General features: G+C 46.2%; 2 protein-coding genes and 2 pseudogenes across 3 annotated transcripts; 3 read left to right on the top strand and 1 right to left on the bottom strand.

Moving 5' to 3' along the window:
- The first annotated feature begins 10,012 nt into the window (after positions 1 to 10,012).
- LOC138093546 (U2 small nuclear ribonucleoprotein B'' pseudogene) lies at positions 10,013 to 10,709 on the top strand (annotated as a pseudogene).
- A 7,302-nt stretch (positions 10,710 to 18,011) lies between these two features.
- ANHX (anomalous homeobox) lies at positions 18,012 to 32,698 on the top strand. 2 transcript variants are annotated; one of them, XM_068990314.1, is made up of 9 exons: positions 18,012 to 18,260; positions 20,676 to 20,803; positions 23,564 to 23,687; positions 24,447 to 24,660; positions 25,051 to 25,171; positions 26,277 to 26,569; positions 30,015 to 30,162; positions 32,257 to 32,341; positions 32,612 to 32,698. In XM_068990314.1, exons 1-9 carry the CDS (start codon positions 18,012 to 18,014, stop codon positions 32,696 to 32,698), a joined length of 1,449 nt encoding a protein of 482 aa, XP_068846415.1. The 2 variants fall into 2 exon arrangements, with proteins under 2 accessions (XP_068846415.1, XP_068846416.1); XM_068990315.1 differs by lacking the exon at positions 26,277 to 26,569 and having other exon boundaries at positions 30,034 to 30,162.
- A 4,141-nt stretch (positions 32,699 to 36,839) lies between these two features.
- LOC138093545 (zinc finger protein 384-like) lies at positions 36,840 to 42,807 on the top strand (annotated as a pseudogene).
- A 13,175-nt stretch (positions 42,808 to 55,982) lies between these two features.
- MBD3L1 (methyl-CpG binding domain protein 3 like 1) lies at positions 55,983 to 56,534 on the bottom strand. Its single transcript, XM_068989448.1, has one exon. It carries the CDS (start codon positions 56,532 to 56,534, stop codon positions 55,983 to 55,985), a length of 552 nt encoding a protein of 183 aa, XP_068845549.1.
- Positions 56,535 to 65,903: the final 9,369 nt, after the last annotated feature.

Below are 65,903 nucleotides of genomic sequence, written 5' to 3'. Positions count from 1 at the left end.
GTTCGCGGATCTCGGAAGTAGCTGAAGTCAGCCCCATGTTAAGTCCGCGGAGAGGGGACAGAGTAACGAGCATTGGGCACCGAAGCAAATTCCCAAAGCTGCGTTGGAAGTGCAGATGGCGTTGAGAAGTGCGAAGCGACGGTCTGCCTTACATCTGACGAGGTAAATGCAAGTTGAAAATTTCCAAAGCCAGTTTTCTGGTGATCGGAATGTTGATAGTACCCTGGGAGAGCTCTGGAAAGCGCGAGCATCTCCGCACTGGTCGGCACCTCTTGGAGGCGGTGATACAATCTCCGTTTTAAACACACGTTTTCTGGACTCAAGCGATGCTGCCTTTTGGGATCTGGCGGCGCTCCGGTGAGTGTTCCAAAGGAGATGGATCTGGGATCGTCCGTGCTGAGCGCGTGAGAGTTAAAGTGCCGAGTTCCAGAGCCGGCCTTGCAGTTCAGAGCAGCGAGGCCACGTCTGACCGACCAGGACGTCGACAAGGAAGTAGCCACCCGTTTGTGTAAGAATAATTGGGTCCATCAGTTCAGTTCAGTCGCTCAATCTTGTCCGACTCTTTGCGACCCCATGAATCGCAGCACGCCAGGCCTCCCTGTCCATCACCAACTCCCGGAGTTCACTCAGACTCAAGTCCATCGAGTCAGTGATGCCATCCAGCCATCTCATCCTCTGTCGTCCCCTTCTCCTCCTGCCCCCAGTCCCTCCCAGCATCAGAGTCCTTTCCAATGAGTCAACTCTTCGCATGAGGTGGCCAAAGTACTGGAGATTCAGCTTCAGTATCATTCCTTCCAAAGAAATCCCAGGGTTGATCTCCTTCAGAATGGACTGGTTGGATCTCCTTGCAGTCCAGGGGACTCTCAAGAGTCTTCTTCAGCACCACAGTTCAAAAGCATCAATTCTTCGGTGCTCAGCCTTCTTCACAGTCCAACTCTCACATCCATACATGACTACTGGAAAAACCATAGCCTTGACTAGACCAAACTTAGTCAGCAAAGTAATGTCTCTGCTTTTGAATATGCTATCTAGGTTGGTCATAACTTTTCTTCCAAGGAGTAAGCGTCTTTTAATTTCATGGCTGCAGTCACCATCTGCAGTGATTTTGGAGCCCCCACAAATAAAGTCTGACACTGTTTCCACTGTCTCCCCATCTATTTCCCATGAAGTGATGGGATAGGATGCCATGATGTTTGTTTTCTGAATGTTGAGCTTTAAGCCAACTTTTTCACTCGCCTCTTTCACTTTGATCAAGAGGCTTTTGAGTTCCTCTTCACTTTCTGTCATAAGGGTGGTGTCATCTCTATATCTGAGGTTATTGATATTTCTCCCAGCAATCTTGATTCCAGCTTGTGTTTCTTCCAGTCCAGTGTTTCTCATGAGGTACTCTGCATAGAAGTTAAATAAGCAGGGTAACAATATACAGCCTTGACGTACTCCTTTTCGTATTTGGAACCAGTCTGTTGTTCCATGTCCAGTTCTAACTGTTGCTTCCTGACCTGCATACAGATTTCTCAAGAGGCAGGTCAGGTGGTCTGGTATTCCCATCTCTTTCAGAATTTTCCACAGTTTATTGTGATCCACACAGTCAAAGGCTTTGGCATAGTCAATAAAGCAGAAATAGATATTTTTCTGGAACTCTCTTGCTTTTTACATGATCCAGCGGATGTTGGCAATTTGATCACTGGCTCCTCTGCCTTTTCTAAAATCAGCTTGAACATCAGGAAGCTCATGGTTCACGTATTGCTGAAGCCTGGCTTGGAGAATTTTGAGCATTACTTTACTAGCATGTGAGATGAGTGCAACTGTGTGATTGTTTGAGCATTCTTTGGCATTGCCTTTCTTTGGGATTGGAATGAAAACTGACCTTTTCCAGTCCTGTGGCCATTGCTGAGTTTTCCAAATTTGCTGGCATATTGAGTGCAGCACTTTCACAGCATCATCTTTCAGGATTTGAAATAACTTAACTGGGAAATTCCATCACCTCCACTAGCTTTGTTCTTAGTGCTGCTTTCTAAGGCCCACTTGACTTCACATTCCAGGATGTCTGGCTCTAGATGAGTGATCACACCATCGTGATTATCCTGGTCGTGAAGATGTTTTTTGTACAGTTCTTCTGTGTATTCTTGCCACTTCTTCTTAATATCTTCTGCTTCTGTTAGGTCCATACCATTTCTGTTCTTTATCGAGCCCATCTTTGCATGAAATGTTCCCTTGGTATCTCTAATTTTCTTGAAGAGATCTGTAGTCTTTCCCATTCTGTTCTTTCCCTCTATTTCTTTGCATTGATCGCTGAAGAAGGCTTTCTTATCTCTTCTTGCTATATGCAGAAGACCTGGGTTCAATTCCTGGACCAGGAAGATCCCCTGGAGAAGGAAATGGCAACCCAATCCAGTATTCTTGCCTGGAAAATCCCATGGACAGAGTGCCTGGCAGGCTATATAGTCCATGGGGTCACAAGAGTCAGATACGACTTAGCAGCTAAGCCACCACCAATGTACAGAAGTTGATGGAGTGGGAGGACATAGAATCTGCACCTCCTCACCACAAAGGTACCTAACCAGACACTGTTCGGGGACCTTGATACCCACGTGGATGGGAGCATCCCCCAAGTGATGGGGGTCAGACATGGGTGGGTGGGAAAGGGCAGGAGCAGTGGAAATATGACAGGTGCCATGTGGATCCTGGGGGTATGAGAGGGAGTTGGGAAGGAAGAGTGGAGCTAGACAGGGAGGGATCCTCAGGGACTGGAGGATCAAGGGGAATGCATCTACCATTTCCCCCCACTCTCTCTGCCCCTGGGAGCCTGCTGAGGTCCCTGGCCTGATCCTCCATACTTTGAAGCAGCAGGCACTCTGGGGTCCACTCTGGGCTGTGCTGGGCATAGGCCCTGCCCGCAGGCCCTGCCCCCACCATTCCGAGGGCTTTTTCTGGCTGTACAGATCATGAGCCTATACCCTGCCCCTAAGCCCTGATCCCCACAGCCAAGGTTTTTTTCCAGTAATTTTTTTTCTTTTGTGGTTCTGTTATAATTTCTGCTGGTTGTTTCATTTATATTTTTATTTTTCTAATATATCAGTTAATTTCGTAAATTTATTTTATTTTTTATGCTTTGTTGTTGTCCCCCCCTTTTTTGTTTTGTTTGTTTTTATTTCTGTTTCATTTTGCCATGCTTAGTTCATGGGCCAGAGGTCAGGCCTGAACTCCTATGACTGGAGCACTGAGTCTGAACTGCTGAACTAACAGAACCTTAGACCACAGGGACTGTTAATTGAAGTGAGGTCTTCCAGAAGTATGCATTTCAACCCCTAGACCTGGTTCTGCCCAACTGCCTACAAACTCTAGTTCTGGAAACCTCAGGCCAAACAACAGTAAGACAGGATCACAGACCCACTCAAAAAAAAGAGAGAGAGAGAGAGAGAACAGAAAAGTATGTTACAGATGAAGGAACAAGGTAAAATCCTAAAAGACCAAATAAATAAAGAGGAAATAGGCAACGTACCTAAAAAAGAATTTATAATAATAATGATCCAAAATCTTGGAAATAAAATAGAGGCACAGATAGAGAAAATACAAGAAATGTTTAACAAAGACCTAGAGGAACTATAGGACAAACAGAGATGAACAACACAATAACTGAAAGAAAAATACACTAGAATGAATCAATAGCAGGATAACTGAGGCAGAAGAACAAATAAGTGAACTGGAAGATAGAATGGTGGGAATAATTGCTGAGGAGCAGAATAAGGAAAAAAGAATAAAAAGAATTGAAGACAGTCTCAGAGACCTCACTAAGCTCACTAACATTCAAATTATAGAGGTCCCAGAAGAAGAAGAGAAAAAGAAGGAGTCTGAGAAAATATTTGAAGAGATTATAGTTGAAAACTTCCTAATCATGGGAAAGGAAATAGCCTTCCAAGTTCAGGAAGTGCAAAGAGTCCCACAAATGATTAACCCTAAGACAAACACACCAACACACATATTAATCAAACTAACAAATGTTAAGCACAAAAAAGTATTGAAAGCAGCAAGGATAAAACAAAAAATAACATACAAGGGAATTCCCATAAGGCTACAAGCTGACTTTTCAGCAGAAACTCTGTAGGCCATAAGGGGGTGGCAGGATATGTTTAAAGTGATGAAAGGGAAAAACCTACAACAGATACTACTCTATTCAGCAAGGATCTCATTCAGACTTGATCAAAAAGCCAAAAGTTTTACAGACAAGCAAAAAAGAGAATTCAGCACTACCAAGCCAGCTTTACAACAAAGCTAAGGAAATTCTCTAGGCAGGAAACAAGAAAGAGATACACAAAAACCCAAAACAATTAAGAAAATGGTGATAGGAACATTCATATCAATAACTACCTTAAATGTAAATAGATTAAATGCCCCAACAGACACAGACTGGTTGAATGGATACAAAAACAAGATCTGTATGTATGTTGTCTACAAGAGACTTCAGACCTAGGGTTACTGAAAATGAGGGGATGTACAGATATTCCATGTAAATGGAAATTTTAAAAAAAGTTGCAGTAGCAATACTTGTATCAGATAAAATAGATTTGAAAAGAAATACTGTTGCAAGAGATAAGTAAGGACTAATAATGATCAAGGGATTAATCCAGAAAGAAGATATAACAATTATTGATATAAACATTTATGCACCCAAGGTGGCACTAGTGGTAAAGAATCCACCTGCCAGTGCAGAAGATGCAAGAGATGCAGGTTAATCCCTGGGTCTGGAAGATCCCCTGGAGAAGGAAACAGCAACCCACTCCAGTATTCTTGCCTGGAAAATTCCAAAGACAGAGGAGCCTGGCAGCCTACAGTCCACTGGGTTGCTAAGAGTCAGATGCAACTGAGCACAGCCAATAGTAGCACATCAATACATAAGGCAAATGCTAATAACCATAAAAGGGGAAATGGACAGTAATACAATAATAGTGGGGGACCTTAACATCCCTCTCATCAGTGGACAGATTATCAAACAGAAAATAAGTTAAAAAACACCAGCTTTAAATAACAAAATAGATCAGATACACTTAACTGATATTTATAGTATGTTCTACCCCAAAATGGCAGAATACACTTTTTTCTCAATTGTACATGGAATATCCTCTAAGATAGACCACATTTTGAGTCACAAAACATGCCTTTTAGGAAAACTGAATTTACGTCAAGCATCTTTCCTGACCACAATACAACACTATGAAATTAGAAATCAATTACAGAGGGAGAAAAAAACCTGTAAAAATGCAAACACATGGAGACTAAACAGTGTGCTGCTAAATAATCATTGAAGAAATTAAACAGGAAATAAAAAATACATAGAAACAGATGACAACAAAAACATAACAACCCAAAACCAATGGACCACAGCAAAAGCAGTTCTAAGAAGTTTATAGTAATTAAATCTAATCTCAAGAAACAAAAAATACCTCAAACAATGTAATCTTACACTTAAATCAACTAAAGAAAGAAGCATGAAGAAAATCCAAAGTTAGTAGAATGAAATAAATCATAAAGATCAGAGCAGAAATAAATGAAACAAATGAAGAAAACAATAACAAACATTAACAAAAGTAAAAGTTGGTTCTTTGAGAAGATAAACAAAATTGATGAATATTTAGCCAGACTATCAAGAAAGAAAAGGGAGAGGACTCAAATTGATAAAATTAGGAATGGACAATTTCTAATAAAGGGAAAATTCCTAAAATTTCTAAAAGGAGAAATTACAACTGATACCACGGAAATATGAAGGATCTTAAGAGACTACTATAAGCAACTATAGCCAATAAAATGGACCACCTGGAAGAAATCTACAAATTCTTGGAAAGGTACAAATTTCCAAGACTGAACCAGGAAGAAGTAGGAAATATAAACAGACCAATCCTAAGTAATGAAATTGAAACTGTAATTGAAAGTCCTCCAACAACAGTCCAGGACCAGATGACTTCACATGTGAATTCTATTAAACATTTAGAGGAGAGCTAACACTGATCCTCCACAAACTTTTCCAAAAAATTGTGGAGGGAGGAACACTTGCAAATTTGTTCTATGAGGCCACCATCATCCTGATACCAACACCACACAAAGATAAAACAAAAAAAGAAAATTATAGATCAATATCACTGATGAACACAACCAAAAATTCTCGACAAAGTATTAGCAAAGAGAATCCATTAAATTGGCAAAGAGAACACATTAAAAATATCCTACACTATGATCAAGTGGGGTTTATACCAGGAATGCAAAGGTTCTTCAATATATGCAAATCAATCAATGTGATACACCATAGTAACAAAAAAGAAAACCAATGTGTTCATCTCAATAGATGCAGAAAAATCTTTTGACAAAATTCAACATCCATTTATGATAAAGTGGGCACAGAGGGAACCTTCCTTAACATAATAAAGGCCATATATGACAGACCCACAGCAAACATCATTCTCTAGCAAAACATCATTCTCAAAGCTGAAAGCATTTCCTCTATGATCAGAGCAGAGACAAGGATGTCCATTCTTGCCACTCTTATTTGATAGAGTTTTGGAAGTCCTAGCCACAGCAATCAGAGAGAAAAAAGGAATACAAATTGCAAAATGAGAAGTAAAACTGTCACTGTTTGCAGATGATATGATACTATACATAGAAATCCTAAAGATGCCACCAGAATACTACTGGAGCTAATCAATGAATTTGGTAAAGTTGCAGGATACAAAATCAGTGCACAGAAATCTCTTGCATACCTATATACTAACAACAAAAGAACAGGAATTGAAATTAATGAAACAATCCCATTTACTATTGCAACAAAAAGAAGAAAATTCCGGGGAATAAACCTACATAAGGAGGCAAAAGACATGCACTCAGAAAACTATAAAACACTGATGAAAAAAATCAAAAATGACAAAACAGATGGAGAAATATACCATGTTCTTAGATTGGAAGAATCAATATTGTGAAAATGAATATACTATCCAAAGCAAACTACATATTCAATGCAATTCCTATCAAGTTACCAGTGGTATTCTTCACAGAATTAGAACAAAAAAATCTTACAATTTGTATGGAAACACAAAAGACTCCAAATAGCCAGAGTAATTTTGAGAAAGAAAAACCAAAGTTGGAGGAATCAGGCTCCCTGACTTTATACTACAAAGCTATAGTAATCAAGACAGTATGTTACTGGTACAAAAACAGAAATATACACCAATGGTATGGGACAGAAAGCCCAAAGATAAGCCTATACACCTATGGTCACCTAATATATGACAAAGGAGGCAAGAATATACAATGGAAAAAAGACAGCCTCTTCAATAAATGGTTCTGGGAAAGCTGGACAGCTACATCTAAAAGAATGAGTTTAGAACACTAAATCATACACAAAAGTAAACTCAAAATGGATTAAAGACCTAAATGTAATAAGACTGGTCACTATAAAAACTCTTAGAGGAAAACATAGGAAAAGCACTCTTCAACATAAACCACAGTAAGATCTTTTTTGACTCACTTCCCAGAGTAATGAAAATAAAATCTAAACAAATGGGACCTAATTAAGCTTAGAAGCTTTTGCACAGCAAAGGAAACCATAAATAAGACTAAAAGACAATCCTCAGACTGGGAGAAAATATTTGCAAATGAAGCAATGGAGAAAGGATTAATCTCTAAAATATACAAAGAGCTCATTATCAAAAAAGCAAACAATCCAATCAAAAAATAGATGGAAGACCTAAATAGGCATCTCCCCCCAAAAGACATACAAATAGCCAAAAGGCACATGATAAAATACTGAACATTGCTAATTATGATCATTATATTTCTATCTTATATTATGTTACTATAAGTAGTAGTATAATATACTAATTATAATTATTAGAGAAATGGAAATCAAAACTAATAAGGTATCACCTCAGGTCAGAACGGCTGTCATAAAAAAAATCTATAAATAATAAATGCTGGAGAGGGTGTGGAGAAAAGGGAAACTTTTTGCATTGTTGGTGAGATTATAAATTGATACAGCTACTGTGGAGAACAGTATGGAGGTTCCTTAGGAAGCTAAAAATAGAATTACCATATAATCCAGTAATCTCACTACTGGGCATATACCTTGTGAAAACCATAATTCAAAAGGACACATGTATCCCAACGTTCACTGCAGCACTATTTACAGTAGCCAGCACACAGAAACAATCTAAATGTCCCATGGTAGATGAATGGATAAAGAAGATGTGGTACATATATACAATGGAATGTTACTCAGCTGCTAAATGGAATGAAGCAGGGTCATTTTTAGAGATGTGGGTGGACCTAGAGTCTGTTATACAGAGTGAAGTAAGCCAGAAAGAGAAAAATAGATATCATATAACAATGCATATACGTGAAATCTAGAAAAATGGTACAGAGGAACCTATTTCCAAGTCAGGAGGAGAGACAGATGTAGAGAATGGACTTGTGGACCCAGGGGAGGAAGGGGAGTGTGGGAATAATTGAGAGATTAGGACTGATATATACATTGTGCTATGCAGTGCTTAGTTGCTCGTCAGTCATGTCTGACTCTTTGCAACCCTATGGACTATAGCCCTCCAGGCTCCTCTGTCCACGGGGATTCTCCAGGCAAGAATACTGGAGTGGTTGCCATGCCCTTCTCCAGGGGATCTTCCCAACCCAAGGATCGAACCTGGGTCTCCCACATTGCAGGCGATTTCTTTACTATCTAAACCACCAGGGAAGCGCAAGAACACTGAATTGGGTAACCTATCCCTTCTCCAGGGGAACTTCCTGACCCAGGAATCAAATCAGCATCTCGTCTCCTGCATTGAAGGCAGGTTCTTTACCAGCTGAGCTACCTGGGAAGCATGATATATACACTACCATGTATAAAGTAGATAGCTAGTGGGAACCTGCTACAAAGCACAGAGAGCTCAGCTCAGTGCTCTGTGATGATCTAGATAGTTGGGGTGTGGGAAAGAGGTCCAAAGAGGGAGGAGATATATGTATGCATGTGGCTGACCACTTCATTGTACAGCAGACACTAACACAACATTGTAAAGCAATTTTATTCCAATAAAAAACCAATGTAGAAGAGAATAAATACTACTGAAAATTGATTCTGGTCAAGAAGAAGCAAGAAAGAGGGAAAAAGAGCCTTCTTGGTGGCTCAGTGGTAAACCAACTGTCTGCAAATGCAGGAGACATGGGAAGATCTCACATGTCAAGGAACAGCTAAGCCCACGCATGACAACTACTGAGCCTGTGCTCTAGAGGCTGGGAGCTGCAACTGCTGAAGCCCACGTGCAGTACAGCCTATACTCTACAACAAGAGAAGCCACCACAATGAGAAGCCTGGGCATCACAACTAGAGTGTAGCCCCGGCTCACTGCAACTAGAGAAAATCTTGCAGAGTAAAGACCCAGCATAGCCAGAAATAAACAAATAAAATTTTTTAAAAAAGAAAGAGGAAAAAATATATTTCTAATATCCAGAATGAAAATGGGGATATCACAATAGAATTTACATCAAAGTAAATGAATAAATAATTAATATAACATATAAATGAAAGTAAAAGAAGGTTTTGTAATAGGCAAACACAATTGACAGTTTAGATATTATGGACAAATTCCTTAAAAATCACAAGTCAAAATGGACACAATAAGAAAAAAACTAATTCAGTCCTAAATCTATGGAAGAAATTGGTTCTAAAAATAAAAACCTTTCCACAAAAAAAGCTTGATGCCTAGATGACTTCATCAGTGAATTCTTCTGACATTTAAAGAAGAAATAATTCCAATTCTATAAACATTGGAGCTATTATTCCAGAAAATAGAAAAAGTTAGAGAATACTTTCCCCAAATATTTGAGACCTGTATAACTTTGGTGCCAAATCCAAACAAGCACATTAGAAAAAATGAAAACGTAGACGTTTCTTTTTTATGAAGAGAGACTCAAAAGTCATAAACAGGTGTAATCTAGTGATATTTAAAAATTATATCATGAGAGATTCTTACAGGACATGGTAGGACCCTCTGGCTATTTGAACACTATAACCCCAAACACAGATATCACACCAAATCATCCAATTTACATTAACAATATGAATGACAAAAAAGAAGAAGAGACGTCTGTATGCTCTGTTTTCTCAGTTTGGCCACGTGGTAGATACTGTGTCTTTAAAGACCATGAAGATGAGGGGGCAAGCCTTTGTTACATTTAAGGAACTGAGCTCATCTGCAAATGCCTTGAGACAGTTACAAGGATTTCCATGTTATGGCAAACCGATGCGAATCCAGTATGCAAAAACAGATTCGGATATAATATATAACATGTGTGGCACTCTTGCTGAAAAAAGAATAAAGCCAAAACTGTGGAACTGACTGCAAAAACCAACCATGGACAAAAAGCCTGGTCAGGGAACACCAAATTCAGCTAATACCCAAGGAAATGCAGCACCAATCCTCAGGTCCCTGTTTACCCTCCAAACAGTACTTTATTCCTTAAAAATTTACCAGAAGAGACTAGTGAGATGATATTATCCATGTTGTTTAATCACTTCTCTGGTTTTAAGGAAGTACGTTTGGTACCTGAGAGGAACTGACATTGCTTTTGTTGAATCTGAAAATGATGAACAGGCTGGAGCTGCCAGAGATGCTCTACAGGGATTTGAGATCACATTGTCCCATGCCATGATGATAACCTATGCCAAGAAATAACATTTGGGATAACTGTCTTTAAAGGACTGGTATTATTTATAGTTTTTGTTTTGATAACATTTGGCCAGGCCATTTTAATAGTTGGGGGGAGAGGGGCAGTGTATGTGAAATTGTTGAAAGGATTTTAAAAAATTACGTGGTCTTTGTTTAGCCTTAGTGAACTATGGACTGCGAAGGCCTTAATTTTGTACAATAAAACTTTTATTTGTATTCTGTAAAAAAACTATATCATGATCAAGTATGGTTTATACTATCCATTCGAGGATGGTTTAATGTTAAAAAAAAAAAAAACCACACAATCACACTGTGATTCACCACATTTACAGAAGAAAGGAGAAGAAGCAATTCAAAATATGCAAAAAAAAAGTTGATGAAATTAAATAGGTATTTAAAGCAAAAGTTCTTAAAACTATTAATAGGAACTTCTTTAATCTGATAAACTATATCTATAAAAAAATCAGAGACACTTCATGATGCAAACACATAATTTAATTTTAGATGAAAATATGTACTATTCTCTCCTTACATATAAGAACAGAGAAAATTACAACTATTATCTCTTTAATTCAACAAGGAATATTGGTGTTCTTAACCAGTGCAATAAGTTTTTTTAAAAGTGTGAGGATTAGAAAGAATGAAAGAAAACTAGTCATTCTTATACACTATGTACTTAGAAAACCCAAAAGAATCTACAAATAAACTCTTGGAATTAAGTGAATTTAGCAGAGCTGTTAGGTACTGACATAATGTCAATATACAAAAGTCAACTGTATTTCCATATCTTACAAAACAATTAGATAATGGAACTAACAGTACCATTGACAATAGCATCAAAAATATTAGAAAAAAGTCTAAAGAAAGGTGAAAAGCCTCTATATAGAAAACTACAAAATATTACTTGAAATTAAATAAATGAGATCTATTTTGTATTTGTGGATTGGAAGACTCAGTATTTTCTTAAACATTTCCCTGATTGATACATTCAATGCCATCTCAGAATCATAGTAGATGCATTTTTGTCCATAAGCTTATTCTGAAAATCATGTGAAAATGCAAAGGTTGAAGCATAGCAAAGATAAACAGGAGGAAAATTGAAGGATACACACTGAATATCAACTTATCCCATGATTAAAACTGTATCATTTTGTATAAAGCTAGACAAACAGAGCAATGAATGATATATCCTTTGAGAACCCAGGAAACCCACACATGTACCATCATCTGATTTCAGGCAAAAAGTGCCACTTCAATGCAGTGGTGAAGACACCCTTTTTAATAAATGAGCTAGACCAACTGGGTATTCTGTGGAGGGGAGTTCACACCTCTGTATATCATATCATAAACTAAAATTATTTCCAAGTGAATTGCACACCTAAATATAAAGGGGAAAAAGAGACCTTCTAGAAGGTTAAAGAGGGGAAACTTGTAGCTTTTGAGAAGGCAGGTCAAGTGCAAAAACAGGAAAAGCTAATGTTTGGTGACTTGTCAACAGTGGTTACTGTGGAGGGATAGTGACTGGACATGGGCATGAAAGAGCCTTCAAGCGTGCTGGAAGTGGTGAGGACAGTGTCTGCACATGAAAAACTCAGAGGTAAACCCTATAGATCCATGCACTTCATGTAAGTTGTAAAGACAGAGAATCAAAACATCAAGAACATTCACAATACGCTTTCATTTTCTTGGACTTGTATGTCTGTTCAACTTTTCACATGTAATATTATGTAAATCTAAAACGTTTTTGGTTAAATAGGCTGTTTCTAAACAACAGAAATAAACAGATTGATTTCTTCATGCTCTACACAGAGTAGGGAATCAGCAACTCCTGAGATGGGTTCCTCAAACTCATTCGTCTGTGACGTCAGAGTCCACTGTGGACCTGGAGTGTGACCAGCATCAGGAAGGTGGACTGAGTGGGAAGGATGCAGGTTACACCGGGACTCCCCTCTTCCTCTCCCACCCTCCAGTTCAGGGTGCTGCCAGGTGACAGGACAGCCACACACCTCAAACCCACCCTCTGCCAGTTCTGTGACTGTAGACCAGTGACTTAACCTTCTGATGGGTACCTTGTCATTTGGAAATAAGGACACCTCACAGAGTCACATATGTTCAGTAAACAGTCCCTGGGCTCCAAGTCCCTGTCCCCAACCAGCCCCTGACTAATTACCAGCAGGAGAGAAGGGTTGCAGCATGTGAAGTGGGTCTTGTTTGGGCACAGCACCACTGCCCAGCCACCTCTGCGCCTGAAGCAAAAGAAAATCAGTTCTATTCATCTTTAGAATTGTTTAAAAAATATCTTGCTCATCATGGATTCTCTAGCGAAAGTTGTGGTTTTTAAAAATACTATTTATCTTGATGACTGAGTTGTTTGTTTCCTCACTCGCCTCCCCCTGGTGCAGGCCTTATTTGGACAGTAAAGTTCTCCAGCCTGGGCCTTACAGATCCAGACTCCAGGGAGTGTCGGGCACCCACATGCTGGTCATGGCCCTGAGTGGTGATGCTGGCACCCAGGGTGATGAAGGAGGTGCACTGTGGGGCCCCTGCCCAGGACCCAGAGGAGGAGGATGTATAGCTTTGACCCCCTGAAAGACCTGTGACAGGAGTGCAACTCATATGAGCTTGAAGGAGAACAGGGTCTAATCCTCTAGCAGAGTTGGCAGCCTCAACTGTGTTTGGGTCAGTGTGTGGGGAGGGTCTTCCTGTTCCCTGCCCCCATCTGCACCAGCCTTCTTCCAAGAAAGGAAGAGCAGCTGAGTCACTCTTGGAAGCTCCTGTTTACACTCTCTGTCCTTCACAGAATTTTACCCAGGATGTCAAGTAACCTCTGTCCAGCATTGCTTTCCCAGGTTGTTCCCCAGATGGCCTGCTCCCTGGACTTCTGTGAACCAAAGAACTGGTCTCCAACAGCTGCAAGCACTCAATATGCAGACAGACATTTAACAAATCTGATATCTCCAGCCTACCCACTGGAGGTAGTTACTCTGGGGCCTTCTAGAAGGCATCCCAGGGCAGTGAGGGTGGGACAAGAACTCCATCAGGGGGACCCTGGGGATGAAGGTAATTCCCTGGATGGAAGAGAGGGGTTCAGGGTGAAAAAGAGGTTGTTAGGAGGTTGTATCTAGGTGGGCTTCCAGCCTTCTGTGAATCAGGGATTTTATTTGTTGCTTTTTTGTGTGTGTGTGCTGCACTGGGTCTTTGCTGGTACATGCAGACTTTCTCTAGTTGTGGTGAGTCAGGGCTACTCTCTAGATATGTGCAAGGTCTTCTCATTGCAGTGGCTTCTCTTATTGCAGAGCATAGGCTCGAGGCGTATGGGTTCAGGAGCTGTGGCTTGCAGGCTTAGTTACTCCATGGCCTGTGAGATCTTCCCAGACTAGGGACTGAACCCATGTCCCCTGTATTGGCAGGTGGATTCTTTACCCGTGGACCACCAAGGGAGTCCCTGGATCAGGAATTTAAAAAAATTACTCAGGTAATCATTACGGGGAAAGTACATAGATGACCACAAAATTTCTGAACAGAAGTCATAAGAGGGAGGTTACCTAACCAGATTTTGAACGTGTTAAAAATCAACAGTGTAGGTAAGAAACAAAATGATGAAGAAAATAGCACATGAGATTATTGGCTCATTTAAGTTTTTCAATCCAATGAGCAAAGAAGGCCTGTTATTATTTCAAATAATAAACTTCACCAAAGAGAAGAGAAGAGAAAGTATAGATAGGGTTAAAGTCACACAACTTTAAGCTACTGAACTGGCAGTCCAACCCAGGTAGCCTGGGTCCAGAAGAGAACAGAAAATCAGGAAACAGCTGGTCATTATGCTTTAGAATGCATTATGTGGTGATGATTGCATTTCATACTAGGGAGCATGGAAGAAGGGAGGCAGCATCTATTTACAGTGGATGTTGGATACTTCACACATTTTGGCCTACCTTTTGTTGGAAGGTCAGACCTCTATTAAAAATGAAACTTATGAAGAGTTTGCCCTGATTTAGAATACTTAAAATTATGTGCTTAAGTTAAGAATGTAAGCTTTTGAGTCTTACATTTAAAGGAAGTCACTTATAGGTGGAAACTATTTTAAAATTCACTGGACCCATACTAAGAGAACATAAGAAGAGAACATAACTCTCACTCAGAGCTGGGTTGGGAGGCTCAAATAAGACAATGTTTATAAATAGTAACTTCTTATCTGGCAGCCAACAACAAAAACAACTGACTTTATAGAAAGGAATCAGGATCATAACATTTGTTGAATTACATTTAAGTTTAATTTTATAATGTAGTTGGGTGGACATTTTGGGTTCCGCTGACATTTTAACTCCCTGGTGCTTAATGGGTGGACGACAACCAGGAATGTTGTCATTGAGCTCTCAGCTGGCCCTGGAGAAAGGACCTGGGAACGCATTCCCACAGCGGCAGGGTTTCCTGCAGCAAGCCTCTCATTGCCTCTGTTCACCCGTGTCTGCTCTAGTATACTGCATGGGTGGAGGTTGCTTCCTCCAACCCTATGTGTTTTTTCTTACCTTAAAAGGAGAAAAACCCATTATCTTTTTATAAAAAGTAGAAAACATAAATAAGCAAAAAGAAGAAAATTAAAAGCCAAATAGAAATGATAAATAATTTGTCACCAGGTGGCAACCACTGTTTAACAGTGTGGCATGCATCATTTCATGTCTGTACTTTTCAGATGGGCTCATAGCACTCACCTTGTTTTGTAACAGGCAGTTTTTGAGAAACAATGTATCACTAATAGGGGTCAGGAGGCACTCTTTCTCTGCACAACTACTAATTAACCTTCCTGAGCCCACCTTCTTTCTGAAGTTTGATGTATTTACCAAAAACTTCCACCAGATCTTGGATTGTTTCCAGATTGTGAACAAACACTGAAATGTTTCTCTTTCTGCCAAAGTCTTGCCCATAAGCTCTGGCCTCAGAGAATTTTTGCCTCCACCACCATTTAAAAACCAACTTACAGGACTTCTCTGTTGGTCCACTGGTTAAGGATCCGGTTTGCAATGCAGGGGACACAGGTTCTATTCCTGGTTGGAGAACTTATATCCCACATGACGCAAAGCAACTAAGCCTGCCTTCAGCAACTATTCAGCCCACCTGCTCTGGAGTCTGCAGCACACTCTGAAGCCCTGGCGTCACAATGAGAGAATTGTTGTGCCAATAAATAAAAATTAATATTAAAAAAAAAAAAACTCGCGGGACTTCCCTGTCAGTCAGTCCAGTGGCTAAGACCTTGCCTTCTAATGCAGGGGGTGCAGTCCAACCCCTGGTAGGGGAGATAAGATCTCACCTGCCTTGGGAGGCCAAAAAACCAAAACCTAAAACAGAAGCACTATTATAACAAATACACTAAAGACTTTAAAACTGGAAAAAGAAAAATCAACTTGAAGTCTTCCTGGTCTCATCTCTAGGGCGCCTTCCAGCTTGCTGGGCAAAATTCACAAGACTGTAACCTGTACCGGGCAGACGCCAGGGCAGGGATGGCGGCAGTTCAGTGATTTCCCCTGCGTGTGGACCAAGGGCATGGAGAACTCGGGTCCTGGGGCTCCCAGGATCACAGGAAGTGGGCTCTACAGGGGCCTCCCCTATGATCCCGGCTCCTTGATCCCCCTTCCCGAGCGACCCAGGCTGGGGTGCGAATCCCTCCTGGCACTTGAGGGAGGCGGGGGAGTGTCTGTCCCATGGGCTTTGGCTCCGCAGAGCTTCAGGGGTTGCTTGGGGTCAGCCCGGGGTCACAGCTTCCTCCTGCTGCAGGGGTTGTGGGTCGTGACATCCTCTCCTCCAACTCCGCCCTGCTGCTCTGGGGCCTCCGATGCCAGCTCCCCCCAAGATCTTGGCTTCCGTGCAGCGCCCCCCCCCCCCCCAATCCCATGGACCCTCGAGAACTTCTAGGCTAAGAACTGCCAGAACCACTAGAACCCCCCGGCACCCAAGGCTGATCCCCAGGCCCCCTGGATTTAGGAGGAGAGGGCGAGGCCAGGGTCGCCGGGCCAGGTACTCAGGGATTGGCCAAGTCCTTGATACTTTGTAGCAACCGCACCTCGGAACCGCCTCCGGGTATCTGCGTGCTGAGCCTGGAAGCTGGGAACCCGGGCCTGGCTAGGGGGTGAGTTGGGGACGTCTGGATGAAGGTGGGTGAAGGGGGCGTTCAGGAGGGAGTTTATGGGGTACGGTGACTGAATTCGCGGTCCTGGGTGGGGGCCCGGGGAGGCCTCTTGGCCCCCACGGGGAGCAGGGCACCTGGAGAGGTGGGGCGGCGCAAGGCCACAGCCAGGCAGAGGGTGTCCAGGCAGAATGGCGCGATAGAGCCGTCTATCCCCGCGGAGCCGGGTCCCCTCAGTGCTCCGGGTCCCCCTCCTCAACCCCAGGATCCTCTTCGTGTGAGTTTGGCCCTTAGCCTCCTCCCTGCCCTTCCTGGAGCCCGGTGTGGGGTGGGATGGGGCAGTCGGCCCCAGAGGAAACCTGGGTCCCTGGAAGGATGCCAGGGCTCGGACCTCCTGCCCGTCGTGCCGGCAAGAAAGGTGGGGCCCTGGGACAGGAGCCGGTGACAAGGCGCTGAGGGCCGGGAGCGGCGACGAGGGTGCGTCTTGCGTCCCTTTCGCGCGCGTGTTCCTGTAGGTGGTACAGGGCGGCAAGAGTTGGAAACAGGCCAGACCTTTTGCCAGGAAGTGTGGCAAGTCTGTTCAGATTCTCACAGCATGTGTGGAAAGTGGTTTGGTAGCATCTGCTAAGTACACACCCTTTAATTTGGCTGCCATAGCCCTCAGGTAGTTGGAACACAGGTCTGGACTTTAGGTTTGAGAAAGTGCTCACTAGTGTGGGGCTGGGGAGGTGGTTACAGTTCCTCCTTCCACCTGGTCCTTTTCAGAACCCAGTGGAGACTAGGGGTCCTTCCTGCAGTGCTGCCAGACTAAGTATTGCCATAAGGAAGCTCTCTCGGTTTGGTGTATATGCACACAGTCAGACTGTAGTTTTAAAATGAGAGAAACAGAGAGCTGGTGATGTGGGCAAGGAGCACGAAGGGAACAGAGGTTCTGGGAGTGAGGAGTGAGGAGGACTCTTGCAGCCACAACACACAGCCAGGATCTGGACTGTTGTGGGAACTCACGGGAAACTCTGCGGGTCCCTGATGCCCCTGCCTTCGCTCGCTGTTGCCACATTACAAGTACCTGTGGCAGGAGAGGCCTGGCAGACTTGGCTGAATATAGATGTGCAGTCAGCTGATCAGCATGGGCAGACCGTGGTCCTGACTTGTCGTCTTGTTTGCAGAGGGGCCCAACCCGCCTGGCGATGCAGAGCTTCCTGCAACTGCTGAGGGGAAACGGGGGCCCCAGCCTGCCCTTGCCGGAGCTGGTGACCCTCGCAGGCAGGCTGTGCCGGGACCTCCAGGATGACCCCACCCAGGTGCAGCCCTTGGTCACAGCCGTGCTGGACAGCCAGTTCCGCCTGTACCTCTTGGACAATGCGGATGTGGCCCTGGTGTGTGCCAGCGTGCTGGCCCAGCAAGAGCAGCACCAGGCCGCTTGCCGGCTGCTGGAGGTAGAGCTGGTCTGTGAGATGGGGTTGGGGGATGGGGGTGTGAAGAGAGGGGAAGCGGCCACCACTGTCCTAAACATGACACAAATGCCCAGAGTCAGCAGGAGCTTGTGAAGAGGTGCCATAAACCAAGCTGGGATTATGAGAGTGGACCCACTCTCTCTCTAAGTAAAGTAAAGTCGCTCAATTGTGTCCGACTCTTTGCGACCCCATGGACTGTAGCCTACCAGGCTCCTCCCTCCATGGGATTCTCCAGGCCAGAGTACTGGAGTGGGTCGCCATTTCCTCCTCCAGGGGATCTTCCCAACCCAGGGATCAAACCCGGGTCTCCCGCATTCCAGGCAGACGCTTTAACCTCTGAGCCACTCTCTCTCTACTAAGTTTTAACTTGCCTGGTAACTGAAGATGAGACTGTCCAGTTTTGGAATCTTCGTGGTCCTGGCTTGGAAAGTTGGCATCCCAGTTAGTGAGACAAGCAAACAGACCCAGTCTCTCAGTCCCCTGGCTGTGGGTCTGCATTCGGGAGCTCTCAAATCACAAGTATGTTTGTCAGTCCTCTGGTGGCACTTTGAACCTCAAGTCATTTGGCATGAAAACCTGAGCTATGTCCACATGAAGCCAGTGATGTCTTTATCCACTTTTATGTTACTGTGGTACATTTTACTACCCAAATATTGGTATGTTTGGTTGCACGATGCTGCCTGCCCAGATCATACTGGAGTGGGGCAAATTCTGTAGTGTATACCTGTGTTACTTCTTAAAATGTGTGACGTTCTGAATTCCAAACTATGTGTGGCTTGAAAGGTTTTAATAAGAGATCTGGGGGCCAGTGTTTCCCTTTTTCACTCCATATGCCTGTATGCATGTACATCTATGCATAAGTTACGCTGAGTTTACTTTCAAGATACTCAGTTCTTTCAGTTCTTTCTATTTCTGCTCCCTCTCCCCCAAGCCCTGTGGCATCCACCTTTCTCCCTTCCCTCCCAGCACCCTGCCATGTTCTCTCTTGCTCCCTCCATCTGTTCCTCACCTAGCAGCCAGAGGGAGTTTTAAAACTGCAGATGGGACCATGGTGTGTGCTGAGGCGGTGGCCCCAGAGCCTGCCATCAGTGCTGGCTTGCTCTCCAGCCTTTGGACCCCTCCTCCCCCCCTTTGTCATGCTGGCTTTCTTGCTGTTTCTGGAACTCCTGAGATCCTCTTCTTTTGAATTTTGCAGGTGTCATTTCCTCTGCCAGAGGCTGGAGCCCCATTCTGTGTGGCTGGAGCTTTCCTCCGTGTCTGGTTTCTGCTTTAAATGTCACCCTGTACAGCTAGGGCCTCCTTTATTGTCAAGGATATAAAGGAGCCCTCATCCCCTTCTGTGGCTCCTTCCTTAGCTCATAAGTAGAAATCTGTTTATTTTTCAACTTGTGCTTTGTCTGCCTCCCCTCCTGCACTGCAGGCCCCAGGAGCAGGGGCGCATCAGTTCTGCTCATTAAAGGATCCCCAACACCTGCAACATAAGAGAACTCAGATTTCCAGCGATGTCAGACCAAATGGATGAACACACAGAGTTGTCATAGCTGCTGTGTAGGCAGTCAAGGATGAAATGTGATGCAAAACTCCCAGGAGAGGGACTATAACTCACTCGGGATTGTCTAGAAATGCCTTTGAGAAAGTGATGTGTTCTGAGACCTGAGAGAAGCCATGGGGCCACCACCTCAGAAAAGGGCGTTTCCTGCCCAGGGCCACTCATGCAGGTGGGAAGGTCCCAGGTGGTTTCCCTGCCCATAGGTTGTGCCCTGGGTCTGCTGCTTTATCCTGGGAGGAGACTGCAGGCTTCGACCCAGCAAAATGGGCTTTTTCTTGCTGTGGAGAGAAAGCTAAACGATTCTCAGCACCTCCCTCACCAAAATGGTCCTGAGAACACTGGGGTTAAAGCTCAGGGGCTGTGTCTAGGCGAGGCCTGTCCTCCGCATCCTTGGCCATCTCAAAAGTCAGGTCACGTGACCACGTCCCACTGGGTCTGGGAGCCATCAGTGGTGTGACCAGGACCCCTTCATCCCCTTCAGCTCAGAATGTGCTCTCTGAGACCCAGGGACCCACCCAGCTGGTGGGAAAGGCCTCTCATACAAGGCAGGGGTCACGCCTCAGGCCCCTCAAATCTGATCTTTCATATGGTCCTTAGCGCAGCTCTGCCTCCTGTGTGATGTCATAGCCCAGAGGTGGCTTTCCCCTTGCCTGCCCCTCACCTGTAGGGGGTAAAGGAGAACTGTGCCCCCCCCCCGGGGGCTCCCTGGTGGGGACTGGAGCCCAGCCATGGAGCTCATGCCCTCACCATTGGGCGCCAGTCAGTGGCTGGTCTTAGGGCTCAGGCAAGTGGACGATGGGGCTCCAGGGCAGGGGAGGGTGCGGATCTCAGAAGGCTCTTGTCCACAGGGGTGCCAGGTGCCGGGCGGCAGCCCCAAGCTGGTGCAGCTCTGGAATGACATCCACTACCGTCTGGCCATGAAGAGGCTCGGTGTGTCCACGCTGACACCAGTGCAGAAGTTCCGGTGCAGGAAGAGGTATGCGCTGGTCTTGGCTCTTATTCCCAGGGGCTCATGAGGGATTTGCCTTCCAGAACCATAGAAGGGCTGAGGTGAAGTAGAGGGAGGGAGGTGAGATGAAACAGTGATGTCAGTGCCCAACACTGAGCCACCTCTCCGCCTGCTCGGCTGTGGGAACACTGTCCCACCTCTGCCCATAGGGCAGGACAGAGAGCCGTTCCCAAGACCCAGACCAGGAGCCGCTGCCGGTCAGTGAGGACCTTGCAGGGAGGGAGACAGCAGGTGGGCACCCCCGACCTCACTTTCCTCCTGTGGGAGGAGGGATGCCCCTCATGTCAGCTAGTCCCCATGGTTAGGCTTTGCCAGTGGCCTGGCTGAGATTTCAGCACAGCTCCTCAGGGCTGCTGCTGCTACTGCTGCTGCTAAGTTGCTTCAGTCGTGCCTGACTCTGTGTGACCCCATAGACGGCAGCCCACCAGGCTCCCCCGTCCTTGGGATTCTCCAGGCAAGAACACTGGAGTGGGCTGCCATTTCCTTCTCCAATGCATGAAAGTGAAAAGTGAAAGGGAAGTCGGTCAGTCGTGTCTGACTCTTCGCGACCCCACAGACTGCAGCCTACCAGGCTCCTCCGTCCATGGGATTTTCCAGGCAAGAGTACTGGAGTGGGGTGCCATCGCCTTCTCCGCCTCAGGGCTGCAGGACCTTTTGAAGACAGATAGGTTGAAGTCTGGCACATGATAGCTGCTGAACAGATGTTAATTAACAATCACCACCATGACCATAATCAGCACTAAGTAAACATTACGACTACCAGTTATAACCATCACCATTCATGAATGAGGACACCGAGACACAGACAAATTAGTGACTCACCTGGTTACACACTAGAGAGACGCAAAGGCAGGATTCCAGCTTAGACATTGAGGCTGCAGAGCCTTTGTTCTTTATTTGGGTGTTCTCCACCGGCCAGAAGGGGCTGCAGGTCTCGCTCTGAGCTCCTGAAAGCCCAAGTGACAGGAGTTGCTGAGCCAAGGCCTGGTTGATGGAGGAAGAGATGGATGGATTCCTTTTGGATCAGACAGAATTTTTCTCACAGTGCCCACCAAATACGTCCTCAAAGCCCAGAAGTTAATCGGCCTTGAGGCTGTCAAGGATTGCAGTCAGTTCCCTCCTTATAGGTTTTTAGGGCCTGCCTGAGGGTGGTTCAGCAAAGTGACTTGGGGAGCAGTGTGCCGTGTTTGTGAAGAGGCCCCTGGGGCTCTCCTGGAGCTGCACTTGGGTGTAGATGACGGACTGGAGACTGGGGAACAAAGCAGATCCCCTAATTCAGAGCAAGGAATGCCAGACAGGACAAGCCCAGTAGAGGGCTGTGGCTCGGTGGTCCTTTGTTGTGGTGGGGGCTGCAGCACAGGGCCACAGAACCTGAGCGAGGCCTGGGCACAAGGACGGCACTCTCTGGGCACAAGGAGGGGTGATACACATTACAGCTGGTGGTCAGTGCAGGAGCAGAGACAGGAGGTGCTTGGAGGTTCTGGCAGAGGCCGTGGCTGGGGAACGGGTTGTGTCAGTATGGATTCAGGAAGATTTTCTGATAGGTTGAATGTATTGGAGAAGGTAAGATAATAAACCCAGGCTCGTGGCCTGATTGGCCGGGACGTGGTGTTCTCTCACTGGGATGGGCAGGACAGGCTGGGGGAAGATGTGAGAAGTGGGAAACTGAGCTTCACTGGGATGTATGGGGTGTGTTCTCGACCTTCATGGGGATTTTTCAATTGGTGTTTGGATATCAGATCTTGTAGAAAGCCGGTGTTGTTCACTTATATGTCATTTAAAGAAAATTATTTATTTTTGCCTCTGCTGTATCTTCGTTGCTGTGCAGGCTTTTCTTTAGTTGCAGTGAAAGTCGCTCAGTCGTCCCCAACTCTTTCTGACCCCACGGGCTACACAGTCCATGGAGTTCTCCAGGCCAGAATACTGCAGCGGGTAGCCATTCCCTTCTCCGGGGGATCTTCCAAACCCAGGGATCTAACCCAGGTCTCCCGCATGCAGGCGGATTCTTTACCAGCTGAGCCACGAGGGAAGCCTGTGAATACTGGAGTGGGTAGCCTACCCCTCCTCCAGGGGAACTTCCCTACCCAGGAATCGAACCAGGGTCTCCTGCATTGCAGGCAGATTCCTTACCAACTGAACCATCAGGGAATCCTTAGTTGTAGTGAGTGGGGGCTACTCTCTGGTTGTATTCTGCAGGCTTTTCATTGTGGCTTCTCTTGTTGCACAGCACGGACTTGAGGGTGCTTGGGCCTCAGTAGTTGTGGCTCCCAGCCTCTAGAGCACAGGCTCAGTAGTTGTGGTGCATGAGCTAGGTTGCTCCTTGGCATGTGCGTTCTTCCCAGACCAGGGATCAAATCCATCTCCTGAACTGGCAGGCAGATTCTTTACCACTGAGCCACCAAGGAAGCCCCCTGTCATTTTTTCTTTTGCAAAAAATTCCATTATACAGTCAGTAAAGCGGATAGCATAACCCACCTCAATATCTTCATCATCCACCTTCAGCAGTCAGGGCCACTGGTCAGTGAGGGGTGCTGGGAACCCTGATGAGAGTGTGGAGTGTGGGCCCAGGCACCACCAGGCCCCTCCCTGCTCAGGGCTTGGATCCAGGGCCTGCAGCACACGGTGGGGAAGAGGGTGGCCGGTGAAAGGAGAAGAGTCCAGAGGGGCACAACAGGTGCATCCAGAGGAGCAGGGGTCTGTTACCACCTACTCAGTGTCCTCCTCTAGGAATCCACCACCTGCCTCCCTCTGCCCTAATGGCCTTAAGAGCCGGAACTTCCCCAGAGAAGTTCGCCAGAAGCTGGAGGACTTTGCCTCGGGCGTGAGCACCAACCCCAGCAAGGCCGAGCGGGTAAGAGCAGATATAAGCATGGCCAGGCACCCTCCCCTTCGCCAACACTCCCTGTCCTTAGGGGAGGACCACCCTTGGTTGGTTCACCCCTACTGTCAGGTGGGGGACTAACACCCTTGGGGGACTGCCACCCTTAGGTGACATCACCACCTTAGGGGGTAGATCCACACCCTCCCTAGTGGCCTATCTGCGAGGGGGATGGTGGTCTCTGACCACCCTGAACTCCCTTGGGGATGACGCCCTATGGCTGGCAGCCCCTGCATGTCTACCCTGCATAGGTTGGGGAGTGAGTTTTGTCACAGGCATCTTAATACCCCGTCAGCCGGTGTGACTTCAGGAGACACTGAGCACTCGCTGAGGCCGGGGCTCCAGCAGGAGGGGTGGAGGGGGGCACCCTCCAGGAGCAGGTGGAGGGGGCAAGAGTCTGCCCCCTCAGATCCTGCTGCTCAGAAAGCTGGCTTGCTCTCTCCTCCCCGCGTCCAGTCAGCTGGGCTCCGCCAGAGCAGGGCTCTGTGGCCGGTGGTGCCAGTTCACATCTGAGACGTGCCTGGTTGCAGGGTTGGTCATGGCCGATATACTCTGGCACGGGTGGGTGGAGGGTCAGTGGTTGGGTGGCACCTCGGGAGGATCTGGTTTGCCAGCTGCTCGGAGCCCTCCTGGCTGTGAGTGACTGTCGGGTGGGTGGTGGCTTGCCTCCTTTGTGCCCCGGCCTCTTGGCTTGGGAGTGGGCTGGGGTAGTGGCGGGTTGTTTTGGGGCAGGAGGACCTGGCCTCTGAGACGCACCTGACCACGGAGCAAGTCTACAACTGGTTTGCCAATTACCGGCGGCGCCAGAGGGCCTTGATGCAGCGTGCAGCGCCAGCCCCAGACTCAGCAGACCTCACGTCAGGGGAGGCGAGTCGGCACCTCCCCCCGCAGCCAACAGACCACCCCCACCTTGGCTCTGGGCTTGTGGACAGGCCTCAGTGGTCAAGTGAGTGGCCCCTCTGACGAAACCTGTATTCAGGACCAGCCAGACCCCTCCCTCCAGCCCCAGTCTGCACGTTCAGCACCTCACCCTGTGGGAAGTGAGATCACTGACGCTAAGGGTCAGGTTGGGCTCAGGGTGGTCCAGGTGGGGCTGCAGCAGCATTTTGCATTGAGAGATCACTGTGAGGTCAGGCCCAGGAGTCGGGGAGTTGAGCCAAGCACCAGAATTGGGGTGGCCTGGGTTCATAATTGTGGGTTTCAGTTCAGACCAAAGACAGATCAAGGGTCAAACAAAGAGCAGCAGGCAGCCAGCATGACTGCTCTCAATCTGCTGGGAAGGAGGCTGGGACTCCAAGCATCTCCCAGCCTCCCTTCCTGTCTGATCGGCTTTTAGCAGGACCTGAGAAAAGTGGGCCTCTACAGACCCTGGAGACCACCCAAGGGCCGTGGGAGCCGCTGGCTCTGACCCCAGACTTCTCTGGAGACGAGACTATGCCCAAGTCACTGGCTCCCAGGTACTGCCACCGCACATAGGCCAGGGCAGTTCAGTTTTCCACTCTCAGTGGGAGACCAGGAATGGAGTGGGCATAGGAACACCAGCCAGACCCTGGGACGAGGTCTGTGATGGCTGAGGGCAGAGATAGCTGTGACTCCAGGTAGGAGGGGGAGCCACTGGCAAGGAACCCACATCACGTACAGCGCACTTGCTTCTTAGAGCCTGACTCACAGCCTAACTTCATGTAAATTTTGGAGAATGGGGAAACAGACTTAGAAAAACACGCAGACCTATCTCCTAAAGGCAGATAGCCTTCCTCGTGGTTTGTTTATCTCTAGCATTTGGCATGGTTGGTATATCTCTAAGTCAGTAACCACTAAGTTAATAAGTTCCTCCCACAGCCCAGGCAGTGTCTCACCTTACCTGCCGTTCCTGTGACGATGCACAGACTGCTCTGAGAAGAGTGCTGGCCAGCAGGGGGACTGAGTCTGAGCAAGACAAGCTGTGCCCACTTTTCCCTGTTACCCTTGTGTTATTAGCATCTCTCATGACATTACCTGGGCTGACACCTCATATTCAGGCCAGCACTACGCTGCCGTGTGGCCTTAGGCAAGTTCCCATGACCTCTTGGTGTCTCACTTTTCTCATCTGTGAAATGGGGACAGTGATAAGCCCTGCCATGCAGGTCTTCACACAGATTATAGAGGTGGGGAGTTGTTAACAAAAGCCCAGGAGCACCATCTGAGATACAGTGAGCATTTGTGGAATATTACTTCTTTGAATTATTAACTTCTGCGTAATAGTCCTTTAAGATCCACCTTCATATAGTCACTCAACTGTTAGGTTGTTCCTAATCATTTTCAGCTTTCAGTATTGCAGAACAATGCTTCATTGAAAGCACTTGTAAATAAACTGCTAATATATCTTAGGTTTCTAGCAGTAATACTTTTTACTCTTGCAGCCCCAGGGAGGATGGTAAAGGCAGCATGACTGGGAATGTGGTGGGCCCCACAGCCATCTGAGCCCAGATTCCCAGGCTGAGCTGGAATGTCCTCCCAGGCCCCCCTGTCCCAGTCTGAGGGAGCCTCTGCCCACCAAGGGGTGGTGTTCCCTATGTCCCCCAGGTCTCTGCAGGCTGGTGAGATACACCAGGAGGGACCTAACCATGATCCTGCCACTCTGCCCCCTGTCTGCTCTGGCCCTGGTCTCTGTCCTCTGGCTGCTGCCAACGATATGCTGGACCCCTCCCTGGCTGCCCCTGAGTCATGGCTGATGTCTCTCGCACTGGCATCCTCCAAGGAAGTTTCCTTCCAGACTGGGCAGCTGATCCACAGTCGTGGGCTGGACGTCACCATGCGCCCTACCGACGCTGCTCTGGCTGTGTCCTTTGCCGCCCTCAGGGAGCCCAGCCCCACAGGTGGGTCCACCCTAGAAAGACCACGTGTTTCTATGTCAGATGCTTTGACAACTTGTATCTCATTTGAAGGGGCAGGATTTTGAGGGGCAAGGACTTTCTGCTTGAATCCCATGTAGTTTATTAGACCCACAAACCAGTGCAGTTGGAACAGTCTCTTCCCATGAATAGCTGGATGTTTTTTTCTTTTATTTTTGTTTTCAAAATAAAATGTGCACATGACTAAAAAATAGGATAGTGAGGAAAGAGTTGAAATGAAATGGAATGGCTGCCAGCCCTGATCCAGTCCCCGTGACTAGCTTGTCCACATCTGCCAGCACAGAGGAGGGCTGAGCTGCTCGGACTTTACCCTCTTGTCCTGGTTTCGTTCTTAGTTGTAACTGTAGCTATACGTACCCTTAACGGAGATGTATTCAGGTATATATTTTGTGCACCAACCATGACAGCAGCTTATGACCTCCATAAGGAGGATATTGGCACTGAATTCAGCCTGTCACCTAAATTTCTTAGTCTTCTGTGGTTATGCATGCATGCTAAGTCGCTTCAGTTGTGTCTGATTCTTTGTGACCCTATGGACTGTAGCCCGCCAGGCTCCCCCGTCCTTGAAATTTCCCAGGCAATACTGGAGTGGGTTGCCGTGCCCTCCTCCAAGGGATCTTCCTGACCCAGGGGTCAAACACATCTTTTATGCCTACCTGCATCGGCAGTCTTTACCACTAGCGCCACTTGGGAAGTCCTCTTCTGTGGTTATATATACGTATGTCTCATTATAGTTTCTCGTTGCCTTTCTTTTTTCCTACATTGTCTGCTTTTGTCACGTCCTTAGCTTCTCCCAATATTTCAAGCATCACCTCTGAAGACTTGTTGCTGGGAACCTCCTTCTCCCTGTCCCCATCCAAGTGCAGTCTCCCTAGGCCTGGGATGAAGCCATTATCCTGAGAGCACCTGGGTTTGCTTCAGTGTTGAATCTTGGTTCCCCCGCCAGGGATCAAATCCACGTCCCCTTTGTTGGAAGGTGAACTCTTAACCATTGAACTGCCAGGGGAATTCCACTTCAGTGTTTCCTTAATTGCAAGTCTTGTTCTTTCTTGACTCTTGTTATGTTAGAGAATGTCTTTAACTTTACAAGAAAGGGTGACTACAGGTAAATTTTCTGATTCCTTGCATCTTCTGAAGTTGCCTTTAATTTTCCCTCATGCTTGATTAATGATTTGTCAGGGCCAGAATTCTGAGTTCAAAACACTTTTTTTTTCTTAGAAATTTGAAAGCAACATATCATTACAGCATTCAGTGTTGTCATCTTAAGTCAGATGTCATTCTGATTTTTACATGTTTTTTACATATGTTTCCTTTCTTGAAGCTTTTTATTTTTTAAGTCTTGGTGTTCTGAAATTTCACAGTGATGGTTCTAGGTGTGAGTCTTTTAAAATCACTTTGTTCTTAAGCTTTTCAATTTAAAGAGAGAGCAAGGTCTTCTTTAAGCTCCCGGCACTTTCTGTAATATTCTTTGATAGTTTCCTGATAATTTCCTCCTTCCAATTCTCTCTTTACAGCACAAATGTTATTTGGATGTTGGAAATCCTGAGCCAATCTCCCAAAATGCTTACCTTTAAAAAAGTTGCTTTTTATTGTATATGCTTTTGTCTTAAACTATATCTTCTGACTTTCTTATAAAAAATTTATTTACTTATTTTTGCTGCACTGGGTCTTGGTTGCTGTGTGCAGGCTTTCTCTTGCTGCAGTGAGCAGGGGCTACTCTCTAGTTGCAGTGCACAGGCTTCTCATTGCAGTGGCTTCTCTTGTTGCAGAGCACGGGCCATAGGCGCACGTGGGATTCAGTAGTTGTGACTCAGAGGTTTAGTTGGCATGTGGAAAATTCCCGGACCAGGAATCAAACCTGTATCTCCTGCATTGGTAGGCGGATTCTTAACTACCAGACCACCAGGGAAGTCCTATCTTCTGATATTGTGACAGTTATGTATTTTAAGAGAACTCTAAGCTCTCTTTTCTTAATTCTGATTTTCCTTTCTTCATAGATTGTGTTACTTTTTTATAGATGCAATATCTATACCTCTCTGAGTATCCTGCTTACAAGCTTCAGTAAATATGCTTTGTTGCCTGAAGGAGGAAATGTTAGGATGGTGGATTCAGGACCTTCCTTGGAAACAGGAAGAGGTAGGGCCTGAAAGTGGAAGAGCCTGGAGACTTACTTTTCTGAGGCAGTTTTTCCTCCTGAACAGATTGGTCTTTCATTTCAGAGACCCTTTCCTGTCCATGTGTACTAACAAGGCTGGAGTCAGGACAGGCAGTGGCCAGCCTCATACTGGGAAGTGGGGAGCTGGTCTTCACACCATGTTGAGCATATGTGAGGGGTGATGTTCTCTGGGAATTGGTGAGCTCCCTGCTGACCACCTGAGCACCTCATTTTCCTTCCCTCTCTGCAAACTCCTCAGGGTCCTTGACCCCTACTTACGCCCTGGCTTTCCTTCAGACACCCCACCCACCACCATGGCATTGGACGTGTGCCCTGCATCTGCCGAACACGGACACCCCCACCTGCTAATTGCCCTTCCCATGACACTCCCTTTGTTCTAGGCTCGGGGCTTTTTATTTCCCTTACTCTTAGAGGAAGAAGCTATAACCCATTGATCTATTCTCTGTGCATTGAAATGTTCAAATTTGCACTTACCCATATCTCATGGACCTCAGAGTATCTTTGAAGTTCTGTGGAAAGAAGATACAGTGGAGGTGGAGGCAGTCGTACAGCAAACGGTTTGGCCGGTCTGAGCAGCTGACAGATGAGATGGTTGCTCTGGCAGACAGGAGGGAAGACCATTGTTTGGGGTCTGAGATCAGGACACTTGCTAGTTTTATTGGCCAGGTGGACTTAGGGCACAAATGGACCTGACTTCTGAGCTTACTTTGCTCCTAAATGTCAACCTGGAACTGATCAAGTCCATGTGGTTTTCCTTTTTAGAGTGAAAGGCACCCTGAGAGATTTTCTACAACATTTTAAGTAAAGAAAAAGGGTGGGGCAAGGGAGTAACACCTCGCACTGCCATGAAGTCAAGGTGAAACCCAAGGAAAAAAGGGAGGGAAGCGGCAGGTGACTGGGCTCAGCCTGTGGTGAAGCAGGGAGGCAGAGAGGAGTCTGTCCTCACGCGGCAGTGGTGAACGTGGGCAGATTTGGATACTGAGTCTTTGTTGGGCTGGTATGAGGTCTAGAATGACAAAAACTTGAAGCCAGTGAAATTTGACATTGTTTTGGTCTCTGGAAGCCTGAAAAAACCACTGAGATGGACAGAAGTGGCTTCTCTTTCCTCAACGTGGAGCTGAGACCAGGGGTTGGCAGACTGGATGCTGCCTCTCCATGGACCTCTGTGTTGGGCTGCACATGGACTGTGCTTCCGGCTCCCAGCTCTGAGTTGTGGGGTTTCCTCCCCTGCAGGATTCACTGACCCTCCCAGCATCAACCCGCAGGGCACATACCTGGAGGAGGATCCGGGTTCCTGCAGTAGCCAAGCAGAACAACAGGCAGGCAACCTTCAGGTGACCCAGCCCCCAGCACAGGCTCCCAATTTCATCCTCACCCAGAGGTAAGTGCAGAGCCACCGGGCTCAGGTGACACTTCCTACGGGCCACGCATGGGGTGGTGCCTGGTCGGGAGACTCACCATCTGCCATGGGGCAGATGAAGTCTTTTCCTCATGGATTTCTGGAAACTTCAACAGTTCCCCCATCCTGCATGATCATAGTCTTTTCCCACAGACAAAAGAACACTTGGAAGCACAGGAGCAGATATAGGCATGTGGATGGTGCTTCCCCAGAGGTCTCCCTGGGCTCTAGCAGCCTCTTTCAGGCATTTTCTTTTCCCAAAGATTGTTTCAGTTTCTGGACAGCATCAAGAGCTGCCTTTATATTCCAAATTATAATTTTAAAGGAGCTTTAGAGGGCTGTGAATAGGGGATGTGCTGCAGACTGTGGCATGGGGGCGTGACAGTGGTTCAGATTTCATAGGAGAGTGTTGGGCCTTTGGTGAAGGGGGAACCTGTGATAGAGGGTCACAGGACAGGGTCCCCAGGGTTTGGGGTCTCCCAAATCTAGGAGCTGAAGATCAGGTGCCCAGTGAGGGCAGAATTACTGGGGGACGTGCGAGAGGAGGGGAGCAGCCTCCTGAGGAAACAGGCTCTGCTTGTGTAAACAGCCAGATGATGTGGCTTTATGAGCAGAAGCCGTATGGAGTGGAGTAGCCACAGGGCCCCCTCGGGGCTGCTTGGACTCTCCACTGGTTTTCTCACTCTTGGACTCCAGTGCTCCAGCTCATCTTTGTTCTGATCTGATAACCTTGATTCCTTATTTAAAAACAGCTTCACTGGGGCGTAAAGTAAACCAACATGTTTAGATGGTACAAATGACAGTTTTCTGAATGTGACTTATGTATTCATCACAAACCATAACTATTCTTTAGGTCATGGGCCACAGAGCTGTTTCCATCTGCCTCCACCTCTCACGCCCACCTCCCTAGGACCAAGGATCTGCTTTCTTTAGCTGCATTTTCTAAGAATTTGATATGAGTGAAATCATACAGCATCTGCCCTTTTTTTAATTATATGGCCTCGTTCACTCAGTGTGACTGCTTGAGACTTGTCCCTACTGCTGTGTATATCAACACCCCACCTCTTGTGTGTATCAACACCCTTTCTTCTGTGTGTATCAGTTCCCCTTCCTCCTATGTGTACCAATACCCCTCCTCCTGTGTGTATCAACACCCTTTCTCCTATGTGTATCATCACCCCTTCCTCCTGTGTGTATCAACACCCTTCCTCCTTTGTGTATCAACACCCTTCCTCTTGCGTGTATCAACACCCCTCCTCCTGTGTGTATAATCACCCCTCTTCCTATGTGTATCAGCATCCCTCCTCCTGTGTGTATCAGCACCCTTTCTCCTATGTGTATCCTCACCCCTTCCTCCTGTGTGTATCAACACCCTTCCTCTTGCGTGTATCAACACCCCTCCTCCTGTGTGTATAATCACCCCTCTTCCTATGTGTATCAGCATCCCTCCTCCTGTGTGTATCAGCACCCCTTCCTCTTTCTTGCTGAGTCCTAGTCTTGGTATGGATTGACGTCACGTGCTAGAGGCATTTGGGAGCTCCTGGTTTGGGTTTGGTGTGTGCCTTGCTGCACACATGGTGGCCTGCACATTTGCCTTCATGTCTCTGCGGTGTATACACCCAGCAGTGGGGTGACTAGGTCACAGGGTAGATGCGATTTGACTTCAAGGACCTGCATGACTGTTGTCCCGAGTGGCTGCACCTATCTCCAGCCCTGCTCCCCCTGCTGCTCTCCTTGATTTGGTTCTAAGGACCTTTTGACCTCTTCATGCATCAGGCCTGTCCCTTTGTGACCTTCTCTTCCTTTACATTTCTGCTCACCACCCCCTCTTCTGTGAGCTTGCCCTGATGTGCTTGCTCCCTGACTACCTGAGCCACCTGCTTGAGGTGTCCTGAGGCCCCTCCAGCATCCTGCACACCTGAGTGCCTTGCAGGGGGAGGCTGTTCCCAGACAGCCTGTCACCTGGAAGGGCTTCAAACAGGTAGAAAGCTCTCTGAGTATGGGGCTCATGGGGGACAGCGTGACCCTCAAATAGGGCCTGGCAGAGGGCCTGTCCTGACACCGTCCCTTTTCCAGTCCCTCAGACCTGACTCCGGCCCCACCAGGCTTCCCTGGCCCCATGTCTGCCGTGGAGCTGGGCCAGCCCCCTCCCTCCAGCCAGGTGAGACCCTCCTACAAGCACTGTGGGCTTCCTTCCTAACTCCTGGGTCCCCAGCTTGGGTCTTCAGAGTGACTAAAATGGGCAGAGCTGAACATGAGCCAGAGACGTCTGGAGGCCAGACTTAAAGGGAAGGGGAGCTGGGAGGCAAGGGTGCTGGGGCAGGGTTTCCTATTGAGTCCAGAGGGGTGAGTCCCAGGGTCGGGAGTGCCAAGTGGGAGGGCAGAACTGGCAGAGGGCATCTCCGTGTGTGACACTGTGTTGGCTTCCCAGGTCCAGTGGTCTGATGGGCAGACCTCCAGCGACGCCTTCTGGGGAGCCAGGATGCTCCTGGAGCTTTCAGCGGGTAGCCTGGGCTGAGCTGCCCCTTGGGAGCCTGGCCAGTGCTCCAGGGGAGCAGCTGTGGACATCCAGCAACTCGAGTAACAGAGCTTTATCCCTACTGAAGAAGGAGGTCCCCAGAGTTTCCTGGGGGTTCTGCTGAGCTCCCCATGCCCTGTTTGAATAGTTTGGTTGTCAACTTTCTGTATTGGAAGAAGCATCTGAGAAACATTCCTGAAGTCAGAAGTCAAAGGTGGGTCTGTTCTATGCAGGCAGAAGCAGAGTGCAGTCAGGTTCCAGGGTGGGTTCCGGGCAGTGAAGGCCTTTCTCAGAGAGGGGATGTTGCCCTTTGGGCCTCCCACCTGTCCTGTGACAAGGCCAGAGTTCTCCTCCCAGTAGATGTGGTGAGTGAGGTGTAGGCAACCTCTGGCATTTCTGAGTCTGGGGTTTGCACAGAGGCACGTGCACTGGGGGAGAGCCTGCCAGGCTGGGGGGGTAGTGCCTTGCCCAGGGTTGTGATTCAGTGTGTTTGCCCAGCAAATGTTCTGTTCAATTAAAAGTTTAATGTTCTGACTCCCTGCCCTTCATTCACTTAGCTGTCCTGGACACCTGCCTCTTTCAGGCCAGGCCCACATTTCACAGTGTGAGGGCACTAATCCATGCATCAGGACCCTGGGGATGGACATTCAGTGGGGCTCATGGGGGACAGCCACTTGCCAGTGGCTCTGTTTTATCAGCAGTGTCACATGGGCATCTCTGCCCTCTGCCTCTCACCTGGTGTTATGTCCCGGGAATGAGAAATCGCCCTTGAGATGGAAGCAGTGGGCAGGGAAGCACAGGCCCCAGGGCTGGGCTGGCTGCAGCTCCTGGTCCTCCTGTGACACGCTTGAATGGGAACTTTGATAACTAGGACTGTCACCTCCAGGAACGGGCCCTTGACCCACCCTTGCCTTCCCATCATGTTGGTTGACAGAGGTAATATCATGGGTAATAGAGTCAGGTTTGTGCCCTTGGGGCTCACAGGATAGTGAGGAGGCAGAGGAATAAAGAGGCACTTCCAGGTAGTTGCTGGAAGGTGGGGTGAAGTGGGGGAGCTGCTGAGAACCAAGGACACTTGAAGAGAACCTGTGAGCTTCCCTGGAGGGGACGTCTCAGCTGAGACTGCCTGTGTTCAGCCCCCACAGCCCTAGGACCCCCATGCTCACTGTTCCCCCCCGTAGCCCCATCCCATCCCATCGTCATTCCCAGAACCGCAGGGCTGAGTGTCAGGAGTGACAGATGTGCAGCTCAGACGGCCACTCACCTTCTAGGTCCCTAAAACTAGGGCCTTTCAGTTTTAAAACATTTATTTGGAAACAGTTGAAACCTTAAGAAAATGTTGAAAATGGAAAACAGGTATCTCATTTTCTTTGAACCGTTTGAGAATAGTTACTGACCAGATGCCCATCATCCCCCTAATGCTTCTGTGTGTTCCCTTCAGATAAGGCATTCTGCATGTCCGCAGCTCCTCCATCGAAATCTGGAAGTCAATCCTAATTGCTAGACCCGGAGGAAGTCCAGTTAGTTGTCCCAATATTGCCCTGAATGAAAGAATCCGCATCCACTCCACAACACGTGCTGCATTTACTCAGCAAATTTCTCAATGCCCTCCCGCCTGCGAAGGTCCCTGGTTTCTCCTGGACTTCCAGGACCTTGACTTGGGGATTACAAACCAGTTTCTGTGCAGAATGTCCCCCAAAGTGGCCATGTAATTTGGGGTATGCATTTGGAAGGGATATCCTAGAAGTAATGCTTGGTCCTTACTGCATCCTCTGGGCCTCACGTGAATCTCGCTTACCCCGTCACGGCTGGTGTTCATCTCCATCACTTGGTTAGGGTGCTCCCAGCCAGGCTTCTCCACTATAGTTACTCCTTTTCTCTTTGTGTAAGTATTTTAGGGGGCAGTGCTCTGAAGCTATGCAAATACCTGTTTCTCATCAAAGTTTGTATTAACTAATTCACTAGTCTCCCTAATCTGCTTACCTAACTCTCAGAATTCATGAGCACTTTACTCTCATTCCCCAGTTCTAGTGTCTCAAACATCACCAACTTGCCCCCACAGGCCCATACAGTGTTCACCCCATCACCAAGAGTCATTCTTCAACTTTATGGTTTACCCTTCACCCCATGGTGGTTGGTGTAAATAACTGAGTTCCACACGCATCATTAACCCGCTCTTATGAAGCACACTCTTTAGACTCACTCACCTTCATTCATCCAAATTCTGCGCAAAAGGGCAGCAGAGTTAGTGAACATACTTTAGGGTTAGGGGGTCAGGGCTTATAACACCCTGGGCTGCTAAGAGATGTGCCACCCCTCAACTTTCCCAGGAAACACGCAGAGCTCTGGGCCTGTCCAGGTCTCTCCTATGGTCAGCAGAGCCTGGGTGCCCGGCAAGGAGTTACCTGTGTGGCAGCTGGTCACATTAGAGGCAGGACCATGATGAACAGGTTGCATGAGGACCTCCATGGCGTTTTCCTCCTCCCCACTTTTGCAGACACGGCTCTATCCTGAAAGTCCTAGAGCCCTGACTTGGCAGCTATATCATGTCTGTTTTGGAGAAAATGGACTAAAGTGTCTGGAGCTGACCCTTGACAGACAGGACCTCCTGCAGAGAGCCACCTATGTGGGGTCAGATCTGTGGGTGAAGGCAGGAGGCTCCTCCCCCTACCCTCCTCCACTCAGCCCCTGAGGGGTTGGGGCTCTGCCCTCAGAGTCCTGTCAATCAGGCTGCCTGCTCAACCACTTCCCTCCCTGCTTCCTGGCTTGACCCCAGGCCCCTCTGAGAAGAGGCATGTTGGCCCCACAGTCTGTCCTGCCAGCCTGTCTATAAAAGGCCATGGACACCAGTGAGACGCCATGCCCATGTCTTCTCTTTCTGTCTCCCCTACTGAGATCAAGACACAGCGGTTGCTCCAAACTGCTGATGGCAGGTGGAGAGGACTGGAGGGAGGTGAAGAGTGGAGCTGGCTACTCCTGGACATTCAGAGCTCCAGGAGTGTGGGGACTGGGTGCAGGGTACAGTGTCAAGCTCCAGGGTGCCACCCCTCTTCCTCCTTGTCCTCATCCTCCCATGGCCCCCGGAAGCAGAGAGCTGTGTCCAGAAGTCCCAGCGAGTCAAGGCCAGAGGGCCCACTCAGCAGTGGGTCAGCCTCTCCCACCACCCACCTTGGTCTGGAGAGAAAGGAACAGAGCAGAGGGTGCTGGTGTCCATCCCTTAGGGCTGCTGTAACAAAGTACCGCAAGGAATTAGCTCCCTGGTGGTGCAGCGGGTAGGACTCTGAGCTCTCACTGCCTAGGATGCAAGTTCAGTCCCTGGGTGGGGAACTAAGATCCCACAAGCCATGTGATGCAGCCCAAACAAACAAAACCGCCCAAGGTTCCACAATTTGAGTGACTTAGAACAACAGGAATTTTTGGTCTCATGGTCCTGGAGGCTGGATGTCAATCTAGGTGTTGGCAAGGCCTGAGAGCACCAGGGGAGGATCTGATTCAGGGCTCTCAGCTTCTTAGAGTTCTTGTCTTAGGACAGCATAGCTCTGGCCCTCACAAGGCATTTTCCCTGTGTATATGTATGTCCAAATTCCCCCTTTTATACCAGTACCCCTAGGGTTAGGGCCAACTTGAATGACTTCATCTTGACTCATTTTCATATAATGTCATAGTCATAGGTACTGGGGGTTAGGATTTCAACACATGAACTTCTGGGGTTCATCATTCAACCTATAGCAGTGTTCTTGTCTCTGCCAGCGACGACCTTCTCCCTGCTGGCCCCAGATGCCATGGCCCTTCCTGGAGCAACCCCATCAGGCTTACTGGGGGCTCCATGCAGAAGACCCCACCCCTCCTGGCTGCAGGACTTGGGTCTGGAGCTGGAATCCTCTGCCCAGTGAGGGCTAGGAGGAGACTGTTCTGGAGTTGGAGGTGCTGAAGTATTAAAGGTGCTGAGCCAGAGGGCACCTCCCTGGGGGCTTCAGAGTCCCCTATGACCTGGACAGAAAGCACTTGCAGCTCTAGCCCCCCAAGGGGAAAGAAGGGGAAAGGAGGGGAAAGCCCCTCCTTCTGTCTGAGACAGGCAGCCCCTCCCCTGTAAGCCTGTGGGGCTCTGGGGTGTGGTGGGAGTGTGAGCAGAGCTGCATCCATGTTGGTGTGGCCAGAGGGCCCAGACTGCCTCCTTCATATCCAGAGAGTGGAGGGTGTGGACGGAAGTGAGGTGCAGACACCATCAACTCTAACCCAGTATAAAAACACTAGCATGGAGCCACCACCCCTTGGAGCCACCCCTGAGGAGTCCCAGGTCAGTGTGTGTATAGGCGGGGCTTCAACTGAATCTGGGCCCCTGCAAGGTTAGACCACTGGGAAGCCTGTCCTGTGTGGCCAGCGATGGTGTTCACTGGACTCAGATGCTTGGACCTTGAAAAGTGAAAGCGAAGTCTCAGTCACATCCAACTCTTTGTGACTCTATGGACTGTAGCCTAGAAGGCTCCTCCACCCATGGAGTTTTCCAGGCACGAGTACTGGAGTGGGTTGCCATTTCCTTCTCCAGAGGATCTTCCCCACTCAGGGATTGAACCCAGGTCTCTGGCATTGCAAGCAGATGCTTTTACTATCTGAGCCACGAGGGAAGCTTGCTTGGACCTTGGTGGTGCCCAAGTGAGAAGTCACCCAAAGCTTCGTGGTTGTGGTTGTGGTAAGCCATGCCCCCGACACGTGGGGCCCAAGGCACCTCCGTGTCATCACCTGAGCAGGATGCTACCCTCCGACAGCCGTGCTGTCCCAACCTAAGCTCAGGGACATGGGTGGGAGGGCAGATTGCAGGTGTGGCTCCTGTGGGACACATGGTATCGGATGTGGGCATGGGACCTTCGTCCTTGTGTTTTGCCCCAGGCTTCTCTTTACCTTCTCACTAGAATTTCAGCAGGACCACAGGCAACCGTTGAGTCAGGGGATTGGGCAGCCACCCTCTGTGGTCATAAGGGAGTAAAGTCTTATGGTCGCCCTCCTGCTCCTGGTTTCGCCTGGCAGATGCAACCAACTTGCATTGTGTATCAGTATCAGTTCACTTGCTCAGTCGTGTCTGACTCTATGCTACCCCACGAGCCCCAGCACACCAGGCTTCCCTGTCTATCACCAACTCCCGGAGTCCACCCAAACCTATGTCCATTGAGTCGGTGATGTCATCCAACCATCTCATCCTCTGTCATCCCCTTCTCCTCCTGCCCTCAATCTTTCCCAGCATTGTGTAGTTCTGCACTATTTCCTATTGGAAAAAATCCACATGGGAGTAGATCCGAGCAGTTCACACCTATGTTTTCAAGGGTCAATAGTATTTTACAAAAGCATCCCTGGTTAAGGTGTTCTTCCTCAGGGTGCAGAGTGGCGCTTCTTACAGAAGCCGTCACAGAGGTCCTCCTACAGAGCTGTACATGCACACAGGGACAGGCCAGTCCCACAGCCACCCGAGGGCCAGTGCCCCTGTGCTTTTGCTTGAAAGAGTATTCTCATGTTGATGCTGTTGGAAAAAGTTGACACATTGAAAAGTGTGTGTTAAAACTCACAATATTATTTAAGTTTAAATGTGGTTTTTATACCAAAATGAGAATATGTTAAATTTTTTTTCTGGTTTTAATGGAAGTAAACTCATTAACAACTTTTCCTTTTTGTTGTGAAAGTCACAGTTTAATAAGCAGTATATTTGTAATACTACAGAAAGTGAGTCTGTTTTGTAAACATGGACATCCTACACTAAATGAAATATGTAAGCATATCAAGCTTTGTTATTACAATCAGAATTTGTTAAAGGTCCTTTAACACTCAGCTATTAACTGTGAACCCAAGTGGTCCGGGGTCTTTTCCAGTGGAAGATTTCTAAGCACCATCCCAAGCTTTTCTGTACTAATTGATCTATTTGTGTGTGTGTGCTCAGTAGCTTCACTCCTGCGGTCTGTTTACACTGTCCTTATTTTTAGGTCTACTTTGTTAATGTGTGTTTTTACCAGGAAACCATCGTTTTTATGAGTAAATCGTCATTATCGTCTAGGTTTCCAACTTGAAGCAGTGGATTTCTCTTATTTGACTTCAATTTTTCTTCTCTTTCTGGTTTTCTACAGAATTGTTGCAATTGATGAGCACGTACTGATACATTATTTTGAACTGCAATCCATATTTTATTCAAGTTCCCTTCCTTCTACCTTTTTATGTTCCAGGATCCCATCCAGGGCACCACATGACATGCGGTCGTCGTGTCTGTTCAGGCTTTTCTGGGCTTGTACAGTTTTCGAGACTCCCTTTGTTTTGATGCCCATGACCCTGTGGAGGAGGACTGGGCAGGTCCTTTAAGGCTGTCCCATACTGGGATTTACTTGGAGTTTCTCTCACGATTAGACGGGTCATGGGTTTTGTGGAAACAGATCACAGAGGTCAAGGGCTTCCTCACCACTTTGTGTCAAAGGAGCAGAGCAGGCTTTCAAGACACTTATCACTGTTGATGTTAACTTCAGGCACCTGGGTGAGGTCCTTTGTCAGGTTTCCCACTGTGTGTTGAAGCCTTTCCTGGCTGCTCCCGTCAATCCTGACCGCTCCCTTTTCTGAGTTTCTGTAGCTCTGATATTCAAATCACAGTGTAGTCATCTGCCTCCTTCCTGTAGTATCTGTTCTCTGGGAATCACGTGTCTGAGAGTCTCCAGAAAGTTGATAGTTTCGGGGAGAAGGCAATATTCTGCTGTTCCTCCTGCCCCTGGCTCAGCCCTGGACTCATGGTAGGAAGGCGATGTGATTAAATCAAGCTTCGGAATTGAGTCCCCCCAAACCGAGTTCCTCTGCTGAGTTTATGACCCCCCTTTCTATCCTTTCTTCTTCCTTTTCTTGTCCCATCTGTGCTCCCCTTAGGACTGAGAAGGATCAAAGAAAATGGGAGGGGAGGTTGAAACCAAACAGGACTCTGCAGGGCCCTCCCAGGTACAAAAGACCCTCTCTGTCCCCCATTTCTTGTTTGTAGAGAAATGTTTATTCTCCTTGGCCTTTCCTGAGTACCAATGAGCAGACACGTGTAGTTTCTAGTTAGGAAAGAGAGAATGCAGGCAGGAAGGAAAAGCAGACCCAGATGGTCTTAGAGGAAACAGCCCTCATAATTGCCATTTTTAATGTTTGTGTGTTTCACCGGTTTTCGTGTCCTCAGAGGCAAAACAGCTAGCAGAGAGGAGATGAAGAGGTTGGAGTCAATTGTCATCTTGTGATGTTTCTTAATCATAGTTTTGAAGGTCAGAATGTCTCTGGGTTTGCAACCCTCTGGCCAAGTGGTCCATGGCTCGGGTGTAGGTGAGCTCACCTTGCTCTGGAGAAACAACCTGACTTTGTGTATTAATGATGAGACCTGCAACAGCACTGCTAGTCATCTGACCCTGGGGTGAGAGTCAGTGGGCACAGGGTTGAGGTCAGAGGGCACAAGAAAGTGGGTGAAGTTTTGGATAGAGAGGTTAGTCATGAACTTGGCCTGGGAGCTCAGTTTTAGGGGACATGGTTTCATGGAAGGTTGCTTCTGAGAACAGAGATTAAAGGGGGACTGCAGCACAGGCGAGGGAGACACAGGGATTCTGGTGGTGGGAGGAGAACTTGTAGATCAGAGAGCTAAGGAAGAGTTTGGAAGTCTGGCTGATGTGGAGGAAGGAATTTCCCTCCACCTCTTCTGGCTGGTCTTAGATTTAAGTTGATAGGAAAACAGATTAACAGGAGAAGGTCACATAAAGGTTTAATAACAGATATACTTGGGAGAGACCCAATAAAACTGTAACTCTCCAGAATGCTCTAAAACCTCACCTTTTCTTTTTTTTTTAGAGATAATTATATAAACATTTATATACACATTTATATAAACATTTATAAACACAGAAATGGTTACAACAAAGGTGGCCATATGAATGGGTATATATACATATATGAATTTTTATATATAAATCTGTCTGGCGACTGACTGTGGGGCTTAGGAAGGTAAGTCCAGTCATCGCATTTCCCCTAAACTCCCCCTTTTCTTCAGCTCCTCTTGTGCGGTTTCACAAAGAACCCACAGCTCCTTGGATTGGGAATGGGGAGATAGAGTACAGGGCCTCAGCTGGCAGAGAAGGGGAGAAGCTCCAAGGAAAACCATAACCCACACTTCCTAAGCCCCCTTGACCGCTTTGGGGATCTCCTGCAATCACGTCTAAGCCCTTGCCCCTTTACAGATAAAGGGCATCTGACTCCGCATCTCTTTCCAGCATTAGGTAGGAAGTGAAGTGAGATCATGAGGGGAGGACAACGGCTCCCAGGATGGGGGTCCTGGAGGAACCTCTATTCTTTTGCCAGCAAGAATAGAACGGGAGGCTGTTTGCATTTAGGGCTCCCTCTTATCTGACATCTGGGAGACCAGCCTCTAGCCCTTTCTCAGCCCAAGTTTGGAGCTTTATAAGGGTAAGGAGAGAGTTAGTGCCCATGCTGGAAATGTCTCTGTGAGGTCATTAGTGAACCCCTTCCCTGAGCACCAGCCCCCAATTTTAAAACCTTTGCTTAGGTGGGGAGGCTCCTGGATTACAACACCAGCTCAGAACTCTGCCCATCAGGAGGGCTGACGTTCCTTCCAAAGAGGAGTTGGGAAGAAGGATGGTATCCTGTGAACCAAGCCTGTGCCTGCGGCCCAGGGAGATGGAGCCACGGTCTGTCAAGAAGAGGATTTTTCCCACCAAGAGGAGTTGGGGAAAGAAGGGACCAGGACTTCCTTCCCTTCTTCCCAGTGGACAGCAGCACAGGTCTCTATAAACTCGCCAGGTGCGCCACCTGGGTGGGGCTGCAGGTGACAGTGAGGCAGATGTCCTTATGATGCTCCACTATCTTATAGGGGTTTAGGTCAAAGGAACACTGGAATGGAGGGTTGGGGTTGCTGTCCTCACATCCCCACCTTGCAAGACTGCCCCAGGGGACTGTTAGTTTCGTGACTGTGGCTACTGCTGCTGTGGCAGCTGTGAAGCCTGGGGGGCCTGGCATGGGCCTCAGGACAGACTGAGAACATGATCTTCATTAACAAGATGCAGGATCAGCTGTTGCCAGAGAAGGCTTGTGGGCTGGCTCTGCCCCCTAACCCCACCTTGCTGACAGTGCCTGCCTTGGTGTCCCTGCTCTTGGGCATCAGCATGGACACAGAATCAAAGTCAGACCAGCTGATGCCACAGAATCCAAGACAGACCAGCCAAGTGTCCATTACACAGAACATTACGGTGGTCACTGTGCCATCAACAGATCTGATGACCGCTGGAGTCTCCTGTTCTCAGAGGTGGAGAAGAGAAGTGAGTCAATCAAGTGTCCCGATTTGGTTATCACGTCCCTCTCAGGCTCCCTTGTGACCACAGCCTCGTTGGCTCAGACCTTCCCCGTTTTAGCTCTCATGACTGTCTTATCTCTTCCCCCAGCTCACAAGCCCTGCAGGTAGTCCCTGACCTCTCTAAGGAGGTAGCATTGACCCCCGCAAAGGAAGGAGGTGGTGGTGGAGCTGGCACCATGGCTGCCTCTGGGGCTCAAAGAAGAACCAGGTGCTGGAATCAGGGCTGCCTAAGATGAATGACCCATATGTTCTTTCCTCTAAGGATGAGGATGGTCATCAGAAAGACAGCAAGACCTTCAGGTGATGGATGTGCTCCCTGACTTTCTACGCAGGTCAGAGATGCAGACCCACTCCAAGTCACACACTGGGGCCAAGCCCCACAAGTGCCCACCCTGTTTCAAGACCTTCGCCAATAGCTCCCACCCAGCCCAGCACATCTGTATCCACTGAGGGGCCAAGCCACCTCAGTTGTAATTTCAATGGGAAATCCTTCTGCCAGCTCTCTCACCTCCAGCAGCACACCCAAATCCACACCACGGACAAGCTGTACAAATGTGCATACCCAGGCTGTGAGAGAGCCTCACACAACTCCAGCCTGTAGGCCCGCAGGCTGCAGCACAACAAAGATAAACCCCTCAGGTGCCACAACTGTCACCAGGCGTACACAGTTGCAACCTCACTGGAGGGGCACCTGTCCACACACACAGGGAAGTAACCCAAGGTGCACTCTCTGCACCCTATGTGTTGGAAACGTGCTTGATGAAACATGCACAAACACAACTCTCCTGATCGCCAGCAGCAGGTGCAGCAGTGGCAGTGACCGTGGTGGTTCAGACCTTCCCGTTAAACAACACCTTCAGCTAAAGACAAAAGACGAGGTGTAGGGGATAGTGGTTTGGGACCTCAAAGGGGAGGAAGGCAATTCACATGCAGATGGAAAAGCAAATGTTCGGTAAACAAATTGTTGGGCTGCACCTGCAGGCCTGCATGTCCTGTGCTTGCCCAGCCTCAAGACAAGAGAAAAAGTCTGGAGTCAGAGATGGCCACAGAGACATCAGTGGTTTAATGGATGGGGGATCTTACATGTGTGAAGTGAAGCCCTTGAGCGACACCCCACCATGTGTGGTAGAAGGCAAGCAGGACAGCGCAGCAGTCTTCCCTATCCAGGAGAAGTGAAACCATGTGTAAGCCCCATTTTCTTGTTTTTTGGAGTTAAGGCTGATTCAAGAGTTAAGTAGGAAATGAGAAGATGTGGAAACAAAGAGTAACTGTTGAGCTGTGAAACTGGTAACAATTTAGACTATAATTCCGAAACATAGAAGAATTACCCAACTCCAAGTTCCCTAAAAGATACAGATAAAGGCCTGACACAAACCAAGTTGTTTTTACAGGAAGCAGACTCTCTCCTGACTGCAACACTGTAAACCTAGACAGGTTGAAATCGGAAGGTTGATGATAGTTCAAACTTTACCTTGATGCCAACCAATCCGAGGACTGAACATGGGTTGCTTATGCCCTGCTTTGTGAACACTATAAAACTCCTCACTAGCCCCTCCTCCAGGTCGATCACACAGTCTTGAGGTCATTAGCCTGTTGTGAACCCTTTGCCTGGCTTAAAGCAATAAAAGCTACTTTTTTCTACTTCACCCAAAACTCTCTCTTGTTTCTATTCGGCACCAGTGACAGAGGCCGAGTTTTGTCAACAAGTCTTGATAAGCACAGATTAAAAACCAGTAATATTTTAGGCAAAAAAAAAAAAAAATGTTTTTCAACTATATTTATCAGCTTACTTAGTCCTATATAATTAGTTTTTTTTTTTTTTTTTGGACAGTTTTATGAAATCAGAGATTCCATTAGACTTTTAAAATACCTTGCCTAGTTTAGCAGTATGATTTAAAAGTTATCAGAAACATCCTTTCAATGACCCTTCTTTTTTAAAAATTTATTTGCTTGTTTATTTATTTTTGGCTGCTCTGGGTTTTAATTGCTGTGCTTTCTCTGGTTCTGGTGGCTTCTCTTGTTGCAGAGCACAGGTTCTAGGTGTGTGGGCTGAGAAGCTGGGGCACATGGGCTTAGTTGGTCTACCTTATGTGGAATCTTCTTGAACCAGGAATCAAACCTATGGCCCTACATTAGTAAGTGAATTCTTATTTACTGGACAGGCAATGAAGTCCTCTGTGACTCTTTTTGAAGATATGGCAGTTTTGCAAAGCATCAGCTTAGCTGCCTGTGGATGATAAAAGTCTTTAAAAGGCAAAGGTTAAGATCTGATTACAATTCTTCTTGGCAAAGAAGCTTATCCAAGTTGTGACATGCAACATTTTAAGATAACAACTAAAATTATAACATTATACCAGGACATATACAAATTTCAGGAACTTTAAATAATTTCTAGTGTACATATTAATAACATTTATTCATATTGCATAATCTGAAGAGGCTTATCATTCATTTGACAATGCTTTCTGTGCAACTTAACATACTAAGAAATTATAGTCAATTCCATATCTATATCTCTATATATAATTTTTTTCCCCCCTGAGATGCCTCAGGAGCTCTCTGAAGCATCCCAAAGCTAGCTGAAGTCAAAAGAACTGTCAGGTAGTTAGTATAGGAAAAATGAGTTCAAAATGGCGGTGACTAAAAGACAGACTGAAAAACCTGTGAAAGTGGAACAAAAGAAAATCTGCAGACTGGCGTGAGAACCTCAGGTGAAACAAACACACCCCCTTCTTGGCTAGCCCAATTTTCATAGGGCAGGCTCAAGGGGGAGGAGACAAACATATAAAAGGAGGAAGCCAAGGTGGATTGGGGCCACTCCTATGGGGTCAGTCTGCTTTCACGCCTCGGGGGTGTACTTTCTTTGCTTGCCAAATAAAACTGAGCTGTAACTGAGCTGTGACACTGGCCCGCTGTTTCAAATCTTTGCTGTGGCGAGACAGAACTGAGGAAATCATACTCTCCCCCAACATGTCTTTAATTAGAATTTGATAGTAGTTTGTAAGAAATATTTAAAAAAATGTTTTTTAAAAAATTTGGTCATATAGAGTATTTAAGAACAAATATAAATCAGTTAAAGGCAATATAGTTCAAACAATCTGTTATCAGACACAGCATTACTTCGTCTCTTAGCAAAGAGGTACCAAGTCTGGTCCTGCATCAGTCTACTATTAATAACAAAATCTATTTACCAAATTGAGTGTAATCTAATCTTAGCCTATGTATAAAATTCCTTTTTTACCCCAAACATATCCCATTTTCCTACTGTATAGTGAAATGTTTTATTATTTTTAGTAGCTTTAGTTACATATTTAAATTAGAATCCCCAACTCTTAAAAACTTTAATTTCTAGTGAAAACCAAGAGGCAAGTAATAGTTAACAAAATCTGGAGAGACTGTTTTAGATTTTTTGAGAACACAATTATTCCTAGGGAATTTACCTAAAAGCTCTTATCTTGTTCACTTTTAAAGTTTTACCATATCAGGTTATTTTTCTCTCTGACAAATTTGCAAAAGATATAATAAGATTTCATTTAATTTTTATTAAACCTAGGTGCAGTAAAAGTATTATACTTAATGTTGATAACTCTGAAGACATGTCTTTATTAATTAGATCAACAAACTTGAACATTAATACCATGTATTAATTTAATAATATACATTTCCCAGTTTATGTACTTTGGCCACCTCATGCGAAGAGTTGACTCATTGGAAAAGACTCTGATGCTGGGAGGGATTGGGGGCAGGAGGAGAAGGGGACGACAGAGGATGAGATGGCTGGATGGCATCACTGACTCGATGGATGTGAGTCTGGGTGAACTCTGGGAGTTGGTGATGGACAGGGAGGCCTTGCGTGCTGCGATTCATGGGGTCGCAAAGAGTCGGACACGACTGAGCGACTGAACTGAACTGAACTGAAAATTCATTTAGCTTAATTTCTTTTGTATTTAGAATTGTCTGCTTTATAAATGCTTACTTTTCTTTAGGTCAATTAAATATGGCTAATTTACAAATTAACTTCAGCAATGTTATCCAAAGACAAGGATATATATAAACATACAAACAGACCTCATAGTTCTTGTTTTAAAATTTCAGCCTTATAGTCAGGTAAAGCAATGTAAACCTATCAGTTTACAAAAGAAGTTGGATTAAAATTAAGTTTCTGGCAGATAGAACAAATAAAACTCACTTGTCTAGATAGATAAATATATACTTAAGATTTCTATTTAACTTTGATGAGTCAATTTCTAAATTACTTCACCCTCTTTTCAAAATTTGCATTTTAAAAAGATGACAGAAGTACGAGTTCCTGAGAAGGCCAGGTGGGACATTTGCATCTCAAAGGCACAAGCAAGTTCCCCCTAAGATGACTTTGCTTCCCCTTTGTTTAATATTTACAAGCCTCTTAAGATAAATAGGGAAGGTTTGTTGTTGTTCAGTTGCTCAGTCATGTCCAACTCTTTGCGATACCATGGACTGCAGCATGCCAGGCTTCCCTGTCCTTCACCATTTCCTGGAGTTTGCTCAAATTCATGTCCATTGAGTTGGTGATGCCATCCAACCATCTCATCCTCTGTCGTCCCCTTCTCCTCTTGCCTTCTATCTTCCCCAGCATCAAGGTCTTTTCCAAGAGTTGGCCCTTCCCACCAGGTGGCCAAAGTATTGGAACTTCAGCTTCAGCATCAGTCCTTTTGAAGGAGGAAACAAACAGAACAGGCTCCATCTTGAAAGCAGTACTTGATCTTGGGCTGGACTGTGGACTTTGAGCTATATGCTTAGTATCTATGGAAATGACATACCAATGGAAAACCAGACCCCCTGGATTAAGGAGCCTCAGGACTTGTACCTAGACTCTCCGATGCCTAAAATAATATGCTAATTATCTCTGTAACAGAACAAAGTCGTAAATCCCATTATGTTTATCGGGGTATGACCACAGGCCTATTGATAAATGTCCACTGTTTAACTATCTGGGCTTATGACACATGAATCATGGGTTAACTTTGATGGTATCTCTCTTTTACCTTGTCCAGACTAGTTTCAAGGAATTTGGGGAGGTGGGTTTGAGCACATACACTTAGGGTATATAAGGTTTTCACAAAAACTGGTCAGGGACCTTGGCTTAGAAGAGACTCTGCCATGGGCCCGCCGGTGTAATAAATTGCACTCCACTATCTGCATTGTCCTTCTGAGTGAGTTTGTTTCCCAGAACGCGCGGCTACTTCCAATGAATATTCAGTATTGATTTCCTTTAGGATTGACTGGTTTGATATCCTTGCTGTCCAAGGGATTCTTAAGAGTCTTCTCCAGCACTACAGTTCTAAGGCATCAATTCTTTGGCACTCAGCCTTTTTTTTTTTATTGTTTAGGTCTCACATCTGTACATACTGGAAAAACCATAGCTCTGACTATGTGGACTTTTGTTGGCAAAGTAATGTCTCTGCTTTTTAATATGCTGTTTAGGTTTGTCATAGCTTTTCTTTCAAGGAGCAAGCATCCTTTAATTTCATGGCTGCAGTCACCATCTGCAGTGATTTTGGAGCCCATGAAAAGGTTTGGGGAGTGGTAAAAGGATTGGTCCCCTTCATTGATTACAGCCTTGTTATGCTGAAGGGGCTTGCATAACTCAATGAAGCTATGAGCCACGCTGTGCAGGGATACCCAAAATGGATGAGTCATAGTGAAGAGTTCTGATAAAACGTGGTACACCAGAGGAGGCAATGATAACCCACTCCAGTATTCTTGCTTTGAGAACCCCATGGACAGTATGAGAAGCAAAAAGCTATGACACTGGAAGATGAGCCTCCCAGGCCAGAAGATGTCCAGTGTGCTACAGGAGAAGACAAGAAGACAATTACTAATAGCTCCAGAAGAAATCTTTTTGCCTTTTCTACTGTCCATGGAGTTCTCCAGGCAAGAATATTGGAGTGTGTTGCCTTTTCCTCCTCCAGTCAATCATAAAGGAAATCAACCCTGAATATTCATTAGAAAGACTGTTGCTGAAGTTGGAGCTGCAATACTTTGGCTATCTGATGTGAAGAGCTCATTGGAAAAGACCCTGATGCTGGGAAAGATTGAAGGCAAAATGAGAAGGGAGTGGCAGAGGAAGAGATGGTTAGATAGCATCACCAACTCAATGGACATGAATTAGAGCAAACTCTAGGAGATAGTGGAGGACAGAGGATCCTGAAGTGTTGTAGTCTATGACTTTGCAAAGAGTTTGACATGGCTTAGAGACTGAATAACAACAACCAGAAAGAATGAAGTGGCTGGTCCAAAGCAGAAATGACACTTAGTTATGTGTGTGTCTGGTGGTAAAAGTAAAGTCCAATGGTGTAAAGAACAATCTTAAAGAGGAACCAGGATTGTTAGGTCCATGAATCAAGGTAAATTGGATGTGGTCAGGCAGGACACATCAAGATTGAACATCAACATCTTAAAAATCAATAAACTAAAATTGCCAGGAATGGACGAATGTAGTTGAGATGACCATTATTATATCTACTACTGTGGGCCAGAATCCCTTGTAAGAAATGGAGTAGTCTTCATAATCAATGAAAGAATCCAAAATGCAATACTTGGGGGTAACCTCAAAAACAACAGAATGATCTTGGTTTGTTTTTAAAGGCAAACCACTCATCATCACAGTAATCCAAGTTTATGCCCCAACCACTAATATTGAAGAATCTACAGTTGACTAGGTTCTATGAAGACTTACAACACCTTCTAGAACTAACACCAAAAAAGATGTCCTTTTCACTATAGGGGATTGGACTGCAAAAGAAGGAATTCAAGAGATACCTGGGATAACAGGAAAGTTTGGCCTTGGAATACAAAATGAAGCAGGGCAAAGTCTAACAGAATTTTGTTAAGAGAACACGCTGGTCATACAATCACCCGTTTCCAACAACCCAAGAGACAACTCTACACATGGACATCACCAGATGGTCAACACTACAAGCCATTTGATTATGTTCTTTGTAGTCAGAGATGGAAAAGCTCTATGCAGTCAGCAAAAACAAGATCTGGTACTGACTATGGCTCAGATCATGAACTCTTTATTGAAAAATTCAGGCTTAAATTAAAGAAAGTAGGGAAACCACTAAGCCATTCAAATCCCATATAATTTACACAGTGGAGGTGATGAATAGATTTAGGGGATTAGGTCTGCTAAGCAGAATACCTGAAGAACTATGTATGGAGGTTCATAACATCATACAAGAGGCAGTGACCAAGTGGGCAGAGAAAGCCAAGATTTTGGTGGTAACATTTGGAGCAGTGAAAGCCTTATTGCAGGGCCATGCAAGGAGACTAAGCGGTTCATGCTCTGAAAAGCCCCCAGCTCCCTGAGGGCTTTGGCAAGGCAATTTTATTTTTATTTTTGTAAGTGTCAATGTTTTTATTACTATCTTAGAGCTATCATGCATTTAAGTAACTAATAGATAGATGCTGGTTCTCTTATGATCAAAGTTCATCTGAGAGACAAATTTCAGAAAGTATTATCATTCAGGGTATGGAAAGCTTATTATTCCTTCATGCATCCATGTATTCAGTTCAGTTCAGTTCAGTTTAGTCGCTCAGTCATGTCCGACTCTTTGCGACCCCATGAATTGCAGCACGCAAGGCCACCTGTCTATCACCAACTCCCGGAGTTCACTCAAACTCATGTCCATTGAGTCGGTGATGTCATCCAGCCATCTCATCCTCTGTCGTCCCCTTCTCCTCCTGCCCCCAATCCCTCCAAGCATCAGAGTCAGCAAGGCACTTTTAAAGGGTAGGTGAAGGGGGAGTTGGTGTTGCAAGGTATATGATCAGCTTGTGCACAATTCTCTGATTGGCTGATGGTGAGGCACCAGGGTGGTGTCACAGTGGTTCAGATTATGAGTCTTTAGGCTCCAGGAGGCCTGGGGCTATGTGCTCATGGTCATCAAGTAGTTCTTCCATTTGGTGGTGGTCGGGGGTGGGGGTGGGGGGTGGTTCACATCTGCAAAAGAACTCAGGAAATTTGCATCAAGTACTATTATCTGAGAACTTCAGAGAATAGCTAAAGCAGAGGATAAGGGGGAAGGCCTGTCCTGGGTAGGCCCCACAGGGTCCTGCTGTTACACCTTGAGCTGGCCCCAGGTGTCTGATCTGCCATTGGTACTGAGCTCCGTGTGGGGAAATGGTGGGCTGAATAGAAGAGATGGATTATCTTGGGGGCCTCCCCTAGAATCAGGGGCCCCTCTGGCTCTCTACCCGCCACTGCACTGTGTGCTGCAGACCCTTGCCGGTTCATCTCATGTCTTTCAGCTGGGCCAAGAGCGGAGGCAGCCACTCAGAGCTTTCACAGACTGCACAGCATCCCCTGAAGTGTTTGTATTTTAAAATAGTGCCATCATCATCTCAGTGGAACAAAGCTAGTGGAGGTGATGGAATTCCAGTTGAGCTATTTCAAATTCTAAAAGATGATGCTGTGAAAGTGCTGCACTCAATATGCCAGAAAATTTGAGAAACTCAGCAGTGGCCACAGGACTGGAAAAGGTCAATTTTCATTCCAAACCCAAAGAAAGGCAATGCTAAAGAATGTTCAAACTACTGCACAGTTGCAGTCATCTCACACACCAACAAAGCAATGCTCAAAATTCCCCAAGCCAGGCTTCAATAGTACGTGAACCATGAACTTCCAGATGTTCAAGCTGGATTTAGGAAAGGCAGAGGAACCAGAGATCAAATTGCCAACACCCATTGGGTCACTGAAAAAGCAAGAGAGTTCCACAAAAACATCTACTTCTGCTTTATTGACTATGCCAAAGCCTTTGGCTGTGTGGATCACAACAATCTGTGGAAACTTCTTCAAGAGATGGGAATACTTGACCTGCCTCCTGAGAAATCTGTATGCAGGTCAAGTAGCAACAGTTAGAATCAGACATGGAACAACGGACTGGTTCCAAATAGGGAAAGGAGTATGTCAAGGCTGTATATTGTCACCCTGCTTATTTAACTTATATGCAGAAATGCTGGGCTGAATGAAGCACAAGCTGGAATCAAGATTTCTGGGAGAAATATCAATAACCTCAGATATGCAGATGACACCATCCTTATGGGGGAAAGTGAGAACTAAAGAGCCTCTTGATGAAAGTGAAAGAGGAGAGTGAAAAAATTGACTTAAAACTCAGCTTTCAAAAAACTAAGATCATGGCATCTGGTCCCATCACGTCATGGGAAATAGATGGGAAAACAGTGGAAACAGTGACAGACTTTAATTTGGGGGGCTCCAAAATCAGTGCAGATGGTGACTGCAGCCATGAAATTAAAAGATGCTTGCTCCTTGGGAGAAAAGTTATGAGCAACCTAGATAGCATATTAAAAAGCATACACATTACTTTGCCAACAAAGGTCCATCTAGTCAAAGCTATGGTTTTCCCAGTAGTCATATATGGATGTGAGAGTTAGACTATAAAGAAAGCTGAGTGCCAAAGAATTGATGCTTTTGAACTGTGGTGTTGCAGAACACTTTTGAGAGCCAATACTTTGGCTACCTGATGTGAAGAACTGACTCGTTTGAAAAGACCCTTATGCTGGGAGAGATTGAAGGCAGGAAGAGAAGGGGACAACAGATGAGATGGTTGAATGGCACACCAACTTGATGGACCTGAGTTTGAGCAAGCTCTGAGAGTTGGTGATGGACAGGGAAGCCTGATGTGCTGCAGTTCATGGTGTTGCAAAGAGCTGGACATGACTAAGCAACTGAACTGAGCTGAACATCTCAGTGGGGAGTGAGCATCTGGGCTGGCAGCAGCTGCATCCAGCGCCTTGGTAAAGCTTCAGGCTGAGTGTGGGCCTGGGGAGTTCAACAGCCAGCACTCTGGTCCCAACTCCACTGCTGATCAGTCCTGCCATGGGGAGACTTGCTCAGCTTTCTGGGACTTGGTTTTCTCCTTTGAAACAAGTGATGGTGGCTGGATGCTGGATGGCAGGAGCAACTGGGGTGATGCTGGCTGAGCATTCAGCAAGGGCTTGGAGCACAGAGTGCAGAGTAGGCAGGGGAGCTGTGGTTCTGGGGAGGCCCCCACAAGTTATATGTCTCCTCTACTCAGCAACAGTCCCCGGCACACAGCCCAGTTCCACTGGCAAATCACACTCCCAAAACCAGTTCAAGTGGAGCAGCATTGTCAGTGGTGGGGACAGAGCTGGTTACTTGGGGTGCACCAGACCAGACCTCCCACACGGATGAGGATCCTTGAAGACCAGGAGGGAGGAGACCTTCGCACCCCACCTTCCTGACATTTCTGCCCCGGCACCTACTTACTGACTGGGGAAGGGTGATATTATTTGTTGTAAATAGTATGTACTAGGTTTGAATATTATATTAACATCCTGTTTCTTTCACAGCCTAGAGTTGTGATTTGGTTCTTTCACCATTCTGTGCTCATTGAAATGACATGCAGACTTTGACATTCTTCTTTTAATTAAGAAGTCTTGCAGGTTCATCAGCTTGTTGTGGGTGAAGGGAGAAGGGCCAGCTCTCTGGCTGGTGAAGGAAGCTCCAAGTCTCCCTCCTCAGAGGGCTGGTTCATTTCATGTCATTCAGCTGGGCCAAGAGCAGAGGCTGCCCCTCAAACTTTCACAGATCAAACAAGAACCCCTGAAATGTTTGTGTGTTTAAATAACACCTCCTGGGACTGGGTCCTGCACCTGGACAGTGGCTGCCATCCGACAGCTCTGTGGGAAGAGGAGACACTTCCTGCTTCTCTTGTGGAGGTTTCTTTTTGATCAAATATGAAGAATTTATAGTTTTCTGTTTTAATATCTTGAATTGCATTAGCTCTAAGTGAGGTAAACATGCAAAGAAATCAAGATGTGCAGGTAGATAGGATGAGGCCAGAGGAAGGTCATTTGTAGAAAAACGCTCCATCCTCAGGCCCTGCTAGGCCTAGATTCGAGTCCTGCTGGGATCCTGTCCATGACCTCAGATTTCCTTTTCCCAATGATTTTCTCTTCAGGGGTAAAGATTTGTGATGCAGATTTTGAGGCTACAGCTGGACCTTGTTGCATAAATATCATTGTTCCCTGTGACCAAGGATTTCCAGCATCCTTGCACTTCTGTTCTACAATCCCCTTTAGGGCAGGAATTCCCTGAAGGTTTGCCAGCCGATCAGCTATGTCGCAGTCACTTCTCCCTGGCTGGTCTTGATGGCTCCTGTTGAGCTCTGCTTCATAAGGATAACTGACTGTAATCCTGGCCAGTGTATGACCCCATACTTTCCTTGCTGTCCAGTGAGACTTCTGGGCCCCTGTGGTCTGAGGCCTATGATCTTGGACAATCGCTACTTTACATACTTAGTCATGTTGTTACTAACTGGTCCTAATGGGGAAGCTAGGCCCAAGCCCATGAGCTTATAGCAACACCCCCCGCCACACACACCCTTCCCCCCCATCCCTGGGATGACTGTGTGCTTTTCCACAGTCTTGTGCTGTGTAGTGTGGACCTTTCTTATTGGACCTTTGAAAGTAGAAGCATGAGAGGGAAGCATGTGAAGGTCCATTGGGGGAAATGCCACCAAACTGATGATCCACAGACATGCGTAGACAGAGCATTGATGATTAGAAATACAGAACACTTCCAATATGGGTGGTAAACACTGCTCCAAGCTTACCTGAATACCCACCCCATCTAGCATTTTGAACATCACCTCCTGGAAACACCCTTAAGAGCAAGGGCCACATGTAGGAGGCTCAGCCAAAACACCTGGGTCTGTTACCTAGAAGAGATCTCCCTGAGTCCTCTTTTCTCCCATCCAGGGTTCACAGGGCTTGGCTGGAACAGAATAAAGCAGAGTTGGACACCGTTTCTTGGTCTTTCTTGACCTGGCTCCTGTCTAGTTCACAGGGATCCATATAAACATTATTCTCTCCATTAAATCTTCAAGGAAACTGTGACTTGGGTCTTGTGGATTCACGCCATGTCATCCCTCAGAGATATCAGGATTGGAGAAACAGGCACAGACATAGCCTCAAATGAAATTGAAATGTGACCTCAAGGCAAGATCATCTCCCATCCCAGGAAACCTTGGGGCACATGTGTCCCTGGACTCTATGCCAGCCGTGACCTGCATCACTGTTTCTCCACACCTCCACCCCAAAGCCCCAACAGTCTCAAGCTGCCTAAGAGAGATTCCAGATTCATCTGCCTTGATGCCTCCTCTCCCCTCCTGGGTCCTTCAAGATGGGAAACAGGCCAAGACAGGAGGAATGAGTCATGAATATGGAGGAAATCACCCTACTTACTGGGACTTGAAACTGGAATGGCTAGGTCTCTGGGAAGCACGAGTCCTGGGGTAACACCAAGGCTATAAAAACAGTGTCTGTTTTGGATGTAAAGATGAATAAACTCAGGGAGGAAAATTTGAGGGAAAAACAAAGCAGTCTTTTTTCATTTTTTCCACACAGAATCCATTTAGACAGTTAAAGCAGAGGCTCCTCTACAAGTATTATAAACATGCCAGACATAAAGCAAGCTGTACTGTTTTGCCTTGAGTTTACTGAAGAGACGGTGCTATCTTTACACCTTATGCAGACAACCAAAGCTGAAGATGCCCAAGGACTAACAATTAAAATTACACTGATGTCACCCATTCTGCCTTTTCAGGCATGAGCTTCTGCTGCTCATTCTTAAGCAGTCATTCTCTGAAGATGGCAACAATGATGATAAGAGCTGTCTGCTGATGCTTGGTACCTGCTGAGCAGCATGGTGGGCAAACTCTGCCTGCATCATTTGGTTGCGTTTTATTTCCAGTTTATAGCTAGAGATATGGAAGATCAGATATTAAGTAACTTGATGAGGAAGGAAAAATATTACTTAGAACCTGAATTAAACACTTAGTCAAACTGTCAGAGAAAAAATAAAGGTGTTTTCCAACATACTGGCAGACCCAAAGTTGATCTCCCTAGGGTCACCTGTGAAAGCACCAGTAAAGAATGTACATCATGATGATGAAATGTGAACCCCCCAAAACATAAAAGGAGTCGTGAGGAAGAGAAAAAAATTAGTGTATCTAAATAATTACTGGCTTTAAAATAAGGCATTCTAACTAAAGTCCCAGATGATTGCCACATGCTAGAGAAGATTCAATTTAAAAATGTCTCATTTTGGGGGGAAGATATAAATAGAGACTCTATTTTTTTAAAAAAAAAACAACATCTCTCTCTCTCTCTCAGAAATTGATAAATCCACCAGGAAAAAATAAGTAATGATGAAAAGAATTTGAATAGTACAGCACACGTGTTCAGGCAAATAGACATATATATATATATATATATATATATATATATATATATATATATACACACACACACACACGTCCAGGCTTCTTATTAATGATGCTGAAAACAGTCCCTCTTGATAACATCATTTTCCCAAATGACATGTCAATTTTCATGAATGAAATTTCAAACACAAGTAGGTCTAGAAAACAAGGGAAAGTCTGGTATTCATTACTTGCGCTTCTGAATTCATATGCAACGAAACTCAGAAAAATGGAAAGAGATATCTTATTTGAGAATATAGATGTAAAATTCTTTTAATGAGATGTTTGGGAATCTATTGGGAAATATTACAAATACACACAAAAAATGTAATCCAGACTAGGGAGTTTGTAACTGTGAGAGCAAAACTTTGAGTAATCTTATGACTTTGATGACTCTGTTAACTTTAAAATACAAATAACATACATAGTAATTAAAAATGAGAGAACTCAACTTCCCACCTCAAAAGGAAATCCTTGTCTATATTTTCTGTCACACAGAATTTACAACAAAGGAAAGTATTAGTAGATCTTAGTTTCAAGAACTCAAAGCAAGAACACTGCAAAGAGATGTTAGTAAAGTGTTGTGTGAAATTTCATGTGCATCATCTTTTCTTCACAGCATTGGCCCAGGGCATCCTTCTTGGCCCTACACTTTCTCTGCCTCTCCAGCCAGTCTGTCAGCGACCATCACTATTGCCAGTCTCTCTCTTGCTGTCTTCACTCTCCTTTCCTGATTCCTGATATCCTCCTCAGTTACCAGACACTGTTTGCAGAGGAGCTGTGGGGTGCCAGAACCAGCTCCTGGAATGGTCTGTGACAAACCTGAAGACCACACAGGGGTGGCCATGGGGGTGGAGTTTGGACCACCTGTATGTACCCCTGGCAGGGACTCACCTGGGCAATGTGGTGCAAATTTTTGCAAGGCTTTGGGTAGATTCAGAGGACTTAACAGTTCTCCTGCACTGCTGCAAGCCTGGAGTCCTTGCAGTCTCTTCTGCCAGTATAGCTGTTGGGGATTGTTCAAGGTTTCCTCCCAGGGATAACATCTGACCTCATTGCTGGGATGGGATGTGATTCTAGTCACTGGTCTCTTGAATATATAACTGGACATCCTCAAAGGGATTGAGATGTTTAAACCAGGCTTTGGTTTGGATAGTTTTCCACAGTCACAATGCTTCCTCTGTGAAGTCTTCACCATCATACTTCTTGTCCTTGTACCCTATGAAAATAAACCATGAAATTGGATTCAAATGATAAACGAAATCTGCCTTCTCGGACCATTATTTTGGCTCTTTTGTACTCTCAGCCTCTCTTTGTCCCGCCAGGGTTAGATCGAACGTCATCAAGCAGATGTGAGTCAAGAACAGAAAGCTCAAGGTCAAACTCAAGGTTACCCCAGCTCATTCCTCCTTCACCAGTTTGTAACACCCCTTCCTTTATGAATATGACTATATTCTTTTTTGTCCTCATCACTCTCAGCTGCACAAGTTCGGGTAGTTTATGTCGCATGGTCTTCAGTCTTTTTCTAAATCCCAAATGCTTCAGTGTCATGTGACTTCATTTGGTTAACCCACTGACTTCTTCATAGCTGCTTTAGAGCTTAAGAATATAGTGACATTAACAATTGTCCCACCCTTAGCAACTCACCCATATCCCTGATGTTTACATCCACCCAGTTGGTCATTTTCTAAATAAATACTTCAGAAAACTTACTAACTCACTACTAATTTCTGATCTGTGATTTTTCCCAAGACTCCTGCAACAGATACTTGCTCCTCGAGATCCTGTTATACCAGATCACCATATCTTCATGTTAATTTCTTGCCTTCTACTCATATCAGTCCTGGGTTCCATGGACTATGATCTCAGTAATTCTCTTGGAATAATCCAAAATTCCTTCCTGCTTATCACATCTGTCTTGCAAAAAACAAAACAAAACAAAACTTCAAACCTGGCACTTGACTGCCTTACATACCATAGCTAATGCTGGTCTTATGGAAACTGCTAAGAAAAGCACACAACGTGATATTTTACTACCACTGCAAGTCCGAAATCATCTGCATCCATTGAAAAGCATCCATAATGCCTGGAAATTTCGTTTTCTTTTTATGTGTTGGCATATTTACTTTTGGATTTTCCCCAAAGTCTGTTTCAGGTTTTCTCCACTTTCCTCTTTCTTTCATACACATCTCATGTCCCTTAACTTGCCTGATATTTCACAGAGAAGCTGTTAACTACTACAATGAAATATTACCGTAGTAGTCCCCAAATCTGTAAATATCTCTGATTCCATTATTTTCAAAGTTCCTTTAATTATATTTAAAGAAGCATCTTTTTATCTTCCAATGCTGATCCTCATTTCTTCTTCCTTCTTAGTAAGTTCGCCATCCCAATATATCCCTCTTTACTTTCAGCCTCTCCTTTTCCACCGAATCCTTCCTTCAGCATTTAAGTACCTACAAATCTCTCTAAACTACACAGACAGACTTCACCTAGTCTTCCCAGGAACTTCCTGAACCACAGTCTTTCTACTACTGCCCCTTAGTTGTGAACCATTGAGAAGGGTGATCTACATCACGGTCTCTGCAGCCTCACCTCCAACCAAGTCCTCAGACCTCCTCACACTACTGTCTGACTTCACCATTCTATGGGGGCTTCCCTTGGTCAGGTCACAATGACCACTTTGTTACTAGGACAAGCATGGAGCTTTTCATTATTCATCCAACATGGTCCTTAAGTGTAAAATGTTTAAGTATCTTTGGATCAATTTAAACACGTGAATCTCATTTTATAGCTGTGACCCTTACAATCTAAATACGGAATAGGTATGTTGGATAAATTGTCTCACAAATTGGAATTGTGCTGCAAGTGAAAAGCACAAAATAAATTTCAGGAACTCAATACTGAAAAAGTAAATTATGTCATTATTAATTTTTACATTGATTGCATTCACAAATGAAAATATCTTTAGCTGTAATGGGTTAAAATATACAATTAAAATAATTTCACTTGTTTGTTTCTACTTTTTAAGATGTGGCTACTAAAAATATAACGTGCTTAAAGCTATTGTTGGACAGTGCTGGTTCAAGCCATGAGAAAAAATGAAGTCCACAGAAAGAGCTCAGCAAAGCTGTTTCCATGGGAAAGAGTCTATCTACCTCAACCTCACCCCAAGATGTAGCAGACTGTCTCATACACCCCCTCACACACTTTCTAAACCAAATATTATTCCCACCACTATGTCTCAAATGCCTTGAGGCTGCACTCCTACAGTCTTAACCAGAATAATCTTAAGAAAGAAGTCAGAAGTCAAGATAGTTTATCAATTATGATGAGTCAAAACCAGAGACTAAGGATAATTTTAGGGGGAATTTCCTGCTCATTGACTTCTGTTATTAATTCAATACTCTTGAGAAACTTTTCAAGGAGGGTCATTTAAAAAAATTACTTCATCTTTACTATGTAGAATATACAAGATATGTAAAGAATAATAACTGTAGCCAATAAAGGAAATCAGGATGATAGGATACAAACATTGCTATTAGTGAATCAGTCAGAGGACAGATGGTGTTAATTTGGGCCTCATTAGGTTGATTCTGATTGGATGACCAACACATCAATTGTATTATGCTGGCCCTCCTCCTAGTTAACTACCAAGCCCAACAACCAGACTAGTCCTTGCTGACAAATCCCCTGGCTCCACCCTCTGATAGCACCTGGAGAATTTTCCCAGCGTCACACTCTGTCACGTCTCTCTCCTTCCTGCCACAGGCCAGGGAAATATTTTCTCCATGGTTCATTCTCTGTGTATGCCCAGTTGTCCCTCAGGTAAAAGAAAGGACCAGGGTGCAGACTCTGTGAGCTGCAGGAAATAGGACAAAGACTGGGGTATGCTCACAGAAGAGGAGAAAATCTTTAATGTGCTGGGTACGTACCCAGGGACAAAGAAGCCCCAGTGAGTCCTGAACAGACTTGAAGAAGATGGTGCAGGACAGAGCAGCAATATTTCGGTGGGTGGGATTCTTTTTTTTTTTTAATATTTAAAAATTTTATTTATTTAGGTTGTGCTGGATTTCGTTGCTGTGCAGGTTTTTCTCTAGTTGTGGGAAGCGGAGGCCACTCTCTAGTTGCAGTGTGCAGGCTTCTCATTGTGGCTTCTCTTGTTGAGAAGCATGGTCTCTAGACACCAGAGCTTCAGTAGTTGTAGCATGTAGCCCTAGAGCATGAGCTCAGAAGTTGCGGTACATGGACTTAGTTGCCCTGAGGCCTGCAGAATCTTCCTGCACCAGGGATCAAACCCTGCAGTGGCAGGTGGATTCTTATTCACTGCACCACCAGGAAAGTCCTACTTTAATAATTTTTAAGTGTACTGTTCAGTGGTATTCGGCATACTCAGATTGTTTCGCAACCTTGACGACCACCATCTCCAGAACTCTTTTCATCTTGCAGAACTGAGATGGTGTCCTCATTAAACATTCATCATCGATTCCCCCCTCCCCCAACCCCTGCCACCCACCATTCTACCATTTCTTTAGGAATTTCACACCTCTCAGTTCAGTTCATTCGCTCAGCCATGTCCGACTCTTTGTAACCCCAGGAATCGCAGCACGCGAGGCCTCCCTGTCCATCACCAACTCCCGGAGTTCACCCAAACTCATGTCCATCAAGTCGGTGATGCCATCCAGCCATCTCATCCTCTGTTGCCCCTTTTCCTCCTGCCCCCAATCCCTCCCAGCATCAGAGTCTTTTCCAATGAGTTAGCTCTTCTCATGAGGTGGCCAAAGTACTGGAGTTTTAGCTTCAGCATCATTTCTTCCAATGAACACCCAGGACTGATCTCCTTCTGAATGGACCGGTTGGATCTCCTTGCAGTTCAAGGGACTCTCAGGAGTCTTCTCCAACACCACAGTTCAAAAGCATCAATTTTGGCGCTCAACTTTCTTCACAGTCCAACTCTCACATCCATACATAACCACTGGAAAAACCATAGCCTTGGCTAGACAGACCTTTGTTGGCAAAGTAATGTCTCTGCTTTTCAATATGTTATCTAGATTGGTTATAACTTTTCTTCCAAGGAGTAAGCGTCTTTTAATTTCATGGCTGCAATCACCATCTGCAGTGATTTTGGAGCCCTAAAAATAAAGTCTGATGCTGTTTCCACTGTTTCCCCATCTATTTCCCATAAAGTGATGGGACCAGATGCCATGATCTTCGTTTTCTGAATGTTGAGCTTTAAGCCAACTTTTTCACTCTCCTCTTTTACTTTCATCAGGAGGCATTTTAGTTCCTCTTCACTTTCTGCCATAAGGGTGGTGTCATCTGTATATCAGGTTATTGATACTTCTCCCAGCAATCTTGATTCCAGCTTGTGTTTCTTCCAGCCCAGCATTTCTCATGATGTACTCTGCATAGGAGTTAAATAAGCAGGGTGACAATATACAGCCTTGATGTACTCCTGTTCCTATTTGGAACCAGTCCTTTTTTCCGTGTCCAGTTCGAACTGTTGCTTCCTGCCCTGCATATAAATTTCTCAAGAGGCAGGTCATGTGGTCTGATAGTCCCATCTCCTTCAGACTTTTCCATAGTTTATTGTGATCGACATGGTCAAAGGCTTTGGCATTGTCAATAAAGCAGAAATAGATCTTTTTCTGGAACTCTCTTGCCTTTTTGATGATCCAGCGGATGTTGGCAATTTGATCTCTGGTTCCTCTGGCTTTTCTCAAACCAGCTTGAACATCCTGAAGTTCACAGTTCATGTATTGCTGAAGCCTGGCTTGGAGAGTTTTGAGCATTGCTTTGTTAGTGTGTGAGATGAGTGCAATTGTGCGGTAGTTTGAGCATTCCTTGGCATTGTCTTTGTTTGGGATTGGAATGAAAACTGACCTTTTCCAGTCCTGTGGCCACTGCTGAGTTTTCCAAATTTTCTGGTATATTGAGTGCAGTACTTTCACAGCATCATCTCTGAGGAGTTGAAATAGCTCCACTGGAATTCCATCACCTCCACTAGCTTTGTTCGTAGTGATGCTTTCTAAGGCCCACTTGACTTCACTCCTCTAGCTGAAGCTGAAACTCCAATACTTTGGCCACCTCATGTGAAGAGTTGATTCATTGGAAAAGACTCTGGTGCTGGGAGGGATTGAGGGGAAGAGGAGAAAGGGACGACAGAGGATGAGATGGCTGGATGGCATCACCAACTCGATGGACATGAGTTTGGGTGAACTCCAGGAGTTGATGATGGACAGGGAGGCCTGGTGTGCTGCAATTCCTGGGGTCACAAAGAGTTGGACATGACTGAGTGACTGAACTGACTGACTGACTGAGGGACCTCATATAAGTGGAATCATACAGTATTTATCCTTTCATGTCTGACTTATTTCACTGAGCATAATGTCTTCAAGTTCATCCATATTTTAATGTATGTCAAAAATTCCTTCCTCTTTAAGGCTGAAAAATATTCTGGCAGTAGGTAGTTGGTGTAGCTGATAGGAGAATAGCTGGCAGCTCTTTCCCTCCCTCTCCTCACCTCCCTCAGTCTGAGCCTCTCTCCCCTAGGGGCAGCTGATTCCCAGCATTCAAGGACCGTGGTGGTCTTGGAACCAGGAACAGCCCTCCAGCTGCACCTGGGAGATGAGGTCCTTCTCCTGGTCCTGTTGAGGCCTACAGCTCAAACTCCACAAGAAGGTTTACTCTTTTAAGACATATGTACACAGATAATTCAGAAAAAGATGAAAGGTGAACTTCCAAAGTCAAAAGGAATCATTCAAAGTTCTGAGTCTATAGCCTTCCAAGCAGTTGGCGAAAAGGACCCTGTGGAGTCCTCTACCAAGGTCACAGGCGTTGAACCCTGTACCAAGGTCACAGGACAAAATTATCCAGAACTGACTGAGTCCCATAGCAACTGTTTCCATGAGCTTCTCTAACCTAAACTGGCCTTCTTCATCTTCATATTAGGTAAAATATCCACCCTATAGCATCCTGACCAATCACCTAATGCTACACTTCCAGCAGGAATTTTCTTTGTCTTGAGGCTATAAAAATTGGCTATTAGCCCACAAGAGGGTTCAGCTCTCCTTGAGCTGGTCTGTTGTTCTAACACTATTTTCTGCTCTAACAAATTCTATTCTCCTCTCATTCTTTCTCATATATGCTGTGCCTCTCATTATCTCTGCCCTTTGTTCTTAATAAACTCACTCCCTTCTAAAATACTCCGTGTCTGGAAATTCTTTTCCAATCTGCACATAGACATGAACAGACCCTAAGATTCTCCTCCCAGACCCTGCTGTTCTGTCCGAGTAGTTGATGTCTCCTTCCTCCTTTTGACTTCCAGGCCTTGGGCTGTGGCAAGGGTCTGTCCTCGGCTTGTTGATTCTGTCCATCCCCTAGAAGAGGCTCAGATGACCCAGAAAATCACCTCCAGTTCCACCCAGGGAGTCCCCTCCCTACCCCAGAAGATCCCAGGAAGACTGACTTATGGCTACAAACTGTGAAAAGCCCCTTCTCCCTCCAGATCTGGAGTCTGACTCAGCTCATCACATGTGTGTTGAGAGGCTAGTGAGGCATAACTTCAACATATTGATCGTTCAAGTGTCCATCATGTGCTATGCGGTTCTTTCTACGTTCATCCAGGCATTAGTCCCCACCCTCCAGAGCATGCAAACTGTTAGATAATGATAAACACATATTTATAACATATAGACACAGAGCTTGAGATGTACCAGGGGTTCAAGCATTTTTCAGACATTCACTCTTTGATACTTTCCCTGATATTGCAGGAGGTAGAGTTAGTATTGCCAAGTATCGGAGAGAAAAACTGAGGCATAAACAACATTGCTTACAAACCTTGTATCTTCAGATGACACATGCTCAACACCTCATCATTTCTGTGACTCAGGAATCTTGACGCAGTTTAGCTGGGTGCTTTTGACTGACCTGCAGTGCCTCACAGGCTGGGGCAGCCATGTTAACTGAGGCTCTTTCAGGGGGATTTGCTCCCAAGTTCACTCACACGGGTGTTGTCAGGATTCTGTTTGAACTGACAGCCTATCTGTCTGTTGGATGCGACTTTCCCTCGATTTTCCCCGATGGGGCCTCCACACAGGGCAGCTCAAAGCACCTGTGGTTGTTCTCCCAGTTCCAGAAAGACCAAGTGAGAGAGACACAGAGAGAGAGACAGAGAAGGAGAGAGATGCTAACTGAGGAACAGAGGGAGAGAGGGAGAACTCAAGAGAGCAAGTAAGAGGGGAGTGGCAGTTTTTATTGTAATGGATGTGACATCCTATCACCTGGGCTGCACTGTTGCTCACACGAGGATGTCAGTGTCACATAGGGATGTACACACCTGGAGGCAGCTGTCACTGAGAGTCCTTGTGGAGCCTGCCCAGCAAATGGACCAAGAGGCACAAAGACCTGAATCTAAGCAGGGAGGGTTGGAAAGTTTATGCCAGTGGATGACAACATCTGAATCTCCTCTGATTTCTACCCTTTGAGGTGCAGACCTGAAAATGAGAACAGTGGGCAGTGACTTTCCCACAGTCACTTGGCTGGAACCCAGACCTGCTTCGAGGGGTATTCCCTGCAGTGTCCAACCCTTCTTGTAATAATGATCTGTGCCTCAGATACACGTGACACCAGCACACAGATGTTGAAGGCATTGTTTCACATTCACCAATGGTGTCCCCAGGAAGTAGATACCAGTCTGGTCCCCACTGTGCAGGTCTGGAGACAGGGGAGGACCCAGTCTGGGAGGCTTTTCCAGGATAGAGAACTGCCTTCTCAAAGCAGGATCCTGGTTCCATTTTCAAGAAGTGGTGGGGAGAGCTGTGTAGTCAAGATGGGGCTTTGAGTGGGTTTGAAGGAAGAAGTGACCTCACTTCCTCGGTGACACAGCAAAACAGAACTTGAAATGTGGTAACCCAGCAGCCACATTCTAGAGCCAGCTGGCTATCCTACTCATGTGACCAGAGGTGCTCAGTGCAGTGACCTGTTCTCATATTGTGGCCTGACATTCTGGGGCCCCAGCTTCTGGAAAGCTGAGAGTGGGGGCCATTTCAGACACAAGGTCAGCCCTCACTTCCGACACCTCTGGTCATTTGACAAGAGGCCCCCGAAGGTAACACAGGGCAGCCCTGGCCAGGCCTCCCAGGCCACAGCTGTAACTCCATATGGGCATCCCAACATATCTGGTCAGTTCCTGTGTGTGTTTGAGGGAGAGAGGTGGGGAAGGTAGGAGATGAGGGGGCAGGGGCAGGTTGTTAGGTGTTGGAAGTCTGTTCATCCGTCACTAGCATCCCAGGCCAAGGCTGGCAGGCTGGGAAGGTCAGCGCTGGGAACCAAGTTCCTCGCCCCCCATATTACCCATGCACCACTGAGGTGTCATCTTGGTCCCTTTCTGGCTCGATTCTGTGCAGATGGTCCTCTGCCTGACCTGGGGAACAAAACTGCGGTGGAGGCGCCCTGTAGTGATAGTCAGGCTTCCTCCTGATGCCTCCCGCCCTGGCTACCTAGCCCAGGAGATCCTGGAGGAGCCAGTGGATGCTTCAGCTACTCCATTGCCCTGGTAATGGGGCAGGTGTCCCAGGCCACCAACCACTGGGGCCAGCCTGATCTGAGAGTGGTTGTGGAGGGCCTGAGATGACCAGGGTGGGCCTGGAACCCCATCTGGAATCTGAAGCTCCCCGGGGCCCTGCCAGGGTTTTCCAACTAGAGTGCCTCTCAATCCCTCTCCCAAGGAAATTGACGTCCAATCCTCCCTCACTAGCAATGTCAGAGGGTAGAAAGTCACTCTTCACAAATTTGTTGGATAGTAGAGAAAAAAAATATTGTTTTCACTTAGCACTGTGCCATATGTATCTTTGCTTTTTTGTCCCTTTGTTGAACCTGGGATCTATATAAGGGAAGTCCCAAAATTCCCTACAATATGAAAGAAAACCCAAGTCTTTATTTGAAATCAGCAGAATCCCCATTGATTACATCTGCCCTGCTCACTGTCTCCTAACTGGGAAGGGAGGAGCTTCACCCAGCCCTCTCCCTCCACTTCAGGGCAGATCAAGCCTCAGGAAGCTCAGAGGGCAAGGCAAGCAGTCCACACTGCGGAGGGTCCTCAGCTCTGACCTCATGGCCCTGAGCAGCCAGCCGACATACCAAGCCTCTGTTTTCTCAGCTCAGCGGGGCTGTTTGTGGAGAATTCACTGGGATAACGGTCTTAGCGCTATTAACGCAGGGAGGCCTGTTGTTCCTCAGATAACAAGGTGCCTAGACTGCAGTCATTGTGTCACCCTTCTCTGTCCCCACCAAACCCAAATAGTCCCTGTAAAGGCCACAGCCTTTTCCAGTGGATGTGCTCCTGTCACTCCTCCTGGCCACGCCCCCGAGGGGCGGGGCCTCCTGGCTGAGCTCCAGGTCTCCACCCTCCTGCTGGTTCAGGTGGTATCTCTCCTCTCACCCAGAGTGAAGGGATGATGTGGTATCTGGTCATTAACTTATTCTCAAATGATTCAAAGACAAAAAGATCTTTGTTTTCCATTTTCAACTTTGTGTAAATTTTCTATCTTTTCAAAACAAAGAAACA

The sequence above is a fragment of the Capricornis sumatraensis genome, chromosome 17 (assembly GCF_032405125.1).
Source record: "Capricornis sumatraensis isolate serow.1 chromosome 17, serow.2, whole genome shotgun sequence".
Classification (NCBI taxonomy): Eukaryota; Metazoa; Chordata; class Mammalia; order Artiodactyla; family Bovidae; genus Capricornis; species Capricornis sumatraensis.
The sequence above is the reverse complement of the archived record's forward strand: the minus strand, read 5'-3'. Positions and strand labels throughout refer to the sequence as shown.

What these genes read in the sequence shown, in the direction of transcription:
- ANHX (XM_068990314.1), top strand. Translation starts at nt 18,012, where the DNA reads ATGCAGAGCTTCCTGCAACTGCTGAGGGGAAACGGGGGCCCCAGCCTG. An exon ending in ACCCCAGCAAGGCCGAGCGG is followed by an intron (nt 23,688 to 24,446) that starts GTAAGAGCAGAT and finishes GTTTTGGGGCAG; the next exon opens with GAGGACCTGGCCTCTGAGAC. An exon ending in AATTTCATCCTCACCCAGAG is followed by an intron (nt 30,163 to 32,256) that starts GTAAGTGCAGAG and finishes TCCCTTTTCCAG; the next exon opens with TCCCTCAGACCTGACTCCGG.
- MBD3L1 (XM_068989448.1), bottom strand. Translation starts at nt 56,534, where the DNA reads ATGGTGAAGACTTCACAGAGGAAGCATTGTGACTGTGGAAAACTATCC.